This window comes from Platichthys flesus, chromosome 2, assembly GCF_949316205.1.
Source record: "Platichthys flesus chromosome 2, fPlaFle2.1, whole genome shotgun sequence".
NCBI lineage: Eukaryota > Metazoa > Chordata > Actinopteri > Pleuronectiformes > Pleuronectidae > Platichthys > Platichthys flesus.
The window spans coordinates 5,206,944-5,270,261 of NC_084946.1; the positions used below are offsets into that span (position 1 = coordinate 5,206,944).

At 40.6% G+C, this 63,318-nt stretch overlaps 3 protein-coding genes across 3 annotated transcripts; 1 reads left to right on the top strand and 2 right to left on the bottom strand.

Annotated features, from left to right (window-relative positions):
• Positions 1-11,483: 11,483 nt before the first annotated feature.
• On the top strand, positions 11,484-14,174 carry svbp (small vasohibin binding protein). Its single transcript, XM_062394719.1, has 3 exons — positions 11,484-11,608; positions 12,365-12,497; positions 12,586-14,174. The coding sequence occupies exons 2-3, from the start codon at positions 12,384-12,386 to the stop codon at positions 12,670-12,672; spliced, it is 201 nt and encodes a 66-aa protein (XP_062250703.1). The 5' UTR covers positions 11,484-11,608; positions 12,365-12,383; the 3' UTR covers positions 12,673-14,174.
• A 1,044-nt stretch (positions 14,175-15,218) lies between these two features.
• On the bottom strand, positions 15,219-19,324 carry fbxo2 (F-box protein 2). The gene is made up of 6 exons (XM_062394730.1): positions 19,190-19,324; positions 18,264-18,329; positions 17,848-17,974; positions 17,497-17,589; positions 17,272-17,410; positions 15,219-16,656 (listed from the first exon to the last, which is right to left on the bottom strand). Exons 2-6 carry the CDS (start codon positions 18,298-18,300, stop codon positions 16,522-16,524), a joined length of 531 nt encoding a protein of 176 aa, XP_062250714.1. The 5' UTR covers positions 18,301-18,329; positions 19,190-19,324; the 3' UTR covers positions 15,219-16,521.
• A 922-nt stretch (positions 19,325-20,246) lies between these two features.
• LOC133960251 (integrin alpha-5-like) lies at positions 20,247-60,615 on the bottom strand. Its single transcript, XM_062394745.1, has 30 exons — positions 60,260-60,615; positions 52,732-52,856; positions 50,493-50,593; positions 49,392-49,515; positions 47,899-47,960; positions 47,688-47,733; positions 47,368-47,493; positions 46,876-46,920; positions 46,562-46,605; positions 46,297-46,353; positions 43,714-43,766; positions 42,441-42,649; positions 41,759-41,950; positions 41,622-41,667; positions 41,428-41,535; positions 39,562-39,617; positions 38,915-39,072; positions 36,324-36,461; positions 33,075-33,142; positions 28,091-28,241; positions 27,719-27,811; positions 27,304-27,383; positions 27,096-27,176; positions 26,904-27,009; positions 26,335-26,493; positions 26,114-26,221; positions 22,619-22,732; positions 21,612-21,713; positions 21,374-21,496; positions 20,247-20,983 (listed from the first exon to the last, which is right to left on the bottom strand). Exons 1-30 carry the CDS (start codon positions 60,460-60,462, stop codon positions 20,900-20,902), a joined length of 3,162 nt encoding a protein of 1,053 aa, XP_062250729.1. The 5' UTR covers positions 60,463-60,615; the 3' UTR covers positions 20,247-20,899.
• Positions 60,616-63,318: the final 2,703 nt, after the last annotated feature.

Here is a 63,318-nt window from a genome sequence, read left to right on the forward strand (position 1 = left end):
GAAGGTGAGGATGAGAAATACACAAGCAAGACCACAACTTCAGACAAAGGCGGATCACTGAGAGCAACACCATCAGCAGTTATTATACGACTCAAATCAAAGTTAGCGTAGCCGTTTCTAATTGAATGCCTACTATCCCCAGGCTTCCTGCCACTCAAATTGTCTCCACCGCATGGCCTGCGACTTCAACCAGTGCCCCCTGTGCAGGGGGTGTCTAAACAAGTAAAAACACAACTTGTCTATACAATGCGATATTCTCTTTCTACTGTTTACATTTCTTTCCTACAATGTTAAAACATAAGCTGTTTATTGGAGAAAACTCATTTTAATTACAACTTTCCAGGTATATGCAGCCTAGACAAGGATACTAGACCTACTGAACACATACAGTAATCATAGAAAAACGATACTGTGGTATTGTCTATAATCACACCTGACTACGTCATAAACTGCATCAAGTCTTTAGCTTGACTTTTCAATTGCAAGGAGCGTTACATTTTCACAAAGACACACTGTACCTTTGTTGCCACAGACGCTCTAGTTAGGAGTATTTGTATGTTATGACTGTTTAATCCAGATAAAAGCAGCTGCAGACGTCTATAAACTTAGGCGATAATCACTTTTTTGGCAAATGATGATCGCTTTGATTCTGTCTGCACTGGTACACCCCCACTGTTCTGGAACCAGGCTTGACAGTACACACTTTGGAGTTTGAGAGAGAAGTTTAAGCCTCATTACTTCACACCTCTGCATAACCGGCCAACTGCTGTGGGTAATGAGGGTGCTTGTGCAATTGTTAGTTTATTAAAAAAAGTTGTTGCTCCTGAACTGCGGCGTTGGAGAGGTGTGAGTGGAGGCAGTCGAAGAGGACGAGCAGACACACACAAAGCGGCACATCCCTGTAGGAGAGATGACTCACATACAGTAAAGGATGCAAACCCAAGCTAACATCTAACATTTTGGTGTACAAATGCTAAATGGCCATGATGTGCTTTTGCATTGCTGGGTTATAATTTATGTGTTATGAGTATCATTATTAGGATTATAGTGCATTGACAGAGCAGTGTGTGTGTTTGGACAATTACAGTTTCCAATTTGAATAATGCAAATTAGAATGAACACTTAAATTACCTCCACCAAGGAAGTTACGCTTTCACATCTGGTTGTTTGTTGGTCGGTTTGTAAGCAAGCTAATGAAATTCCCCAAAAATATGTTGCAGGTTTGAACCAATTAATAGAATTGGATCAGAACTATTAAATCAAGCTTACCACTCACAGTGCATGGATCTTGCTGACCATGGTATTCTATTGTAAACATTGTCTTATACGCTACTGAACCGTGTTGAACAACAACAATATGTTAGAGAGCTACAGTATGCTCTCCTATTCATAGTTCTACAGGAACACTATTAGTTTTTCTGTGCGCTGCCATCTCCACCAGAAGTAGCTGGTGGTAACTCAAGTCCTGTTCCCTCCAACAGTCAGACATTTCTTACTAGATACCTTTAAGTCTCAACATTTGTCCCTGGTGGTCTAGTGGCTAGGATTTGGCACTCTCACCGCCGCGGCCCGGGGTTTGCTTCCTGGTCAGGGAATATTATGGAACTTGTTGTGTGTAAATTAAGATATAGAAAACTGATTAACGAGAAATGAATCTGGAACATATTTCGGTACATGTGGAAAAATGAGACAGGAATAGGAATGCAATGTATCTGAAAGCTGATGAACTAACTAATTGTGTAAATCAGCTGCACATCAGATCAACAACCAGGTTTACAAATATTTGTCATGCAAACTCAACTGTTCCAATGATGAACAGAAAGCACAGTGAGTGGAAAGAGAGAGAGTTGACTGTAACAAAATGAATGCATTGGTCATTGAAAGTCTCTTTGGTGGTTGACTCAGCATGTTTCAAACAAATAACTGTAAACCGAAACCAAAGGGACAGCCTCATCACTGCAGTACACAAACAATTAAAAATCAGTAAAGTAAATATTATGATGACAGTAAAGTTATACTCTTGTGGCACATTCATTCCTGGTGTACCATTTCAAATCCACCACGTCTTCAGCCTGGTTTGACGTGTGTATAATCGAAGGGGGGGGTGTCCACGCTCTGCAAAAGTAAACACAGTGGTGTGTTTGGCTGATCGCTGGCGTTTAGAGATTCTACTAAGTGGCACCTGGCCACTGCCAAAACAAACAAACCTGTGTGTGTGGGTGTGTGGGCGTGCGCATGTGCATGTGAGATACATGTGTATCTGCATGCACACATGTGGGCGAGCGTGTTGCTGCTAAGTGCCACTGTGAGACGGCCAAAACAAACAGGTTTAATGAGAAGCAGCAGCTCTTGGGACAGAGCGAGAGAGAGAGAGAGAGAGGGATGGAGGAGACCCAGCCAGGCCAAACACACTGACCCTGCTGTCTCTCTCACATGGACTTAAAGGACACACTGTTCCCCTCGGCCCTCCTCCTATAGCCATCACCCTCATCAGCCTCACCCCTCTCTCTCCTCCAAGCTCCTTCCTGCCCCTGACTCTCACCCTCCCACTGACCGCTGAGGTGTGAGGGTGAAGGGGGTGAGAGGCGGTGAGGGTGCATGTGGGGCAGGGGGGGTGTCCGAGGTGAGTGAATGCAATTAGAAGTAGATTTGCTGTGTGGGAAACACAGGGCAGTTATGCTGCAGTCTTTCTCTGCACTGGCTCAGCAGCTGTTAGCGAAAAGAAAGAACATGAGAACATGCCTCAGTGAGTCAGACAATGAAATGTACTGACATACCCACAAAGCCACAATATTGCAGGCCATTTTAAAACGCATATATCACATTTAAGGATTGATAACATAGAAAGAACAAAATAAACGTCTATTATTTATCCCTGATTGATGGTGGAGACCTTGTGATGTTGTTGGAACTCACTGGTTCCACAGAGATTTATTAAAATATATGTATATGTATGTATATATGTATAATGTATATATAAATTATTATTATAATCTGTACATGTGCCATGCAGTCAAGGAAAAGTTATTGCTGTCTTCTGTATATAATGTTGCACTGTCATGGTTTTCTAGAGCAGGGCAGAGCAGGAACTGACTGACATTCCTGGAGTGTTTCCTGCCGTCACAGTGAATCTGTCACTGTCACATTGTCAGCTTATGTTGTGAAGTGAAGAAGTTGGAAATTGCTCCGCAGAGAACATTTTGGTGTTCTCACAGATTTGAGGTTTGTCTGTAGACAGTTTTCAGAAGTGGCCTGTGGAGGATCTCCAGAGAGCTGGGTCTGGACTTTCTCTGCAGTGCACATGCTCAGCGGTTCTCTGCTCAGACGTGTTCACAGCAGCTACAAATAGTTGGCAGGATTCAGGTGAGGCATATTCATGACACGACAAAGATCACATGATTTTGTTTACAGCACATCTACGCCGGCGCTCTGACCTTATCACCACAAACTTGTCTTGACGTCTTCCTCCATCTTTTTCTACTCGTATGACATCACTTTTTTAGCCAAACATTCAATTCAATTCCATTTTATTTGTATAGCGCCAAATCATAATACACATTATCTCCAGGCACTTTTCATAGAACGTCAAGACATTAAAAATAGTTCCCTTAAATGAGAAGCACTTTGGTGACTGTGGAAAATCTCCCTTAATTACTGGAAGAAACCTCTTGAACCAGAATGAAATTATATTTTTTTTCTTTTTTTTTCATTTTTCCATTTGTTGCGTGTTAGAAGATAATCTGTCTGGGGCAAGTTAGCGAGCAGGGGACAACTCGTTCTACCGCCCGAGGCACAGCCGCTCCTGTGTGACATGTGTTTCAATTTGTCCAGGTAAGATTATAAATAGGACATATTTGCCCATATAATGGAGTGTACATGGAATTTTCTGCATCCACTTTTGTGCTTGTTTTCTTGGGATGGGCTCACACATCAACAAACATCGTTAACAATCATTAAGTCATCTTTTTTAGAGACACTCTTGAAAACACCCATATAAAATAAAAATGGCAACTGCAGTTGTTCATATGCTTCATGTTTATCATGAATTGAGAGGGGGGTTCAATCTTTCAAAACTTAAAAATGCTTAATGTTACTTCTATAAATAAGTGCTTTCAATAGGTGTAAATATAGCATGTCAACTTATATATCTTTCTTTGCAACTCTCTGTTACTCCAAGGATGAAGTTTTGTCCTGAACTTATGTAAGGACTGGCTCACTGAAGACTAGGCCCTGTACACGTCTGGTATTAACATGTGGTTTGTGTGATCCGATCACAAGTGGACAGCTCTAAGTACAGCTGTGAACGCACTCAGATCGGTTATAGATCCTGTCAAGCCCGACCACAAGTGGAGGTGGCCTGTGCCACATCCAACAATGGGAACGTGACTGTATTCCTTGACGCATTGAAGGGCCGCCTACTCAACTGATGTCCTCTGTGTGATTTGCTCTGCCATGAACTATCTGTTATTTTTATTTTTTCTTCTTCTCCTTTCTGCTTCCCACCATGCATTGCATCTTTGCAATAGGAAATGATGTGTTTATTTGCATATAGTGCAGGGAAGTGAGATCTGCACATTTTAATGCCAGGTGTGAATGCCAGGCTCATATGTGGCTCAGGACACAGCTGCAGTCTCATGCGGGTTCATGTGCGATGAAACAACAACTTCACCCAAAACTGCTCTGCACATCACAGTCCATTCCTTTATTGCGGGATGTTTTCTCTAAGTAGAGAGCAGCCACATTAATATCCTCTTTCTCTTTCTCACTTTACCCGATGGAAGTGCGTCTCCAGCCCTTTCCTCACACCTCCTCACCACACGTCTCAGCCGATACTGCTGAGGTGCCAGTTACCACAGCTACCGGTCGCTGTATGAATATGAATTTGAAGCCGAGTGGTGTTAAGAAGGCATAAAATCATTCCCGGCATCAAAATAGGAACATACTGGCAGGGCTCATAGTGTGTTTGTGTGTGTGTGTGTGCATGCGCTACATTACCCACACTGACCCCTGCTTGTCAGGTCACATCCTGTCCATATCTTTTTTTTTTTTTTTTTTTTGCTAGTTGCTGTTTGCTTTGGCGGGTGCAGGTCTATTGGGGTTCAGGTGTGAAGAGAGCAACAGAGTGTGTTCGCATTTTTGTGCCTGAGTGTGTGTGTGTGTGTTTATGAAGGTCTTTGTGTGTGCGTGTACAGTAAGCGTATGTTTGTAGATGCGTGTGTGTCCAGTTATTTTAGGCACAGTCACCATGGTGGCTTATTTTTAGTCCTAAAAGACTTTGTGTGTGTGTGAATATGCACATGACTATGGGGATTTGTACACATCATGCTTGTGTGTGTGTGTGTGCTGTGTATGTATGCATGTGTGTTTTTTGGCAGTGGACACGCGAGCAGGATTAGGAGGTTGTGGTAAGTTTGTGTGTTCAGGGCCGCTGGTGTGAAAGAGCAGTCAGAGCTGTGCTTCCCCTGGAGAGAGGCAGTTTAATTTAGAAGAACAAGGCTCCTAACACACACTTGTGCTGCTGCCGTCTCCTTGGCTCGTCTCTCCACGCCTCATCCATCCCCTCTCCAGCGCTCTCTGCCACTCTATAAAACTTTATCCATCTCTCCATCTTGTCTTCCCTTACTTCTTAACCTTTTCATTTATTTTCCTCCTCACTCTCCTCACTCTTTTGCTCTGACTTGACACTTAATCCTCTCAACAAATTTGGTTTTTATCATGTAGGTTAATATAATGAAGCTCTCTTTGTGTGTGTGTGTGTGTGTGTGTTTGTGTGTCTGTTCTTTGCATCATAAATCCTGAGGGCAGCATCTTAAGATACATTTTTTTCCAACCTCTAGTGTTTTATATAGATTTTTGTGTGTATCTAAAAGGTCAGAAATGTAAAAATGTCCCCAGTAGAGGGAATTCCTACAGTGAAGATCAAGAAACCCCTTGTCACTAGTCCAGCTGATACTTGTGACATCACATGACATCACTATGATCCACACCTAATGGCTAGAGCGGTCCATTTTGCCAAACAATTTGTTTGATTCGCTCAGGACGGCTTTGCTTACTAGCGTCCTCCATTTTCGTGGCAAAACAAAACAATACATCACTGGCGTTGGTACGACAATATCAATGTGATGCATATCAGACTCTGATGAGTGTATGATGAATCATAGGCACAATAATGTAAATAGAGAACGGTCTTAGAGAGCAGTGGCAGGTCATCAGCGTCATCTATTGCCAGAAAATACAGAAAAAAATAAATAAACATGCTGTGGAAATAGTGCGGGAAACCACAAAAATATGGAGGAGAAAAGTTGAAAATGAAGCCAGGGGATTCTGCATCTGCGTAGATGTGGTTCGTAGCAGCAGTCACTCTGGTAAAAAATGTTGATCCTAAATTTCTGACAGTGTCCAAATTTTGACAAAGCCCGTCTTTCGTCACTAATGCTCGAATTGTCTCCTAGAGAAGCACAGTTCTGTATTTAAGACCAAAGATTTAAACATCTCACAAGCGTCACCACCATGAGGTGCGATAATGGGAATGAGAGGTTAAAGGAATCCTGAAGATTGACCTAGTATACTGTCTGTCCCCAGAATATGATCCTTAATCCCAAATGAAATGACATAGAGAACAATAGCTGCATCACATTGATTTATAAAGGTCTGAGAGTACACAAAAAAGAAAAAGTGTACAGCTGTAGGAATTTCATGAGCAATGCTTTATTGAACTGCCAGGTTTTTCAAGAAGACTCTGCAGAACGTCCATGGTGACAGTGACGTTGATGTAAGATAGGGAACAAGCCATTATCCTAATGGTTATCCATTATCTCTATGACTTATGTTAAAGACAGTTCAGAAATGTAAACGTTTTTATATAAAAAAATAGATACATAAAGGCAGAGACAATGTCATTTTGAGTTGCAGTGAGGTGTATATTCACCACTGCTGAGCAGAAGGCAGAAAGTGGTGTTATCTTTGAAGCCCGACTGTGGAGCTGCTTCCATCTCACTCTGTATCCCTCAAGGTCGAGTCAGCAGCTGCCTGTAACATCACAGATATCTTCAACATAAAAGAGCGGTCACTCTGCTGCTACTTCAGGGGACCGAAATGTCCTCAACTTCAAGACTGGCAGTCGACTGAGGTATCACACACTGATCATTTGAATCTTTGATTTCCGGGGTTTACAACCCGTGTGATTATATCACCTGTGGATCTCCGCAGCTACTTGGTTTTGTATAGTGTAAGTGTAAGTGTGAATTGGTTCTGTGCACCAACCACGGCTCAGTAACTTCAGAAACTTGATGCAAGTTTTTGAGAGTTTTACTTGTAGCATCTCTCATGAGAACGTTTTGTTGCAACTTTAACAACAAAGACTTTTAGTTTTGAATTGCTGTAGGAATCTTCGGGGGATTTAAATGGATATCTGATAGTTAGAGCCAGCAGACCTTTACAGACATAAGCATGATGCAAAGGTATTACTGCGTAAATGATCGATATGACACATATTATATATCCTGCAATATAAGTGACAATATCACTTGTCCTTTAATCTTCATCAATCTATTAATTCCACAAACATGTGTCTGTTTGTGGAACGCATATCTCGCAAACCGTGCACCTCATGATCTTCACACTCGGCTTGTGTATTGTTAATGACCTAGGGAAGTGCAGTGGCCGATTGTGTGAATACTCAACTGATCTCTGAAATAGCCAACATGCAATTAATGAAAAAATAACACCAGCTCAGTAAATCATTCAAACTTATATATGAACCACACACGTGAACTGAAATAAAAGCAATGCAGTTTCATTTTATGAAAAACATTGATAAAATCTTCATTGCAGAGGAACCAGGTTCATCTGAGTCAACAAAGCGTTCTGAGTCATGACACTGTTTATAAAAACTTCTGCACAAAACATCCAGGACAAACAATAAAAAGACTCACTACTGACAAAGAATAACCCCTGAAGGAGCTCTGGAGCATTACAGTTTTTCTCCATTGCTTTGGCTCATTTCACAAAACAGAAATGGCATTCTCAAGTGTAATTGGCAAAATAGCCCATATGGTTCAGCACAACTACATGATCACCTTCAAAAGGTCATATCTCACTATACCAAATTTTAGTTTTGATGTTCTTATTGTTTGACAGTATATAGTGCTGTACACATTTTCTGTTACTGTAACCATGATGTATGGCAATTACTGTAACAATTCCCATGGCAGTATGAGTTCAATAAACATATTTTATGTGAAACCTTGAATAAATCTTTTTTCTGTTTGATACACATAATATTCTGGAAAGAAAACATCTACTGTAACCATTCAGTGACCATTCAAGGACTGAGCCAAGATTGAAATGTGCACATGAGGGATATTTCTATGGTCCACTGCCGTACTGACAAACATCTAAACATTTTGACCTGTAGTGTTTAAACAATGCCAAAGGGACTTTTCATTTTGGGGGCACTGACTATTTGTATGAGAAAAGGATTTAGTTTTGACTGATGAGTTGGCTGTTTTGGGAGAGATATGACCTTTTGCAGGTGTGCTATGGAGTTTTGCTGAACCATCTATGTTATTTTGGCAAATGTGTTTTAAGCTTTGAGAATGTCTTGCTTTTTCTGAGAGATGAGCCACAGCTGACTATTTATATGAGAAAATGATTTGGTTTGGAAACTTGAGTGAACTGTTTTGGGTGAGATATGACCTTTTGAAGGTGATCTATGTAGTTGTGCTGAACCATATGGGCTATTTTGCCAATTGCACTTAGAGCTCTGAGAATGTCATTTCTGTTTCGTGAAATGAGCCAAAGCAATGGAGAAAAACTGTAACACAGGACAAGCAAGCAGGCAGGTTTACATCGGGCCCCGTGCTATAGTTATCAGACAATAAATTCACCTCATGAAAAAGGTTCATCTCTAACCCTCCACTGTAATGTCTCTGAACTGCTCTGTCATAAATGCAGCACATAAATGCAGCCAGTGTTAAATCTGCTTCTGAGCTCCTCTAACATCATCCTTACAATATTAACAACATCTCAGCAGGTTCATTGTGGTGCCATGCAGCCGTGCAGCCGTGCTCCACCTTCTTCCTGTGATTTGCTGCTAAGTTGGGTCCTGTCATTACTGCGGCTGTTTGTGCTATGCTCTTCCCAGAAATCACTTGTCAATCAGACAGTGTGGTCGGCGCTGTGACGTCTTTCACCCTGGACTTTCTGTGGGTGGCACACGTCTCTGACAGCTGACAACTCACTAACTGCCCAGTTTGTCGACTGTTTCAGTCAAATAAACCCAAACTACATGAGACACACCAAGTCTTTCGGTTTTGGGTATTTTTCCCGCAACCCTCCCGACTCTGGAGGTTTATGACAGATCATTTCAAATATTTCATCAGCTACAACTGAGTCAGAACAACTTGTGTGTCACATTAACTGCTGACAGGAATCAGCATTAAATCATTGTTACTTTCATTCCTGGAAATACAACTTTTAGAAGCAGTGCTTTGAACCAAACACACAGATCTGTGAGTTCAGCAGCACATTCAACCTCTGCTGGTTATTTCAGGGCTTTTCACGTGTGTTTTTCCTTCATGCTTCATGTGCATATGGAGCAGCAGGTCTGGCTGTTGTCTGCAGCGTTCAGCTGAAGTTGCTCTTGGCAGGATATTATTCCAGGGGAGAGCGCTCTCCTGTAGTTGGAGGATAAATCCAGGTAAACCGTTGGTATGCCACGCGATAAATCTCTGTGGTGTAGCTGCTGCCAGAGGGCACACATGCACACATTCAGAGCTCAGGTTCACAACAACACGGGAGACGACCAGTGCTGTCAGGTAGCCTGGTCCGAGAGGATGGTTTCCCCTCCTCGTATGTGAGAGTGTTCAGTTATTCTGTCCTCTCATAATGACTGTTTTTGTTTCAGAGGTGATAAATGTGTCCTGGACCACCCTTCAACTTGTGTCAGGCTCACTCCTCACCCAACTGATTTATGCACAGCAGAGGAGCCCTGAGGGGGCAGTGTGTGCAGTATGTATGTGTGTGTGTGTGTGTGTGTGTGTGTGTGTGTGTGTGTGTGTGTGTGCATATATATGGTGTGAGTATTCACTATCCGCTATGAGCTCTAAATCAAGAGTGAAAATACAGGGAAGCTGTTTGATTGTTTTATAGTTATTATTTTTCGCCATTTAATCAGCAATCAGGGGTTCAAACCAAAGATTTCAGGATTATTATTTCATTAGACGCTCTGCTGTCAATATTCTCTTCTTTTCATATGCACCTTACAACATTAGCTTATTGTAAAAGATGTCCTATGTTAAGAGTATTTGTGCTATTCAAAATACTCTAACACGTAGCTGATGTAAGTGGACTGTTGGACAAGGGCGACATCTTGTGGTCAGAGCTGGTTGGAGATGAATTGTAAAATCAGGGATTACTGTTAATGGTCAAATAGGTAAATCTAAATCTACTCCGCTCTTCTTTTCTTTTTTTCTGTGTGAGGACACTGACTGGACCCCTGCATAAACTTATCTCAGCCTACTGAATTATCTTTCCTCAGCTGTTTTTGTTGACAGACTTCTAAAAGACATCTTTAACACCGGTGGCTTGTTTTCCCTTGTTGAGTGTGAGCATAAGCTGTTGCGAGATACTAGACTTAGATAATGAATGAATAGGGTACTCAGTTGAGCACATAACTCGGCCACGGCCCAACATTCCCCTTAAATTCAATCATACTGCACCAAATTACACAAACTTATATCAGCTCCTTAACTCTGCCTAGTAAAAAAAATTTAATCGAGAACCATTGATTAAATTATAAAATTGATGCCCTATTTTCCTACGTTGAAGAATGTTTTAAAGAAATTTGCTGGACCAGCCCCTTGGTCCCAATCTGAAAAATGTAAAGGCTTCTTCGCTGACCTCTTCACTGACCCATGCTGCATCCGTCCACTAAGTTTTGTAGAAAACCTTTTGACTGTTGGAGTGAAACCTTGCTTACAAACAAACCAGCAAACGGAGAGGGGTAAAAAAAAGATCCTTGGTGGAGGTAAACGTTACAACCCTGGTTCACCTCAACAAGAGGGAAAAAAGAAGGGAACCTGTTTGTTATTGTTCATTTGAACAGTTGTCACGCTTTAGTGTCTGTAAGTTGCATAATTATATTATTTAAATTCATATAGAAATACGGTGAAATTAGGGTTCCTTTTGGTCATTCTACATTTATGGATGTGAGATCTACCGTCTACCATACAGAATCATTGGGTTTATAATGAGTTCAATGTGTAATAAGAATTTTACCGTCAAATCTGACTAAGATAAGATTTACACAATGTATGATGCTTCAATCGAGTCCAACAATGTAGAAATGGAGTTTGGTTCGTCGTTCTAAAAATGCACGACACTGTTAAACAGGGAGTACCCTCACAGCTAAATTGTCATTATAGTCATAGGCCAGGAAACGGAACATTTATTCAGACGTTTTTTATACCCGGACTTATTTACTGGTGGCACACTAGGAACAACTGCTTTGATTCGGCTAGGCTCGAAGCTAGCTACAGTCAGCTGACTGACTAACTTAGGTGAATTTAGTTTTTTATAATATTCCTTCAGCTCCTGTATTTACCAGGTACGTGCTCCATTATCTGGACTCACATGGTACTGTTACGGAATTATTACTTTATGGAATTTAAACGACAGTTAGCTATTATTAACAAGTCAAACGTTAGCTAGCATCAACTTCATTTGCTGACGTGAAACCTACCAGGATTAATATCAGACTTTAAGCAGAATAGAAATATACAAAATAGAAACCGATGTTTTGTAGCTTTTTAACGAAGCTAGCTTATCACAGAAAATGTCGATTACAAGTGTTATTGTTGCTAATAAACATGTTGTGTCCCTCACGTTACTATCGGTCTGTTTGTCAGTGTGACATTAATGTTAGCTTGAGGAATGTAGCCTCACGTCAATAAGATGAATCTAAACCTATTGCTAAGGTTTTTCACATTAACACTGAAGACTAATGAACTGTTCTATGTTCATCAAACCAACACAGAGCATCACATATTTAAGGGGATTATAGCCACTTTCAGAAGTTGTGTGTGTGTGTTGTGTGTGTGTGTGTGTGTGTGTGTGTGTGTGTGTGTGTGTGTGTGTGTGTGTGTGTGTGTGTGTGTGTGTGTGTGTGTGTGTGTGTGTGTGTGTGTGTGTGTGTGTGTGAGCCGAGTTGTTCTCCTCTGATAAAGGGGCGTCGCTGATCACTTGTATGTTGCTCTTAAGTAGGAACTCAATGTTGTTGTTGGTTGATTGTGTTATAACTGAGAACCAACTCAGTCTGTGAGATTGTGTCAAAAACTATCATGCTCTCTTGAATCTCCTCAAGTTGATCGAGGCCTGTTGCCATGGAGCCCGCCTGCCGTAAGGACAAGCCAAAGCTGAACTCGACCCCGACCAGAGGAGACCGAGCCAGGCAGAAGTCTGCACAGCAAGAGCTCAAACAGAGACAGAGAGCCGAGGTGACACACTTCATCACCACTCCTCAATCTCAAACCTGATCTTATGTCCAAGTTAAATACTTAACATTTGCTCCGTCTTTATTTTCAGATCTATGCCTTGAACAAGGTGATGACAGAGTTGGAGCAGCAGCAGTTCGAGGCCTTCTGTAAACAGATGCAGTCACAGGGAGAATAGAGAGTCCTGCCTGCTCTGTCTTTGTCCTTCACCTTGACAAGGTCACCTGAAACCATCCGAAAACACAACATACACTGTTGCATACACAAGTCGTTTTCAAACATGAACTCCGAAGAGAATGTCCGGACGAGGGGGTCTAGACCTTCTCCGGAGTTTTCCTTTCACATATGAAGAGTGCAGCAGGAGATTCTCCGCTCAGACATGTTCTCAACAACACATAAATCTCTGCAGTGTTAGGTGAAGGGTGGCACTGCATTCCGAGGCTGGATGCAACATATCGATGGCTCCTTGGAAATCACATATTTTGGTTTACTCTATATCCACACCGGCTTCAGCCCTAATCACCAAAGGCTCTCTAGACTTCTTAACTAGTGTGGCACCACTTTTTTATTCGGAGATATTTATAAATTTCCTTTTTGAAACCCCGGAGAAAGTTCCATTCGGACATTTGTCGTTAACCGGAGTTCAGTGCATGTCTGAAAGTTGCTTTACATTTCTATGCTGATATTCGGTTAGATTTAATGCTGTTTGTACTTCCCGGGAAGTGTTCAGAACAATCCTTTTTTTCCCTGATGTGTTTGTGACCCGAGTCCATAATAAGAGCAGAATGCAGAGTTTCATATTTCCTACAGACACGTCAAGTCACTGACATTTCTTTTCCTTCAATATCAACCTTTGTAGCATTGAGGCAATGTAACTCAGGCAACTGAGTTTTTTTTACCTTTTTTTTCTTTCCACTAGTGTCCACATTCACATTTAAATGTTATATAGGTCAAATGCTCATATTAACTTGAATTGAAATCACAGTGTTGGTAACAAAGGAATGGGACAGTTAAAGGTTCATACTTTGTAGATAAGATCTATTTTAGTATTTTTAGTACTTGGATAATGTTACATTTCATGAGTTTGCTCAACATGAGCATCCAACTCAAGTCCTTGTCATCCATTTGAATGAGTTTTGTCCCCTTGTCTCTGTTTATAAGTTATTACCACAATCAGTGTTTGAAAGTTTTAGTCTGTGACCTTTACCTCTGAGGCTCAGTCTGTGACTACATTGCTCACATCATTACATCAAAATGATTTGTATGTGTTTGTGTTGCTCTTCTGACGTGCTAGACTTTTTAACATGGGCCGTGATAAATAAACATATTACACTGAACTGAAAAAGCTGGTAGCCAGCCACAGCTAGTGTTGAAGACTGCATTTCACAGCCAAGGGTTGTAAGAATGAGTGGCTGAACTTAAGCTAATTTACTGATTCATAAGCATGTAGCTTTAAACTATACAGTGCCCTTAATTTGCAGAGTAAATTGTGCAATGCCAACTGGCCTGTATATTAATTTTTTAATTGGGTTGTATGGTCACTTACAAGTTGGCTATCAAACCTTTATTTATGGCTGGTGTTTGTATTTGTATTATGTAACATAGTATGTCAGCCACTTGAGAATATGAGTTAAACAGCTTTAATGAAATGAATGAAAATAAAAGTGAGTTTTTTTTAAATTTCTGTTTTTATTTGATAGTGTCTACATATATGTTGAATCTGAGCATATTTAGACTTTTAAATATAATTTGAATTGTCATCCAGTGAAATTGATTTGTTGATCCTGGATAAAGTTTTCGTTAGTAAACACACCAATTTTGAAATAATAGCTATACTTGAGTAAATGTTCTAATTATGATTTGGATAAATTAGCCTTACACTGTTGACAGAAACCTTCTGAGCATAAAACTTTAACTATACTAACTTCTTTTATTCTCTGTCTGGCCTAGTTTCTATAGACATTTTGACATGTGCCAGGCTATGGAGGACCATACATGACTTGAGTATAAATAAATTAATGTATAAATAAATACAGAAATAAATACAAAAATGTATAAATAAATGTCTTAAATATATTTCCACATTTATTTATTTCCACATTTCTGTGTCCGTATGCTAATGAGAAAGGCGGGCCTAAACGCAGTAGTTTTTGCATAATCTTAACAACAAATAAACGGACAAGGGTGGTGAAAGCATAACCACCTTAGTGGAGGTAAACAGGGGACACTTCAAATATTGGTGCAAACTCAAGATCTGAATTCAGTGTTTCTTAAAAACTGACTATATATCATGTGAATAAGGTGAGAGTTTTTGAAGATATCCAGAGATCACTTGAGTGTCACTGAGCTCGTATAAGTTTTCCTTCATTCGGATGTTTCATGTGAACATTAACTGACGCTACTGACCTGCTTCTGCTGGATTTTATACATTGCGTTATGAACTTACAGCCAAATGAGAGTGGAGGATGTTGGAGGGAGCGGGTACCAATTCCTCTGTATTAACCAGCCACCACTGATTAACGTGTATGGTGAACAGATGATGGAGTCTTGGTCTATAACCCATGTCTGCACCAGAAGCCCCACAATATTGGCCGTTGCCACATGAGGCTTAATCATCATCAGACAAAGCCGTCTTCCACCTACAGTCTGACGTCATTTTATTCAGTTGATTAGATCTTTATATCAAAATTTACTTGATAAAACAGAAAGTACAGTAGACAACAATTTATTTCATTATTTTATTCATATTTGACTGATTACAACGATCAGTCATGTTTGTTAAGCCCCAGCACATGTCACCGTGCAGAGGTAGTAGTTCAGTTATAGATCAGGATTCATGACTATTTTGTAAGCAGTAGTTTTAAGGTAAGTAAAGCCAAGCTGCCACCATGACGGTGTTCTCTGGTGATTCATCGTCATAGATTAATAACTAAAGTCTTCATAGCAGCTGCATGGTTCCACTGCACAAGCAGCGACATAAGGTGGATTAAGAGAGTTTCAGACCTTTCACTCTGCTAAACTAATAAAATGAATGTTTACCCATCATTCTACACTCGATGATCCACAGTGATATAATGAGATCATGTTTTAAGAAGATCCTTTAGCAGCAATTGCAACCTCAAATTTGTTGGAAGTGCTATGTACAGATGGTTTTAGGGCTGTTTATTCCTTTCTTCTCTGCAGATCCTCTGAGGCTCCATCAGATTGAAGAGTAAGTGTGTGAACTAACGTCTTAAACTCTCCACAAAGGTTCTATGGGGTTTGAGTTTGGACTTTATCCAGGCCACAGTCTGAGATGTGTCCTGAATCCCTTGTGTTGTCTTGGTGACATGCCCCCAGGGCATTGTTGTGTTGAAAAGTGAAATTCCCTCTATTCTGACCAGTCTCTGTGTCCCTGCTGCTAAGAACCACCTCCAAAACATGACACTACCACCAGGTTCTCCCATATTTCACAATTATTGTGGTCAGTGTGCTGCTGGAAACACTCAAACCGCCGCCATATGTTTACTGGAGGTCTACAGAGAGTTCATATGAATTGACTCGTTTTTGTTCTGAAACGCACTGTGAGTTGTGGGACCTTATAGACACACATGTGCTGTTCCAATTTACAGTATATCCAGTCAATTAAGTTTATCCACAGGTGCATTCAATGTCTGGACACTAGTAGAGGTAAATGAAAGCTGCACCTGATCACAGTACTTAGTGTCACAGCAAAGGGCCTGACTACTTTAGCAAATGAGGCATTTCAGTTTTTTTTATTTGCAGGAATGTATGATTTGCAAAAACATAAAATGGTTTAAAATTGAATCTACAAAACAATCAAATGTTAAGGGGTCTGAATAATCTCTGAAGCCACTGTGTAGTGGTGAAAGCTACAGTAGGTGTATTAGGCAAAGCTGGTCCTGTTGAACCCTTGAACCCCCCACTCTAGTCTGTACCCTAATATATCCCCCTGCCTCTCTTCCCTCTTTATCTTTCAGCGTTTTCTTTATTTCCCTTCTCCTCCCTCTCTTCTTTTTCTTTCCAATTAGACTTCAATAGTAACAGAGCTCCCAGTGACCCGCACTCCAAACCAGCCGTTCCAGAACTTGGCGTCTTGTCCTCCATGTTCAAAGGAGATGTGGCGCAGTCCTGGGCCATACTCAGAAAATGAATTGCTGATCTGAGGTTCAAACAGAGAGGGGACAAAAAGCAAGTCACCAAGGTGATATGTGCCTGATGACATTGAACCTGTCAAGGCCTCGCTACGGCCCTGACCTTAATTGGGGCAATGCATCGCACATGTGTGTTGCGTTAATTTCACAGGATGTACACAACCTATGATCCAAATGGATGCAGGACACATGAGCCGCCCACTTATGTACACTTCAAATACTAACAACGGTTTAAGTGAGTCTTCAGAAAACTAATTTTAAACAAGTATGTCCTCTGAAGTCATGGAGATTGTGTGTGTCTATGTGTGTGGGTGTGTATGTGTGTACAGCTATATTTGTGAAGACCAGTTTGAGGACCAGGCATTTCGGGAAAGTGAGGACATTTAGGGCTGTCCGCCACACACCCCCACCCACCATTAAAGGACTGTTTGGGGGTTAAATCTTGGTTTTAGGGTTAGGGTTAGAATGAAGTTTAGGTTCGGTTGAGGTTTAGGGTTAGGGTTAGACATTTAGTTAGGATGGTTGGGGTTAGGGGCTAGGGGATACATTATGCCAATGAGTTACCTCACTAATATAGCTGTACAAACATGTGTGTCTGTGTAAGTGTGTGTGTGTCTGTGTACCTTTCTCCACGAGCAGTCGTCACTGTCGGGTTCGAGAATCACCGGCTCAGGTTTAAACTCCTGCATGACCTCGTGATTCTCATCCAGCAGAGACACAGTCATTTGGTAGGTGCAGCCGCAGTCTGTCCTCCCACAGTACCTGCAGGATGAGCTTCAACGTTAACCAGTGATGCTTCACACCTATCCACTGTGTCCACATGCACTCTCAGTCCGCCTCTGTCTCACCAGTCTTCCACGTTGACGACAGGCTGAGCGTCAAGCTGCTCACTGGAGTAACCTTCTGCCATCAAGTCGATCACCTGTCTCTTCAGACACAGCCTGGGACACACAAACCATAATGCTTTTGTGTTGGATTGATGAAAACAGTCACTCACTCAACTTCATATGGACATCCTCACAGATATATAAATAAGTCATATTCAAAAGTGGGAAACAAAATTAAATATAATAAATACTATGTAACAGAGGAGGGATTGTGCAACAAAAAAAGTTTTAAATAAACACTGGAGACTGGATGCTCCAAAGAGTGGCAAACTCTAACCTTAAGGAGGTAACCCAAACCTGATAGTCACTCACTCAAATGAGGTCGCAAAGTACTTGGTCACTCCATCACTGCAGAAGTCGTGGCCACAGTCTCCTGGCATGTCTTCCACCGTCCACTGGTTTCCACCGTTCTCCGTCAGTTCCCAGAATTCCAGCTGTTCTGGGAGGGGAAATGCACAGTCTCACGCTGCCAATAGTAGTATGCTATATTTTCTACTGGGTACACTTAGAGCCATGTTCAATTACAAGGGGAGGTTTGATCAAGTTTGACCAGCAAAGGAAGACCATGACCAAGACCAGAACTAATCTTATCCCAATTTTCTATCTTTTCTAAATACAAATTATACTTAAGGATAGTAAAATCTCACTCATGCCTTTAGAAATAGTTCACATACCAAATCAACCAGCTACATAGTTGCCGATCCTCTCTAAATAAAATGACACCCTACCTTCCCCACTGGGATTCTTCAGAAGGTTTCTGGCCATGATTACAGCTCATACAGAGAAGGCAGGACCTGTATGCGTAAAATAAGGAAAGAGCAGATTGGGTCAGCACACGTGTTCATCCAGTTTCTATCAGGCTGTCTGGACGAATCAGCTGACAGCTCAAATTCACTGAAAAGTTTGCAGTGTTTAGCAGAGTTGTAAACAAACGACTGTGGGTTTGATCGGTGAGGCTGATGATGGACGTATTGTTTGGGCCCACAAAATTAAACCAGGGCTGAGTCATCGCCCTTGATACCAAACCCAAACACCATAATACCAAGTCTGCTGACTCACAGCACCGCAGCTGGGGCCAAAGCCTCCCTGTGTCCTTCCTGAATAGGAGGCATCACAAAGGATCAACTGTCAGAAATCATCCAGCAGGAAAACAACCTGGGCTGGCACATTGGTATAGGAACGATGGTTCAAGGGGCTAGTTTCATTTGACTACTTAGGGAGGGGTAGTGACTATAGTTGTGTTTTATTTTAATTTTTTCTTACCACTATTGTCCCATGTAGCTCATTCATACCATATCAGAAAGAAACCTGATGACAAATTTTCCTTTCAGGTTCCTCCTGAATCTGTGTCATAACACAAGCAATGAGAGCCACTGTAAAAAGTGGAAATATCAGTTTTAACTAAAAGCTATATTTTACCTGAGGCATAGAAAACAGATTTGTGTGTGTCAAACACTTTGCTGCATATTCCCTCTGCATTGCACTGCTCATCCTGGCTCCAAAGCTAACAGCTGAGTCATCTGCCACTGCAGACTCTTGTGTTGAATTACAGACAGATGAGATTACAGTGCATGCACAACAGTGTCCTGCTCTACTGTAAACGACACGTTCAACTCTGTTTAATCACATACCACAGAAGGAAAGGGTTACTCACAGCCAAGTGAAAGCAAGTGCAGTCGTCTGTCTCTTCTATTCCTTTCTAGGATCGACACTTGTGCTCCTCTCCAGACTTTTACCCTTGTGATGGTGGCTTATATAACCAGGGAGCGCGCACACAAACATACAGTGAGAGAGAGAGAGGGGGGGCATAAACACTCAGAGTTGGGAGGGAGCATCCATCCAGCGGAACTCAGCAGAACCATGCAAGCTCACACTCAGCACAAATGTGGGTTAGAGCAAACACATCAATACCACCAGTAGGAAAACACATCCAGGACTCTTCAGAGGTAACCATGTCATGAACATCGCTCTCTCTCTCTCTCTCTCTCTCCTGTTCGACCTGTTAAAGTGTGTTCGAACAGAAGCAGAAGCATACTTTTGTTGATACATTCGCATCGTTGATACAAATGTATCAACACAAGTATGCTTCTGCTTCTATCTTCTTTGGAGTGGTCTGAACCTCGACTGCTGACAGGAGGAAACTGGACGGTCTCTTGAGAAAAGGCCAGTGGATGTAGTGGGACAGAGTATGAAAGCTAATCTATCATCTCTGAAGGAAAACCACAAAACACTTGAAGAAAAGTCCAGAACAACTTTGTTGTCGAACTCGGATATTGGACATTTGTCCCACTTAAACTTTCCTTCTGACTGGTGATGTCTGTTTACATCACATAATAGCCAGCACAGTTCAAATTGCATTGGTAACAAATACACGCAACATGCTCTCATCATTACGTCACTTGAATGTATCAGCTTCATTGTGCTTCATCGTGCCATCGAGACACAAGAGATATGTGAAAACGTGAAACCTCTGATATCTCTTGAATGCATCAGAAGACATGCATGTACAGTGGTAGTAACATTTGACACTTACAGAGGGAAGTAATGAGGCATTAAAAACAGTTGCTAGAGTTAAGAAATGCAAAACCACAATAGGTTATTTTTACAAACCTAGTTTCAAATACTCTAAATCTGAATTTAGAAAATGTTATCTTTTTTATCGCAGTCTTCGAGGTCATCACCCACTGCCCATAAAATCAAGGTTTTTTGGATGGGTATACAAAATTAGGCTTTATTCTGGGCCACCACACCAACAGATCATAACACAATGAATACATTACATTACATTACAACAAACAAAATACCTCCCAATATGGGAGAGGAATGATTCAAGCAAAACATCGCAGTTTCACCAGGATTGTCCCTCAGACATTACAGTACAACACTCAACAATCAACAGGAAAAACACTGGGCCATAAATAACAAGTGGTGTATACATTGTACAAAAGCAGGAATTTCAAAAGATATTTAACACTTGGACTGCAAACGTGGCTTCAAATACACATTTTCCGGTTAAAGGAATTCTGTAGCGTTAGTGCCTTTGTTGGAGGTGCATTTGTTTTCCTGTATTTGGGGAGGATTTTCCAAAGTAACATTTTTCCACAGGGTTTTGGCGATGGAGGAAGTCTGCGTTGTTTTCTTTTTCTCCAGAAGCTTCATAAATCTCACTCCCAAAAGAGCAGTGCGTATTCGACTGCATCACCCTTGTAGTCATTAGTGCAGCACCAGATAGTTTGTATTCCAGTGATACAGCTCCAATAATATCCCTTCATTAAATGGGTTGCCTGCTTATCCTTCTTTGTTTGTGAATGCGATGGTGATTCCAGTTCCTTGGAGCAGCTGCAGGGGAGGATCCGTCTTGGATCTAAGCTTCAGAGGACGCCTGGGGTTTGAGCTGGGCCTTCTCCATGGTCGTACCGTACGGATCAGACCTTTTAAAGAAGCCCATCTGGAGGGAAACAGAGGGAGATGCACATCAATCTGACAAATTCTGGAGGAGGAAATATTTTTAAAGGTTATTATTCCCCGTCTCTTTTAAAGGTTTTACTTTCATCAAGGTTCCTCTGTGGTTTGTTATTTTGCTTAAGTCGAGATTTTAGAAAACAGTCATTTCTGAGCGCGGCTGCTTTATAATAGAAGGAGCTGATTTCAGTGTGGCAGATTGTGTATGTGTTTGTCACAGTGTCAAAGTCAAAGTGCAAATGCATGGTTTCACTACCTGCAACAAGTGTACTACTGCAACTTAGGTATTTACACAATACCTGAAGAGAAGGTTTTACCACATGCCAGTTATTTTCAATTGTGATGGTATTATTATGGCTATTCTTGAGTTAATTACCTTGTACAGTAGATATATGAGCAGGGAGAGTAACAGCAGCCCAGCCAACACAGCCAGGATGATGATCCACACTGGAACAGAGTACATACTGTCCGGCTTGTTCCACATCACGGCCGTCACCACCTGAACAACAGGAACCACAACACTGAAATGAGCCTCCACATACCTATTCACATGCAAACAAGTTAACAAGGTTTGGGAAATTGTAAAATTGAATTAAAACATCAGGTTGTGTTACCTTTTTGGATCCCAATGGCTTGGATTTTGGAAGAATAGAATAAGGCATCCTTTCCACTTTGTAGTGAACGGAGCACTCCAGAATATACTGCTTATAAGCCCTCTGTGGAAAAGCAGAGAACAGTAGGACAAGTTTTAAAGAGGCTTCAGTGTCTCACTGATGATAGCTGATATTTTGTATCATATATTTAATGGGCAGATGTGTCTCAGGAGGTAGAGAGGGTTGTCCATGAACAAGAGGGTCGATGGTTCAATCCCCCAGTCTGTATTCTGAAGTGTCCATGGTCTAGATACAGGAACCCCAAATTGTCCCTGATGGCTGTGCAAACAGTGTATGAAAGTGATGGAAAAAGAACATTGCATAGGCGTGCTGCATGAATATGTCTGTCCGTGGTTTTCAGAATGACGCAGGGGGCTTCCTTCGAGGACGTCAGCAGCAGAAAGACACTCTGGTTTGTGATCAAACTGTTTAAACCAATTCCATTTTTTACATTTACTTAAGCTTTATAGAGCTGATTGGGCAGATTGGAAAACAATGTAAACCCCTGCCCCCAAATAAGGTCTGATTAAATTGTAATAATTTTCAAACAACATAAAATGTTCTACTGAGCAGTATAAGTGTCTTGGGCAAAATTCTCAAGCCCAATTAGCCCCTGATGAAAGTACCACCACTATGCGAATGTGATACAAAAAGTGCTGTGTATAGATGTGCTGTATGAACATGTGAATGGGACTTGTTCGTGATTATGAATAATAATATTTTTTGAGTTTTATTTATTCCTCAAAATTACATCTCAAAATGGTGTCCCCCTGTTCTAAAATGATGATGAGCGGTAAAATATTCAGTATAGAGCATGTTGTATTGAGCAAACTGCTGTTTTGCTGACCGCCAACAGAGGGCAGTATAACAACAGATGTTGTTGGTTTTCCCTTCAATCTAGATCTTTCCTTTACTAACAGTGTACGTGTGACCATCAGTGAAGAGCAGGTTGAGCTGTGTAGTCTCACCTCGATGAAGGTTTCAGCCCAGAGTCTGGAGCGTACAGTCATGATAACACTGGCTCCTCTCTCCAGCAGCCCAGCGTCACACTGCAGATGCCAGCACTCCACTGTCGAGCAGGTCTGCGCAGAGACAGACACAAATACAGACATTGTGGCATTATTGATTGGACAGGGTTCATATTCTTCTGCAGTTATCACACACACGTTTTTACAGCTATCTTAGTAAGGACAATAATTGGCATAATGCATTCCCTAGCCCCTTACCCTAAACCTTACCATCAAAACTAGATACCCAACCCTTAACCTAACCGTAACCTAATTGTAATCCTAACCCTAAAACTAAGTCTCCCAAACAGTCCATTAAAGGGTGGTCACAGGGTCGCAAAGTGAGGACCTCACTTTTCCAAAATGTCCTCACTTTGTAGGTTGTAGCCCTAACTGGTCCTCACAAAGATAGATATACAAGGGCTAACACACACACACACCCACACAACCACAAATACACGCAATAGAGTAAAACCTATTAAAAAATATTTTACTTAAAACTGAATGACCTACCCATCTTTGGCTCTAAGTCGAGAGAAATAACCTTTTTTGGCCTCTATGTTGGGCCCATCACAATTCCTAGGGTGCTCTGTGGTTTTCAGGATTTCAGGTGGCTTCTTTCCAGAAAGTCAGCAGCAGAAAGAAACTTGGGCCATGTGCAATGTGTGGACGAGTTTTTATAACAGGGCTATGATGTGAATTAATACCCATGTCTACCAAAAAAGGTCTAATGAATTAATTTTCAAAGACATAACACATGCATTATTGTTTCTAATGTTTCTATGTTCTACTTATAAACTATAAACAGTAGGATTTGTCCATGGTATGTCATTGCATATTATTCTACTAGAGTGATATTTTGGACTTTGTTTTTCCAGATATTTTCATGCTGTTAAAAATCTACTTTTGCACTCGCTGGACACGTTGTTTAGAAATGCTGTTTTGCAGAGGCTCATAAAAGATTTGAAGTTTGGATGTTCTGAATTAAAAAATCCAAAAGAAAGGAGTAGGGTTTAAAGGACATCTAGACAATGCTCTTGTTATCTGGCTGGTGTTTATGACAAAGAACAAAACATCCAATTGTACGATTTTAACTTCTTCTGACCGGTCAGATTGCTGAACAAACTTTGTTTACTTTTCTAATTTGCAGGCAGCTATTAAATGCTGTGGAGTTTAACTTTTTTTCTTTTTTCAATTGCCTGCAAAGTATCGATTTGAAACCACTATACAAATTACCAAATAAACATTACATAGACAGAACCCAAGGTGGACCGGAGTTGGAACTATTTTTATTACAGTAGTAAATTATTATTCACACACCGTTCTGTGCTTCACATCTTCCTTTGTTCAGAACTGAAACTTCTATTCAAAAAATGTTATGTTTATGGTGTTCGGGTTTCTGAGGCTGCTGCTCGTTCTGTTGTCTCTTCGCCAGTCATGGTGGATATGAGCTGTTTTCAACACTGGGTTTTAGTTCACTCATTCTACTTAAAATGATGAACAAATCAGAAATGTGGACATTAGTTATTTAGGATAGGCGATTTGTAAATTGATGAGGAGGGATGCTGTTACCTTTCAACCAAAAAAAAAACAAAAAAACAGTCCGAACATGTTCTCACATCCCCTCATCCCCCTTTACAGAGAGTGCTGTGTGTGCATATGGAGCGTTTGTGTAGAGGTGAGCATTCTACAGATAGAGCTAATTAAATCGAGGGATCATCAGTTTATTTGTAAAAGTTGAAACCAAATGGCATTGCCTCACTGTCTTTCTCCAACACAAACAAAGTGATAGTCTGTTACTGTCAGACTAACCATCAGCAGCACCGGGACAAATCCTACAGTTGTCAGTGGCTGGTGGCAATCCATAAAGATTTGACCATCTTCAACAGGAAAGCCGGACTAAGCATACTCGGTAGATAGTACTTTCACTTGTGCACTTTCACTCAACAAGTGTACAGTTCTCAACTTGAGTGAGTGTCATCCATCACACCCCCACCCTGACCAATCACAAACACACACACACACACACACACATTCTCAAGGCAGGCACAGCTGTTTCAAAGATACAAATGTGTATTATATGTTTTCAATGTTTCTTTAGCCCAGTAAACTTGAGAAGTAAATGCAAAATCATTCTATAATACATTGAGTTGAAGTCAGTTGGATCTAGTTAAAAATAATTTTCATCTCTTACATTATTATCCAACTTACAAACACATGTGATGAAACATCTTCATGTGGTTGGATTTTCCAATTTAAATCCAGTCTATCTGAATACCATAAGAAAGGAGCTGTCAGTGACCTCACAGTCAGTGGTGAGCCGCACCAAAGCAGCACAGTAGATCACCAACATAATTGATTTCATCTCAGGAACAATTACGAAAACCAGCAGAGATGTTGACCAGAGCTCATTATATCTATTATCATTTCCTCCGCTGAAAGAAAGAATCTCATTAGGATTTAAAGTGGGCAGAGCGGCCTCCTCCCTACGGCCTTACTGGACTACTTTAGTTTAAATGTGCAACATGAAGCGTGCACGCTCACTCACCAGAGCCACACACACACACAGAAACCCAGGGGGATCGAACAGTCAACACAAGAAGCAGTGACTTTATTTAAGAGCCTCTATTGTGGTTTGTTTGGACTAAACAGACTTGCATCACCATGATTCCCTCCACATGCTGAGTCAAGGAGGAAAACAAACACTTCCTGGGGTCTTTGGAAAACGCATGGGGTCGACTGTCATCTTGATGAGGAACAAATGTTCTCAGGGGTTAGGAAAGAAACTTTAAATCCAAACCGAGTTTCTTATTTTCTCTCTCTACACTCCTTCTCATCAGAAGAGAAAATATTTTTTTTGCAGTTGACAGAGCATATATATATAATATATATATGTCATTTGTATATAAACAAATGACATGACTGCTCCCCAAAAGCGGTGACAATACGTCTTGATCTCCCCCTAGAGGCTGGATGCAATACATGTCCTTAACCCATCTCGATATTATTGAATGGGACCCGAGCAAAAATCAGGTCAATTTTAATGTCAAATAAATTCTACTCAAACACATTTTCTGTCATTTTATATAGTTCTGATAACGCTGATGTATGTTCAAATGTAAATTTTTCTGAAGGATTTGGTTTCAATTATTTGCTTTAAAAACGTTGTGATTGGCACCTGAGACTGACTCTCGATTTGTTGAGAGTGAGTATCGGTGGGACCTTGATACTGCACCATTAGCATACCTGACTGAACTATCAGTATCTAGGTGCTAGGTTTTGATGAGGAAGACTGTTCAGAGTACTGAATATCTTCTGCATTGATTTCTATGCTTTTGAAACTGTCTTCCAGGAGCGCAATGAGAAATCAGTGTTTGTTTAATGTAGTCAACAGAAATGTAGTTTGTATACAGTGTGTCCCTGCATATAACTTCTACCTATTCCACATTGTCTCACCAGGTTTCCATGTTCAGCCAAAGGATCACTGTACACCTCCCTCCTACGGATGTGGTGCTCACTGTTGGGTTTCATTGATGTGGGACTCACTGCTGCTGTAGGCTGGAGCTGCACACATGAAGACATTGATGGATTCAGTAATAGACACAATCAGATTTCCAGGGACAGGAATAGAACAAGGCCTCACCCATGCCAACGATGCTGTGCATGTGTTTCCTCACCTTGAGTTTCAGTACATTGATGGTTGTTCTGGAGGAGCAGCTGAGTGGCCCCTCGGTCACCACCTCCACAGGGTAGAGCAGCTCATGGCCGGCAGTCCTCAGAGGACATCTCACCTCTAACGTAGAGTGGCTCACCGCACTGGGACCGTTATTCACCAGCTGAAAGAGAGACACAGTTTGAAGATGCTGTTTCTGCTTTAACCTGCTTAAGACACACACGGCACATCAATCCTCGTCCGATGGAGGTTATGTGAAGACAAATCTACTATTTTCTATCAACTACTTATAGTATATTACTTTACTATTATCGTGGATTGTGATCGTGGTGGAAGCTGATCGTGGATTATGATAACAATAAAAGAGAAATAAAGATCCTCCCTGCACTACAAAAAACGCATAGACTACCTTACTACAAATACTCTCCCCCTTTCTGACATCCATCCCAGTGTCTCTGAATAATCCTGTAAATCTGCACCTGCAGTTCGTTTAAACCATCATTGAAAACAAAGAGACAAGAGACAGAAGTAGAAATATCAGCACGTAAGGTTTTGAAAAGGATCACTGCTGACCTCATAGACCTGCTGAAGCTCAGGGCCGATGTCCTGCTCCTCCCTCAGAGTCTGACGAATGGTCCAGTTGGGAGTAGGAAAGATGACTTTGTCTGGCCGAGAAACACTGTGACACGCACAAACATGGAGTTTAGGAGTCGTCCTGGCAGCCATCACACTGATTATAATGATTATATAACAGTAAAGCCTCACCCCTGCAGGATGACGTCGGCCACCGCGGCCACCTCCAGCTCGTACAGCACAACGTCACTCTCAGAGTTATTTACATTTTTACTGCAACAGACCACAAAGAGACAGAAAGCGTTTCACCGATAAGATATGTCTGACAAAACAGGATAGCAAACGTTAATTAATAATGCATGAAAAAATGAAAATAAAATCAATTGTAGCTGTGACCTACCTGCGTATTTGGAGCTCAAACTGAACTGGACTGTTAGTGTCCTTCAGTCTGGGCACAGTAAACCGAAGGCCGGCCCAGATCTAGGAAATAGACAACAGATAAAAGAAAACAATTATTCTCAGGAACACGAATAAAAACTATGATAAACCAGTTTATTAAATTTTTTTCTCACCATGAATAGATAAATAAATAGTTATCTATTATTCCAGTGCTTATAGAAACAGGCAATATTCATTTGACATTAGAGTCAGGCCAAGGTATTGTGTATGGTAACAGGTCAAAATGATTTTTTTTTAAGTTTGCTTGTTTATCAATGGATACATTGGAGAGCACTTTAACCTGATTTCATATTACTGAGATGAAAAAACAACAAAAAAGGCAGAAAGGGCAACATGTGGGCTTTGTTGGCTCTTACACTGCTACCAGGCTTCATGGGGTTTCCCAGATCACAGAGGAGATATCGGGTCTGATTCTCTGCTTCATAGCTGCACGTCAGCTGAGTCAAGCTCTGGAAATGACACAGAAACATCAAATATTATCATCTCTTAACTTCTGATATTAACTTTGAGCTTTGAGTTACATGGGCTTTAATAAGAGAATAATGATAACATATTGGCAACTGAGACTTTATTAATATTTAACGGTTTTAACTCTGTACATAGATGCACTGTTTGATTCAGTGTATTTCTGAATAGCGGAACTGTACTGTTCAAGACTAGAAAATGCCTATATGAAATACAGAATATTCATACGGCTTGGGAGTACAGTGACCGCCGCCCCCCCTCACCACATTGTTGCGTGCTATCCCGCTGTAATCGGCCTCTTGGGGGAGTACCACACACAGCTCAGCCTCGTACGCCCCTCCCTCTCCCTCGTTCCTGGCATTGAAGATCAGACTCAGGGAGTTTTCATCGCCCAGGTAAACCTCTGTTCTGTCACTGGAAGAGGAGAAACACAAAATCATCACTGTATTTTCGTCTAAATGTTCACTTTTTCTTTAATAAAGTATTATATAAATGTATCAAGGTTAACATTGTTAAATCAAATGTAAAAAATATTATCATTTTATAAATGAATTAAGTCTTAAAGAAGACCACAAACAGAAATATCCCATCACGTTCAACATATTACCGTCCTCCCTTTTACATAACATTAGTTTGAGTTTATGTTGGGTTTGTCTTGTGCCACTTGGGGGCAGTATATTTACCTGCAAACAAAGTCTCCTTTAATTCCAGATACAAATATTAAATCTCTTCAGAAACTAACTGCTTTGCTACGGTCACCAGCTTGTCACTAATGTACCCTGTCAGCTGTTCGGACCTGAGTAGGAGCTACACTGTCAGCTTCTGTTACTGAAAACAAGTGACTTCTGCAGCAGGAAGCAAACACTGATGAGATTGATAAGAGTAAAAACAGCAAAGCCACAGACCATAAAAACAAAAGCAAGCAGCTGAAAGACACATGTTCTGAGGAAAGCAGTGTTCAGAAATAATTCTCCTGTGGGTTCATCTCAGAAAGCAATGATCATGATCCGCCTCTAATATGAAACATCACTGGTCCCTGCAGTGTTAAAGCTACTGAAAAGATGTTCAGGTGGGTGTTATGGATGGTTGGTTTCAAACACAGTGACAGGGTTGAGTCTTTGTGCAACGCTCATTATCCTATTATCCAAGACTATTTGATCTGTGCACAAATGTAATCAAATTAAATCATTATAGGGTTAGGCCCTAACCGTTAGGGTATGGGTTATGGTTAGAAATACAAGAGAAATACTAAAGTAACATTGATTAACATTAAAGCGGATAAATCATAATGACTTGAGTGATCCCCTGGCTTCACCTCTACGAACATGAGATGAATATTTGTGGTTTTCAATGGAAGTCTCTTGAACGATTAGAATGAACGTTCAGTATTAATTAAAGATCTTTTAACTCTCATATAGCGGCATAAAGAATGTCCAACCCTTAATGACCAAATACCACCATGACACTGATGTTGTACTTTGGGTACAGTGCTGATTAGCAAATGTTAACATAATAAACCTTTTAAACAAAAATGTTTAATGCTCATATAAAAGCTTGACTGGATGATTGTGATGCTCTGATTACATGGTTGAACCAAAACATGATTGCACAGCTTTAAAATATTGCAAGTCGACCTACAAGGCACTGCATGTTGAACCGGATACAGTGATCAATCGTTTATATGGATCAAAAAACTTGGGACAGAAACTTTCCTTAACAAATTCTGTTGAAATAATTCAGTGATGAATGAGACGGCTTATAGTGTTCATTTGAGGTCTTTTCATTAACGTTTGTTTGTAAAAAAGTTGTTTTCTTGGCAGTTTTCAGTCAGAGTTTACACATATGTCCAATAACACTGTTTGTGTGAGTCTGTGTGAGTCTGTGTGTGTCTTAGTGCCTAAGAGGAAGCAGAGTTAGTACAGGCTGGATTAATTAATGTGCGGAGCTATGAAGAAAAAGTATACTCATTTAAGAAAAGTAGTGTGTTGATATTGTGTTTCTTTTGCCATTACTTTTAAATTATGTTGCATTATTCATATACTGTCTTTCATTTTGGATTTTATACTTTATTGTTTCTTGTGTATGAGTTTAGATTTTGTTCAGTTTTCAGTTTTTGATTTTAAATGACATTGTACTAATTTCTATTAATTTCCTTTTTCTTTAGTGTTTGAAGATTCTATATGAATAATATTATTAATATTATTAACAATCGAGACTTAGTTAACCTATAAAACCAACAACATGCCAAAGTGCAACTAAACAAAGCATGGCTTTAGAGTTTCTACACAGATCTAAGAAGAGGTGATACTTCAACATGACATTTTTACTGTCAGTGTGGAAAAGCTGAATTATCTACACCACAGCAATCAAAATGACCAAAAAACAGAGATTGTTTTTGTGCCATCTCTGCTCCTGAGTCCATTTTAAGTGAGTTGGTGCAGCGTTTAACCAAAATGCCCCAGAAGCAGTGATTGTGAAATCTAATGAAAAGCAGGGACGTGAAGTCTTTTCCAGACAATGCATCTCTTGTTTTCCACAGCTGTCCCCACAGGCCCTTTTCCCCTGCATATCTGTCCATGACTGACCTGGGAAATGACCCAAATCTGATCACTGTGATTTGTCTCAGGAAACCGACCCCCCCCCCCCCCCCATTTATTCCTGCATGTTCACAGTGACGCCCCTGTATGCAAACACACGTTCAGCCTAGTGATAAATCCTCTCGACACTCTCCAGTTGCAGCCCTCCCCCAGCAGCTACATTCTGTGGTAGTAAATTCATGTTTCTATTGAGCGTCGGAAGGAGAAAGGAGTCTGGTGGAGGGTCGGAATCAGGGTTCTTCTTTCATTCCCCATTTCCTCCTCCCCTCCCCCTTTCTTCTGAGTCTGGACACGGTGACCCCTCGCTAGGTGAGACGACCACCAGATGATTTTAATTAGGCTCAGGAAAGTTTAGCGAATGCGGAGGACGAAACGCTGATACGCCGACACTGAGCAGATGATGGGAACAGACACATGTCTGAAGCTGAAAACTACAGTCTCATTTGTCGAGAATATGTAGCAGTGAATCATAAAGCTCATAAAAGTGTAATGGAAGCCAGAGGATACAGCCGGAGCACCAGTGACAGACCTCATGGCTGAGAATGTTAAACGTCCAACTGTTTGCAAATTCTTGGCGAGCTAGAGAAAAACGCTGCATCTTATAGTGGGTCAGTGAGGTTAAATTCTGTTTAGGGGAAAGTGCTGAATCATTTGGTCCCGAGGCAGCTCTTTGACTTTTCATGAGAAACTCTTTTCGCCCTGAGTGTATTTCTTCAGCTAAGAGAAATCACATGCATGTAATAAAAAACAGAGCGAGCTGGCTGGGAGGACAGCGCCTGAGCGAGATGCTTTGTGAATGGACCAAAACGTTGCCAAACATTTGGCCAACGTCCATTCACAAGCAGGGAGACATGATTAATCAACGATAATAAGTGAGTTTGCCAAGACTCAGGAATCTTTCCTCTGTTCTCCACTGCATGTTATGAGCTGAGCTGTATCTCATCCTTTGAGTCTTTCTCGGATTCACAGAATTGTGTTTACTCCTTTGTATACTTGTCCATTTTACATACGGTTTCTGTTTTGTATACAATTCCTGAGACTCCTTCTTTCTTTTTTTGCTGAAACCAAATGATAAACAAAGCATCTCTGTCCATTATCGCTCGTTAACTCATAGGGAAATTAACCATGAGTTAAAGGGAAAGTCAGTAAAAGTCTGTTGCAAGAAAAAGACTTGTTTACATTCAGTCCTAACAAAACAAATGTGTGTGTGTGTGTGTGTGTGTGTTTACTTTCTATTCTTGTGAGGACATTTCGGAGGACAAAGGGCTGTTTGAGGGTCAAGACTTGGTTGCAGGGTTAGCATAAGGTTTATGTTAGGTTAGGGTGACTGAGATTCTTTTCCCTTGTTAGACCCATGCATTCTGACAGAGACATGGCTTAGGGTTAGGGATATCTCCTCCCATAATGCACTGTGGCCTACTCATTATTCTCTAAAAAAAGTCAAAAAATAAACCTTTATTTCATTATCTATATTGCTTATCCTTAAAGGATTGTGGGGTGCATCCTAGACAGATTGCCAGTGAATAAATTTGATTAATACAAAACCTGATTAAAATTAATTCTGCAAACCTCTGTGGGTTCTCTTCAGGACAAGGCACAACAACAAAAAACGAATTTATTGCACAGACTAAGCAGGTTGTGACGTTGGTGTGTGTGTGTGTGTGTGTGAGTGTTTGTGTGTGTATGTGTGTGTGCGGGCATGTAAATTAAGGAGAACACTATAGCTCTATAGATCATGTCAGCTCATTGTTTTTGCTTTACTATAGCTTCACCGTTCTGATTCCTCTCACTGCTCTCAGGCAGCTTGTTTTCAACTCAGCTGCTGCTTCCTGCCCAGCACCACACAACAGACAGACAAAGCTGGCAGAAAGCTGAAGAACCTATCAGAGCATTTGCAACTGAAGAGCTGCATATTTAGCTCAGGAGTTGGTGGAGACCACAGAGATGTCACTTATATCAATGGGGTGGCTGGCAAAAGACTTAACACATTACCTAAATGATCCTTATGTCAGTATAGGCTATAGCTTGTTCTGCCAAAAAACTCAGTTAATACAGCCTCAATCCCAATCACATTGAAAAAGGGTTTTGTGTGTTGTTTCTATAAGTGTTGTTTACTGCTGCTCATCGGCTGTGCTTCATACTTGTTTTCCCTCCACACTAATCAAAAACATACAAGGCATCACTTAAAGTGCATCAGACAAATGTCCCATAAGAAGTATTGTTTTTTGCAGATCAGCAATGAGCAGAGCTGCAGGTTTTAAAGTTGGGTTTGCGACAATTTAATATGGTAAAAGGCAGAGAATCAGCCCTTAACTTGTTTATATACTATGAATTAAACAGTTCTTGAGCAGGGATACAAAACAGAAGCTTCCGATATTTAGGTTGTTTCTTTCTTTTTGTTTGTTTCTCTTTTTTTTCTATCTTTGTGTCTCACTCTCTTTCTTTCTTTCTATATTCTTTCTTTCTTTTAATTCATTTTAGTTTTTTGTGTCTTTAAAATCATATGTCGTGCTCACCATTACATTGTTGTAATAGACCATGGTTTCTTGTTATCGAAGCATGTTCAAGTTGTATTTTGTGAGATCTACAAAACAAATGAATATATGCAAGTGTTTTTGAACTCAGGTATGTGAAGGTGATTTCCTCTCACCCAATTACAGCCAGTTTGAGGTCGGGCACACAGATGTTGTCCTCTCCGCAGTCCAGTTGAATATGGGCCTAAGAGAGAGAGAAGAAAAGGCATAAATGGGGAGAAGAGGAAGAGGGAGAAGCAAGGAATGGATATTAGGGCTGAAAGAGAGAGAGAGAGAGAGAGAGAGAGAGAGAGAGAGAGAGAGAGAAAGAAAGAAAGAGGTCCTCAGGGAACGGAGTCCAAAGGTACGTAGAGAATAAAGCCTAGGAGGAAGAGGATGTTTACAGAAGCCAGTACACTAGATTCATGATTTAATTAAAGGATAAAGTTGGATATAGATTATACATAATCCTCCATCTATGCACAAAAACTGTAACAATATTTGTAACAACCAGACGCCAAGACGCTGTGTGACAGCGGGATCCTTTACACTGGTGGGATAGAAGTGATGCATGTTTTACATGTGGGAGAGAAGAAAGAGAAGAGCAGAGAAACATGGCGAAGGTTAAGGAGGATGAAAGGATGAGGAATTCAGTCGGAGCAAGTGTTTTGTTTCTGTGGAGAAGCCTTGATTAAAAGGAGTGAAAACCGTCGTTCTTATGGATGACTTGGTGAAAGATAAATGTGATTTCGATGAGATTATCTTTTCAAGTGCTTCCATTAAATATTCTGTTTTACTCTCTCTTTTCTGTCTCCACCGTTTCTCCTTTGTGTTCTCTACTGTCATTGTTGCCGCTCGGCCCCGTCTTTCCAACATATGGGAAACATTAGATCCTCAAAGAATGCTACACAGAGCGAAGAATCAGCCTGGCAATGGTTAACAATGTCTCAGAGGAGATTCCTCCTTCAAGTTCCTGGTTTTACATTCACTCCGGACTCCATCGCTCATTTCCCACTGAGCAGACATGAGCTTGCATGCTCTGCGACTGGCTCACTAAGATGAAGTGATGGCTCCCAACTTATCTTTCCCTTTTGTTTCCAACCACTTTTGATCTCCCTATTCACTTTCATCTCTCCATATTCCCGGACATTTGATCCACGTGAGCCATGTTTCCTTCCACTAGACCGAGCTGTTGCCCTTTTGCCCACCTCCAAGACGTGAAGCAATGAAAATACAAACATGGTAATTATACCTGGTAGACAAATGACTACTCCACTGCATGTAGAGACTATGTTCACTGACTGTGGGACACCACCAGAGTAAGAATCAAATGTTAAGTGTTCACAATTAACGTCTGGGAATAGTTTTTTTATCAACTTCAGCGAAACAACAAAATTCGGCAAAATAACAAAACACCTCTCTGTATATTACAATAAGAGGCACATGCCTCCACTATCTTCACTACCCCTTCTATTTTACAATGAAAAAAAATCAGTGCCAACATTTTAGGGGCTCTTTTTTGCCAATGTCCTTTTCCTCCACCAAGTTCGGTGGAAATCTGCTCCTTAACATCCAAACAAACAGGGTAGAGGTATTTGACCAATTTAACAGAATGATATCAGTAAATATCAATCACAAGAACTCAAATCGAATTTTTTCATTGGAACTATGGTGTCACTTACAATAATGGACATTCTAAATTGTAAGCATAATGGAGCAAAGCATTAGACTACATATAAACTAAATCTTATCATGATTAAGAAGTTTACACACAGTGAATCATTTGTCATTTTTTAATAACCCTAACCCATCTTTCCAAGTTTTGTGGTAATCCAACGGCTAGTATTTGTGTAATGATTGCAATAAGAGACAAAATACATGCCGATGAATACATATCCAAAATAAAATAACATGCTTCTGTGGATTCCTTTCAAATAAGGATTCTTATGAAAACAAGGATTCCATAAAAACAGCCAGTTACAAGCATGTGACATACACACCCACCTCACATACTCACTTAACCTTATATCACTCACATAAACATGTGCACCTTTTTTTCGGCTCTTGCTTTGGTGAGGAGACCACTGACAAAATACATAAACAAACCACAACCAGATGTCAGAGAGCTGAGCCCCGCCCCATACGGAGCTGTCAGTCCTCCCTCTGTGTTTTTGCAGAGCCATGACTCGCCACCAGTGCTCCATAAAACTTCCAGCTCTTTATAATGGAAACGAGAACAAAATGAAAACCCACATACAGTGCTGTAATCAGCTCCTGTTCTATCAGGCCTGACCCTCCACCTCTAACCATATGGGCTTCAGCATCACAGAGGGCTCTCACATTTGATGTCATGTTTAAAATGGCGCCCTGTGACCTCCGTCTTTGCCTTTCAAATAACTTTCCTGCGTGCAGAATGTAAACAGTGCAGTGGTGGGCAGAGTGAAGTTAAACAAATATATCCCAGAACTACACCGTGTGTATAAGAACAACTTGTACATGATTTTACATTGTTTGGTGAAGTTAAGTGAAAATCGTCCCCGTGGCTGCTCTGCTCTCTCTCCTCCGGTAATCATTGTGGTGACCATCTGTTTAGTTCACAAAATACAAGGCGTGTGGCCATCTAAGTGGTGTGGTCTGGCTGTTTGGTGTGGTAATGTGATATGAAGATACACGTCATAACTCCACACAGACATACACTATATCCTTGGGGATCTCATCTTCCAAGAAGAATTGAAACAGAGCAGCGCTTCAGTCCAGTGTGGAAATTCCATTTGGAAAATTCTCAACCTTAATATTTATGTGCGAGCAGCATACACTGTAAATATGTTGCAACCAGGAATTTCTATTGAAAAATTACTCAAATTATGAATACACTAAAATAGCGACTGCTACAACAATGGAAATATATATCATGGCAAATTTTGTTTTTGATCCAACATAAGGCTTTCCAAAATCCATTTACTCCTACTAACCTTTAAGGATTCAGTTTAATAATCAATGATATTTATCTTAAAAGAATCTTTGTACTGTCCTGTGCCTGCTTACGTTCGAGTTACACTGTGGGTTCAGTATTTGATACTTAAAAACCATCTGTGGGCCATTTGTGGAGCAGACTTTGCCTCTCAGGCTGCATAGAGGCTTCTGTTCTGTGATCATATTAGAGAAGGTCATCAACTGTGTCTCAATTCCGGAGTTGATATCATCGCAGCTACTTGACTGCACTGTTCCATTACAAATGCCGCTGACAATGTGTCCTTCCATCCCTGAGAAACAAAGCCTCCAACGGGTGGATCCTCCCTGGACCAAACTATCCCATTGTTCATTGCACTTCAGTGACGAACCGTTTTCAAGAGGTAAAGTAATGTGTGTCATTAGATAATCCTTACCTTCTGCTCTATGAGCTGTACTGTCTGATAATCCAGGATTGGTCTAAGGCCATGCTCGGCCACTGCAGCTTGAGGATCCAGGCTGAAGTTGAGACTGATATGAATGGGAGAGAGTTTATCCCGAAACTCCTCTTCACCCTGCAACAAAGAGGCCAAAGTCTGAGGAACTGATGTTGATGACACAAATCATGCATATCGTCTCCACAGGCCGATGAACCTCTGGCTTGTACTACTTTTTCTTTAAGATCCAACAGTGTTGATACTTTTCCTCTATAGCTGCATCTTTTATGATAAGATTTACTAAGATTAACCATGATTATAAATTAGCATTTCAGTCTAATTGACCTCTTCACACATTAATTACATCCTCTTCCCTCTTCTCTGCTTTGTCTGACAGTCAACAACTTTTTTTTTAATCAACACCTGTCTATAATAGTTTCTTAATCACCAGACAAAAAAGAGACAATACACAGATATAAACTAAAATCATGTGATCATATTGTCTATATTTCTGTCGAATCAGTTTTATGCAACCAAATTTACATGCATGTTCCTGTGTTTCGTATCATATTCAGTGCTTTATTCACAGTTATGATCATTTTGCATGTATAAGCTGCAATACCCTGAGTGAACGGAGCCAGCTGAAAACCAGCTTGATAATACAGGCTATACAGAATTGGACATTAGTTTCAGTGAAGCCAGAAAACCAGAAGATATCTGGTTATGTAGAACTTGCTTTGTCATAAAGCCCTCAGAGATGGAATAATGTTTTGTTCTGTTTCCTGGAACGTGTTGACAATTCAGGTGAGGTGCAATTGTATAAGATGGTTTAAAAAACAACAACATTATGATGATTATAAAGTCTTTGAGTGGAGACTGTTGAGAAACCCTGTTGCAAATGAACGAGAAAAACAGTCACACGGAATGAAATCAAAAGCAGACGTTTTTGAAACTATTTGCTTAAATGGGCGATTCCAACTGCTTTAGTTTTCTGTGATGTGACATGATTCTATTCGACCACCCACAATGCCGTGGCCCCTCTAAAGAAACGTGAAAGCACATAAGTGTGGACTGACAGGTGAGTGCGTGTTTGGCAGCTTCTACTCAGACCATCTCTCGTCCTGTCATGGCACACAGACTCCTCTGATCATTATGCTCTTACAGTGAACACCGACACGTATGACTTAAGCATGTTAGTCACATATTCACTTTGATCAGATCACCACTGAGTGACGAGAAGATTGGTACTGTAGCAGTTTCCCCACAAATGGCACTTCAAACAGAAACTTCAAGCTCGGCCAATTAGGAAATGACTTTAACCTCGCTCTGCAGCGGAGAGTTAACTGCATTCACCTGGTGCTGCAGGTGCAAAACAACCAATGACTAGACGACATCAATGAGAAGCAGCAGGACTCCAGCAGAGCCTGAAGAAGCAGAACATTTGTTCAGGCTATAAAGAGCCTGAGATGAGTGGACTATGAAACTGTTAGCGCACAATACTTGAACGTTTGTGAATGATCTGCATTTGTTTCTTTCCTCGGATGGAGGCAGTAAACATCACTGGAACTAGAACTATGAGACCACATTTAAATTCACGAGATCCGGATATTTATTTGGATCTGCACCTAATTACACACACTCATAAATACCAGTACCTTAACCATGATTTTTTCATCAATATCCATTAATTACTCTTAGTGAAGTTAACAGAAAAGTTGAGAAACTGCCTAACAATGTTAAAGAATGTGAAAAATGAAATCATGGATCTGCACCATCCGCCCATCTGCCTTAGGCTATGCCCCGCCCCTCCACAAACCTTCATGCAAATCAGTTGAATCGTGTTTGCATGATTTAGCTAACTTACTTTTTTTTCAATGTGAATTGTTGTAATTTGCTCTATTGGAAATCAACCTTTTCCTCACAGATGTGGGTTATGAATAGGAAGTTCATTGGCACCACTAAAGTTATACACCCACACACGCCTACTAATAGTGCTGGGAAATTTCCCCTCCTCTGAGCCAGCTAGCTTCTGCTCCCTCTCCACATGTTTGCACGTTTTGTAAATCAACCCGGTGCTTGGGTTGCTTGAAAGTGGATAATCTCACGATTCAGGCACAATTTAAATATTCTCTCTATCGTAATTTGTTCAAAAGTTATTTATTCTTCTGTTGCTACTCTCGTCTTTTGAGGATACAAAAGTAGGACTTATTGTCATTGTTTATAAGATGACAGATGTTCACCTAGAAGCTAGAAGTTAAGCACACACAATTAAGCCTTACACACGGTCCAACCTTAAAAGTAGCCATGTGCTGGTTTTGGTCCAAACTGAAATGTTTGAAGAGTTATCAGACGATTGACCAGACTCACATGAGGTCACTGTGCTCCTTGAGCCCTGAAATCCAATCAATTCATCTTTGAGACAAAGCGACAACTAATCAAAATATGAAGAAATTCCCAAAGGCAGACATAAGATGCCACATTCAACCAGAAAAAATAACGCTTCAAGCCAGGATATAAAGACTGATATGAAATACATAGATAATTTCCAATCTCTTTGACACTGGTGTTTAGACCCAGCTATTGTGACTGACCCTGAGATAGATCATGGAGTCATGGCAGGAGGGTTCTCCATTGGTGAGGCTGAGGGTCTTCACCAGACTGGGCTGCTGACTGTCCAGGAACAGAGTCCTCCTTGTGGATTCCTTCTGGGTTTTTTTCACACTGTCCAACTGAACCTCCACCACAAAACCTTGATAAAACACACACAAAAAGACACACACACACACGCTGGTAAATATTGTTATGGTAAAGTATTTTTGCATGCTATTTGTTCTCCATACAGTATAGAGAAAAACAGCGAGAGTACTGCTGCAGCCCACATGACAACAACTATGCAGACATCATAGACAATACACACACGTGCATTTAAAATAAACACACACACACTTTTCTAAACTGCTGGAGTTACCCTGTATTTACAGGATTGTTCTTTTATCTTGATCTTAACTGCCAAATTGACCACAGTGAGGTCCAGCATACTTGTGGCTACACAAAGAAAGCAAGGTAATAGGGACCATATGTGTGAGTGTGTGTGTGTGTGTGTGTGTGTGTGTGTGTGTGTGTGTGTGTGTGTGTGTGTATGTGTGTGTGTTTGTGTACGTGTATGTGTGTGTGTGTGTGTGTGTGTGTGTGTGTGTGTGTGTGTGTGTGTGTGTGTGTGTGTGTGTGTGTGCCTCACCTAGATGAGAGGGGAGGTGCTTCCCTTTAGCCAGCAGGCAGAACGTGATGCCGACACTGGAGGTTGAACAAAAACAAACAAAAACAAACTTTACATATGTACACACAGAGCTTCAATCATAAGGCTTAAAGATTTGAATGAAATCCCATTTTTTTTTTATGTTAATGGCTAAAATGCTATTTCAAAGGATTTAAATTCACGATTCTTCAATATTGTACTAGTCTGGCGTGTCAGCTCCTGATTCAGATTTCTCAACAATAAAATACTCAAACAGTATCTGGCAACATTACACATATCTCCCTCAATGAGAAGACTCCCTCTCTCCTCGTTTGGTCCTCAACTTGAGCTCTCCGTCCATATACTCCTGCTCAAACAAGTAGGGACGACCATCAAAGACAAATGCTTTCATTGTCCACATCAGACAATGCAAACTCCTCTCTCCTACTCTTACGTTTCTACCTCCGTTGTCCTGCAACAAATTCGAGAGTGAAACTCAATTTCAACTTCTTGTGAGATTTGGGTTGTTGCAGAGTGAACGAGGAAAGAGAGAGAGAGAGAAAGGCAACAAGCTGCTGTACAGTCGAGAGTGAGATTTCATGTTGAGATATGTAAAGTTGCCAAGGCCCATAAAAACAATATGAGCTTATTATTGGTGGTCATTTAGTGGACTGTTGCAGTTGCCCCATAATGTCACGGATGCTGATGGAGGCAATCTGCTGTACTGTTTCCAAAAGTACCATTTATATACACACCTACCTTTATAAACATTCTGCCCAGGATGAAAAATACCAGAATCCCCCTAAAGCCACTGTACAAAACATCACACTGCCACTGCTTCACGTTAAAAACTTTCAACTGAAACACAGATGAAAGCCACAGCGGGTTTGTCTCTGCACTGTGCAACACCATGATCCTACATGGAAAATGCATCAGGACAAAAGCGATAATACGGAATTAATTTACAAGTGAACAGTTATAATAAGTTCACCAGTTATCTGTTTTAAAGTTATGGCAGATCGGTTGTGTAAAGCTGTGGCTCTTTGTGAGAAAATAGCTCTTTAGACCACACTTGCTTTTACCACAATAACCATGGGTGTCGCCAAACCAAATAAGGAGTGAAAATATCAAGGATTACAACTTTAAAGCACCAAGTGCTACAGGAAATCAATAGAGACACACATGAATATGAATGTGGTTGTGTAAATGCTCACATGAATTGAGGGTAGGCCTCGTGCTGTTTATGGAGATGTGCTGATGCCAAATAATATCTGAGTCATTTCAGGTTACAGCCCTTTTCCGACCTTTTCAAAACTCACTGCTCAGTTCTACTTTCTCCACTTTTTCATCTTTCCATACAGCGACTCCACCTTTCTCCCACTTCCTCCTTTCGGTTTCCAAGGCAGCAGAAACACCAATAAACACAATAACAAGACGTCCTTGTATCAACATCCTGGGCAGATGCTAGAAAGTCAGGCAGTTTGGCCAAGTAGTCTTAAAGGGTTCCACGTTTAAAATAAAGGTTAAACTGAGCTCGTGGAAAGAGCCTCATCCAGACTGAGGGAGTGATGTGTTTTCCCTTTTCTTCACTGCTTCTGAGAAGTATGACAGTGAAGTGCGGAGCAGCCTGAACAGGAAACTGGTGAACATGAAGTCATTTGACATTCTCGAGAGGGAAAGTTTAGAAAGCTGGAATTGAACTAAGATGTGAGTTACATAACATTTGCAGGACTTTCCATGTTGTGTTATTCTGTCAGAGCGCTCACTACCCTCTCTTAAACTCTTAGGGGGTTATTGTTCAACCATTAAGGACATTTCCACTGCAGTCACAAGCACTATATAATCATCTCATTAGTAAGTGAACTTTACCAAGACACATCAGTGGTTTCATTGATCAGCCGACAAGTCTTCTCCTCCTGGTTGAACATGGTCGGCTGCACTGTGAGAGAGGCGCTGGCGCTCACTATTGGTCGAGCTCTGATTGAAGACACAGACCATGGACAAATATGAATACATGTAGAGGGTCTATTTATATCTCCTAACACTGCAGAGTGGAAACGTACCTGTAAAGCACTGCTTTATCTGCCCCAAAAGCACCAACAATCAGATCTGCAACATGGGAAAGCGAGTTAGAAGAAGTTGGCCAACAAGAAGATGGAGTGCTGAGAGAGGTCTGCTGCTGGACGGTGTCCTGCAGTACCTGGGTAGCCATTTTGATCCAGGTCTCTGTTGCCGCGCAGAGCAAAGCCAAAACTGGCTGGGAAAGAGCTGGAAGTCCATTGGCCAGAGAGAGTCTGTGTGGGCGTGTCCATCAATCCTTCAGCATGACCGTTATAAATGAGGACCAATCCCTGCTGGTCGTCTCCTCCATAGGGACAGCCAATGGCCATGTCTGATGGTAAACAACAGCAACATGCAAACTGAGCAAATTCAATCAATGTAGATTACATACAGAGCAATGTACAGTAATTGTAGCACAATATACATATATTTGTAAATCTTGGTTGGATGACTGAATCAAATGCTGACTTTTCATAATAACTAAGTTAATTGATCTTTTTGATCAGCAAAACATTACCAAGTTCCCACTTCTCAAATGTGAGAATTTGCATTTCCTGCTGTTCAACAGTATGAACAAAAATGTAAAAATGTGTTACCCTAAGGAACCTAAAGTTTTCTATAGATTAAGCTATTAACTAGGGCTGCAAATACAGATTTTTTTTAAACGTTACAACCTCAAATTAAACCAACAACACTCCTCAGTATATGAATCAATGTGTAATGTATCACCCTCATATCAAGAAAATATATCAAAATATGCTAACAAAATAATAATCATCTGCTGTCCAACATGTAATTCCTGCTGCATGTGACACCAGTACCATTGAATCCATCTTGGTTGAGATCACCCAGGGGAGCCAGGGAGCTGCCAAACCGGCTGAAGGCCTGGGTGCCGATAAGGTTGGACTGGCTCGGCTCCAGCAGCAAAGGGCCCTTCTGAAGGTACACGTACACCTTGCCTAGCTCCTCCAGACGCCCATTGGTCCCTCGCCGCATGAACATAGGAGCTCCAACCACCAGGTCATCCAGACTGGGGAGGCAAGCAAATCGTAGCTGATAAACCCATCAGAGTGACTTCTCCCATTCCCTTTACTGGGCAGGTGCTCTTGCACCTTTGCAGACTGTCGTTATAACAAACAAGAAGTCAAAGAGAAAACAGTTTTCTGCAGAAAAAAGGTATCTGTTTGTGTGTTCTTCCTCCAATAGTCAATTTCCATGCATCGTTTGTGCTGCATGTCCCAGTGTGTGACACACACTATGTGTACACACTTCTGGTGTCTGGGAGCATATCTATATCACTATCCCTAAAATAAATTCAAAGGGTGAGAGTTCATTTGCTATTTGAACGAAGTGCACTATGGATGGGAAAATGACAATTGGGAGTCACTCTGAAACTAGCAAAGCCTTTGTGTCAGATAGAGCCTCCCTGTCTAAATTAGTTTCGACAGGGATATTTAAGACACAATTAAGTATGCATTTAAATGTATATTCTATGTGTGTTAGTATATCATCTATCCTCTGCCACATATTAAATTTTATTCTGTATTATATCAAACTAACCACTACTCAGCTCAGGAAATATGTCTATCACAATAGAAACTACATACATAACAGTATTAACAGTTGAACTGTTAAGTTTCTCTATAGTTTTTTCTAGCTCTTGAACTTACTATATAAAGAGCCTTGAGATAATATATGTGGTGATTTGGCACTCAACAAATAACAGTGAATTGAATTGAATGTTCAGTACAATTACTGAAAATAATTGTTGGATCAAATTTCGCTTTTTGGCATCTTTTACATGCAACGGTCAATTTAGGGTCTACAGTGAAACTGTATAAACCAAACCAAAGTTCTCAGGGTTTGATTCTACCAGAGTTAGAGAAGTGAGACTGGGAGAAAAGCTTCACACACAGACAAACTATTAACAGAATGAAGAGGAGGGGAAATTTTTCCGACACACTACAGAGTGACAGGGTGAGAGAACAAGTGTTGACCTATGTTTCTGTGACCTCTCACTTCACTCCTCCAGTTCCTCTCTCGCCCAGTTCAGTTTCTTTTTTTGCCACCATCTGTGTCTCTCCATTCACTCACCCGTCGTTGTTGATGTCGGTGACTGCCACTGCGTAGCCAAAGTAGGACCCCATCTGGAAAGTATTACAAACAAGAGCCAGTTAGCCTGTAATCACACCATGGTGGATAGATCCCTTTTTTTAGATCCTCGTTTTTTCCAATTTCATTTTCCTTCTGCGTGTCCTTTTGACTTTTCTACCTTACACCACTTCCCCCAGAAGCTATCCTCTCCAATCTCTCAATCCCACAATCCCCTGGGTGTCCTCTTCTCTCTTTTCATGCAGCTCAGAGTGAGAGCTTCTGTAAGTTCGAGGAGAGGTAGGGGGTCTGGGTATCATGGACTCAAACTCCTTTAAATCTCACTCAGAGAGAATACACATGGGGGATTGGTATTTTTCGGTTTAATTCCATACCATAAATGATAAATTAGGGTTAAGTTTCCTCCTTGGGTGACTCTCGAGTCAAAGTGATGTTGTAGTTGAGCCACACAACAGTGAGTTTGGAGAACCTTGTGAAAAACAAGAACGATTGTCATAGTTTTTCTGTATCTCATGTGCTAAACAGCTTATTGCAACATACATAAAACTGTAGCTCAGGACAAACTCAAGCTCCTATTGCCCTGTAGGAGCAGTACTGTATTCATTCACACACAGATATGTATATATCATAATTTTCTTGAACCAGCTGATTGTTCATCTGTGGTAGCTTAAAATCAACAATTTAAAACGTAAATATTTTCATGTCATCAACTGTCATTGATTGCATTCATAATTCCAAAATGTGATTTCCAGGTTGGTGAAAGCAGCCTGTGAGCAGTTTTCTCCTTTGAGGTGCTTATTGGGCGAAAGGCAGGGTACAACCTGGACCAATCACCAGCGTATGGCAGGACTCATATATACAGACAAACATGTGTCTCAACTGTGGGAGAAAGTTAGTAAAACTGACGCAGACACGTAGAGAAAAATGAAAACTGGACCAAACCGGTAAGCCAACGACGCAGTGGCCCTAACACGAATAACAACTGTCATACTTACAAGGACTCACATCACTTGACATATTTTGTTGTACTTATGTCATGCCACAGATAAACTGTACAGTTAAGAATCGATTTTTTTAAGGATCTGGTTGTTTCAAAGTCAACACATAGGTCTAAATGTCACCATGCTTCTACCATTAGGCCCCATCGGCTTTGGGACTTCTGAAAGCCCATTTTTACAGACTTGACTTTGCCGTTGTCTTTTTATATATTTTGTTGTTTTATTGCTTTTATTCTTTTTAATTGTATTTATTTGCTTTTAAGTGACGTTGTATTCTTGTTCCTATTCTTTGCATTTGCAATTACTGCTTTAACGTTATGCAGTGTGAATGCGTGAATGCACACTGTACACTTTGAAACACTTTGTAAACCCTGATTTTACAGTTACTTCTATTATTATATACTATGTATTATATCAGCCACCTGTGGTATGAGGTGTGCAAGTGTTGCAGGTATCGTCTTTGTACAAAAAAAGACACATTTTGAAGTATTTTTTCACCAGAGCAGCATGGTCTCTGCACAAAGAACCTCGGGTGTGTTTTCTCAGCTTACTTCCACTGCACGGTCCCAGATCCCACACAGGGAGTAGCGTCCGTCCACAGAGAGCAGAGAGTCAGGGAGGCTGGAGTTTACCTCCGATCACTCTCACTATGACTTCACAGTTTACTCAGCTCCCTCCACCCTGACACTGACACGGTGAACACTCACTCTGACACATGTTCTCCCATGTGTGCTGAGTCACATGCTCGTAGGCCTTGTGAAATTAACAACAAGTCAGTTTCCATGTGATGTCACAGAGATTTTTGGTGTCCATAGTAACACCTTCTGTCGATGTTGGGTCTGAAGAAAACTAAGTCACACATTAACACCAAAAAACCTAAATGAAAATAATTGGATATATTGTATAATTTTATATATATACATATATCATCTGATAAGATTGTGTATCAATATGGGCTGAGGAAGCACCAAGTGGGAATTTCCTACCACACTACTGACGAAGCCTCATAAGACTGTCAGCTGAACTTTGGGAAAGTGTTTTCACAACGAGCAATGGATGTTGATTTTAATTTAGGATGAAAAAGGTTTGGTCAGGCAGCACAAATACAATGACCAGTGACCTGTTCAATGTGTCAGTTTTGATTCATTATAGACATTATATAGCATATTCTTTACCGGCACCTTTTGTACACTGTGGTTCTCAACTGTTGCATTTGCTTCGAGAAAAAAGTGAAATGCTAGAAAAATAAAAAAGCGTTATACTTCTGTAACTAAAAGCCTAAAGAGTGTCTGATGGAGCGAAGCCACCTCCCCTGAGTACTCACATGCTTATTGAGTGCAGTGACAACACTGTGCTGGCGTCTGCTGCTTCTGGGTTTGATTTACAGATTTAAGAAGCCATGAGCTGTGCTTACTGTAAGCCAGACCTCTGACCCTGATATAGGCTTCCTCTCCACGGGGCAAATTCCTTCATCTTCTACACATGCCACCTTAAATGTGTGTACCCACATATGAAAACAAAGGGCCAGGCCAAAGTACAGAAAATCTCCAGCCAGATGTGCACATACCTGCTCCCCTGTCAAGTTGAGCATAGACTTCAGATTGCTTCCATTTAATATGGACACCTATTGGAGACACACAGAAATCAGTACGGATTACACATTACACGGCTCATACTGTCAAAATTACATGATAATATTCAGATAAAGTTAATTCAGCTGTATTATTTTGTACTGCATGTAGGTTTTGGTGGATGACATTTTACTTTGTGTGTTTTTGTTTTGACTATTTCCTGTTAAAGGTTATAAAATGTAAAATATGTTGACTCCTTACTAAACCATACAGCATGAGTCCTTTTGGAACCCCTGTAATGAAATCTGCAACAAAGAAGGAGAGAAGAACAGGGATCATTCTGTGTTGGATAAAGCTTGTTAACAGCCAAAAATAAAACAATTATTAAATTTTCTTCGTAATTCTTTTGGTTTCTAAATGTTCATGATTCCTGAAAGATTGAATCATTCCTTTATGTTACAACCCAATCACCTTTGCCCAGACTGAGCAGAAAAATATTAGACTTGATGGAGGGTCTGACAACTCTGTGCTCAGCCATGCATCTTGTCTCTCAGTAAAGTAAATATGACCCTCACCTTCCTCATCATCCCCACTGAACTCTCCACCAGCCACAGAGTAACCTAGAGGAGGGATGTAGAGTAAAGACGAAATCAAATTTGCAGGAGGGGCCAACGTAAGAACACAGCAGGATTCTCAGCAAGTTTCTGGGTGTGTTGATTACTTTTCTCACACGTAACACATGGAAAAGAAAAGAAAGAAAGAAAACTAATATATATCATCGAGGTACTCTACGCAAATCCTCAGAACTTTTCATGAAATCCAATCAAACGTTTTCAAGGAGGAGCATCAACATCATGGTGGTGCTGGACAGAAAGTTAAGGGATACGAAATTATCCTCTGGTAACCATGAATACCAACATTGCATTCAATGGCATTCTGTTAATGAGATGTGTTGCATGGCCCAAATTCAGAAGAGTAAAGTGTAAATACACATGGCAACTGTAGTGTATGATGCTTCACTATGGGTTAGAAGTAACAGTAGTAAATGTACATGTGTACATCCTTACCAAGATAACTGTCATCATAGCTTCCTTGCACCTGTTTGGTCTGAATCTGCCCGTCAACTGACAGCAGAAAATAAGACGGGTAGTAGGCCTTAACAATCTCGTCTGTGGTGGCGGAGATCAGCTGACCTGCAGGCAGGAAGGGAACCAAAGGGTTAAAGATCGAAGGTTAAAATAAGACATGTGACTTTTGGCTCCTGAGTGGTTCCACTGTAGCTCATTGACAGACAAATGTGATGGATTGATTCTCTGGATTCCTCCAAGGAAAAAATCCATCGGAAGACTTAAAAAAAACACACTGCTCCACATTCCTGTGAGCTCACCTTGCCAATAAAAGCTGCCTGGTCCTCCAAGCACAACCCTTCCATCCTGTAACACACAGCAGTAGACAGAGCTGAGGAATATGCCTGTCACCAGTTGCATCATGAGTTTCAAACAAACTCTGCAAGGGTGATGTTTAATCTCCAGCTGCTTACATCAGCCGAAACAGAGAAACTGGGACTTCAGCCAAACTGCAACAAATTTGTCTCTTACCTTAGTGAAGTCAGCGCTGAATCCACCCTGACAATACCCCTGTCCAGCAGGTCCATGCCTTTCTGCAGGGAACAGCAGCAAAACATAGGGAACATCAATAAATTGTCTTTCTGACACAAGCAACCACAAGGAAATATTGTGATGAATGTGAAACGCTAAAAAAGCCTTACCTTGACCCTTACTGTTTATTTTGTCATTTCATAAAAAAAACGCTTTACTGCAATATTTTATGGCATTTTGACAGCACTTAACGTTCTTGACAGGGCATGGATGCAGGCATGAAACTTGCAAAAAACATGCAACATGACACAAAACGGGCTTATTCCAAACAGAACAAGGACCCTGACCAGCCAAGATCAAAAGAGAGTCTATGGACGAGGGCAACAAAAGAACAGATGAGCGCTCAAAACCGACCCCAGCCAAGAATCACAGTGATATGAGCAGATAAAAGCTGCTACAACTGATATCTGCACAGACAGGGCCCTAATTTACATGATTGAGAAAAGGCAAAAAGGGTAATGAGTAATGATATGATATAACAGAAGAAAGAGTGCAAAATGCACACATTTGCTACAACCACGGCTTTGGTTTCCAACAATATCATATGATCTACACCCTATAGCGGTATCCTGAATATTTAATGCCGGTTCACAGGTAAAAACAGGAAAGACTGCATCACTAATCCTGAGCTACAGTAGAACCTTTTTATTCTCCAATGGTTGTTTTATAACATATATTTGCTTCAAGGATGTCAAAATGGCCCCATTATAACTATGCTGAATTAGCCTTAGCAGCCCTTGTTAGCATTGTACCCACTGATACAGTGATGGCTCTCTGAACTCACTGGTAAAAATACTTTAATACTGATAAACCTGAAAAACTGTGAATATCAGACACAATGAGGATCCTTTCTATGATTTCTAAATGGGTAAGTTACTCTCAAGCTAAAACTACAGAATGTCCTGAAGGATAATGCCTCCATGAGCCGTAACTGCCCCTGCTGTAACTGCTGAAGAGCTGCTAATGTTGCTACATATGCATTCTGGATTATGTTTGCCAACCTATTTGCCTTATCAATTTAGTGGTGACTATGTTCTTCTGCTGTCTGGTTTCATAAATGCAGCTTTCTCTCCTGTGGAGGTTTATCTAATGTGAATCTGCAGAATCTGTACGAGATGGACAAGAGTTTAAGTCTGAAAGTGTCTGGTTTCATTTTCTAGTTTGACCCATCACGTAAGTGCTTGCTTTGGTTGCCAGGTAAACCGTCTGAGTGAAGAGTGAAAGCGGTGGAACCTGTTCAGCGTGGAAAATGTTTGACTTGTTTGGACTCAGACTCTTAACAGTGTACGGTGAACGGAAGACAGAGTCTTGGCCCAGATATCCGCGGCCTAAACCGGAAGCCCCAAAAATATCAACCATTGACCCCAGAGGCCTATTTGTCATGCCGATGGGATCTGAGATGTAGAGGTTAGCTCTCAATGCATTAACTATACCTGTTCTGCAGGGGGCGTATTCCACAAAAGTTTTAAGGCCGTCTACAGAGAGGTAGCATGTTCCTGTAACATCGGCAAATGGTGTGTCATGTTCAGTCCTCCAGTAATATCTGGGAGCACAAGCCTGGAAAGAAAAGAGAGGCAGCTCATTGACAAAGGAAACTGATCATATTTTTAGCTTACATGTTTTATCTTGACCCTGAACACCAACACTGCAATAATATCAAGATTATTTTTTAACACGCTAAAGTGGTTTGACGCGAAACGAGCAGGACAAACATTCTGTCCTATAGTTTGGAGATTCTTTCTAGTGCATTAACATGCAAACTTAACATCTTTTTGCAGGGTTTCTTAGTATTCAGTGCTCTTTGACTCTATATGAGGCAAATTTCTGAAAAAGAAAGCAAGCCAATTAAATGCTTAACACAGACAATTCCACATTTTCTAGATGGTGACAATATTCTTAGTACCAAAACCTATCAAGTCCACGTGACTTTATTTTTGTGTCGTATTTCAAAGCACAGAGGGAGTAATTGTCTTTCTACGAGCTGGACTCTATAGTGCATTAAACTACCCCAAATGCTGGGTTATGATTGTAACCATGTTAGCAAGAACATTCAGTCAACCTAATTAGTATGCAAGATGAAGGCTGGTAGATACAGATTTGTGTTTCCTGTGACAATGCGGGACTGATCCCATAGGCTTTTAGCAAACTAACCCAGTGTTTTTGGTGCCTAAATCTGGAACAGGTGAAAATAATAATAAAATGGATGATAACATGTCACATGAGTCGTGAGTCAGGATTGTGTGTCTGTTGAGTGAAAGTCTTGTGTTTGACCCATTTTATACTAAACATGTATTGTGTGTTATGGCAACACTGAAGCAAGAAGCCAAAATCCAATAAAAAATGCAAGTAAAAAAGACAAATAAAGACTGAAAATAAGAAACACGACAATAGTCAGGCGAAAAACCGACAATGTGACACTAATGATCATCAGTTGTTTGAGTAACCTGCACTCAAACATCTGTTCAAGAAACTGTTCATCTAATAAATGTGGGTAAATTATCTAAACTGACCAACAACCATGGAACCATTCTTACCAGGATGCTGTTGCCATGGGAACGCACAGTAGCTCCAAACCACTGATGGGACTTGAACTCAACCTGAGTGTTCACATCATTAACATAAAAATATCGATCACCTGGAAGAACATAGAGGAAAAAAACAAGTTGTAAGTATCGCTTTAATAACCGAAAACATTGTCACTTTTTCATTTACAAAATTTGTATTCTTCTGACTGAGAAAACTTTAGTGAGGTCAAGAGCAGCTACATTAACTAAGTTGAAGATTCCCCTGTCGTCGGGTTTGATTCTGGTGCCGGGGCTTCATTTGAGAGCAATCCCCACATGTTGTTGGCTTTATACATGGATATTTTATGGCCTTGTTCCCGGAGCCTGCAGTCTTAATCCATCCTCCATGCTATGGCAGACATCAAACAGCTCAGAGGGACTTGGACCTTGTTGTTACTGTAACCCAAGCGGCTGTACCTCATTGTCAGGCCCTGTTTTAAGAAGAGGCCCTGTGTGTGTGTGTTGTGTGTGTGTGTGTGTGTGTGTGTGTGTGTGTGTGTGTGTGTGTGTGTGTGTGTGTGTGTGTGTGTGTGTGTGTGTGTGTGCGTGTGTGTGTGTGTGTGTGTGTGTGTGTGTGCATGTGTGTTTGTGTGTGTGTGCTTGCCTGCATTTGCAATTTCAGCAACATAACACCTTCATGATTTTTTTTGGCATATTGTTAATAGTTCATTAAAAAAAAAAAGAAGACATATACTCAAGTCATATTTTTGCTTTGATTCCTATTTCTGGTCCAAAGAAATTAACTCTTGAGCCAGGTAGGTGAGCCAGGTTGCATTTAAGTCCTGTGAAAAACTGACTTGGAAGAAAACTGTTCACATCCAAATCCAAGTGTTATATAAGTTTGAGATGTTTGCTGTCGACCTAATTTCTTCTTCAGGTGGGACATCTCTCACTCCTTCAATGAAAAAACATAAATCATGAGACATTTTTTGCCATATAGCATCCTTGAGTAAAAGCAATCTTCAATTTCAGTGTTTTTTCGCTTTTTAGACTAGTGGCTATTTTTCACTGTGTTTGCATACAGGTCATAATCGACCTCATTATTGTTGTTAAATGTTATGTATATATGTTTTGCTGCCATTTGCTCAGTGAAAAATAGCATTTTGCTCAGCCGTATACTTTCTATGAGGATGGATGACAAACTTGAAATTTTAATTCAGTTCTTCATTGTGTTGTAAATAATTTTATTGTGCTAAAACATACTTGTGTACACGTGTTATATATTTGTTTAAATATTTGCCTGTTGTCAGAGCAGCACAGTGGTGACATTAAACCTTGCTGACTGCAGCTCAGTGCCCACGTTTGGTTAACGGAGTCTGGCCAGTGGAAATGCAAGACCACTGAGGTAAAAAGTTTGTATGAGTGTAGACATATTTGTGTATGTGAACATAGTGCGTATCACCTTTCAAACACAGTTTGTGTTTGTAAACATTTTGAGCATGTGTATTTATGCAGGCAGGGTTTACAAAGTCAGGGCTCTCAGTCTGGGTTTAACCGCCACTCGATATCAGCATGTGACCACGTACGATAAGTTCAACCCTGTGATCCTCAAACGGTGGTCCTTATCGCTTCCTGGATTTGTGATGTAAGTGATTATATTCCTTGCATTGCCGGAGGCCGCCCCAGCTCCTCTGGGGTCCTTGTCCCCATAATGACTCTGCCCTAATTACAGGGCGCTCACAACATTGGGACCTGAGTCGAGCAGGAAATCAAAGCACAGTGAGAATACTGCAAACACGGCCTATGTCCCAAGATGCAGACCTGAAGGAGAGCCGGAGCGGAGGAAAGCCTCGTCCACCATTAAAATGCAGAGAGACATCAAAGGCTGGTCACAGTCAAAGCAGAGAAGCGTTGGATTATGGGCTGCACGGTGGCAGGGGGCTGCACTTCTGACCTCAGGGTCAAGCACTGAGGTGCTTGACTCAAGATGCTACCTACAACTTCTCTCAGCCAGTTTTATGGCTGGTTTGAGACAGCTGAGAGTTTAATGTACAGTCTTGTCTCCACTGTTTAACAGTGTCATTGGGGAAAGGGACATTTTTATATTCTGGAACAACGTGAGTTAGTTACCGCTGCTGTGATTACGATGTAGGGAAAATTGCCTGCTTTGGATTTCAAATATTGAGCTGGTTCTTTTTCAGATCACATTTTTATCGTGTGAGGGTAGAGAGAGGTCAGCCATCAATTTAGGTTTTACAAGACACCCTACCTTGCTTGTCAAAGTGGATAATACTGCAGTTAGTTTGGCTCCAGGGGCACGAGTACACAGCTCCACCTTCGGTGACGTTGGGCTGGCTGGTGTTGGCCTTCGGAGCACCGATCAAAATACTGGTACTAGCCAGGGGAAAAGACAAAAAAATCATGTAAATCAAAATGAGGAACTCAGCAGAGAAAAAATATATGTTATATAAAGAAAGATTTGCAAATAAAATTAATAAAACATATTATGTTTCAATATTTAGACAGTATGTTATGATATTGTACAAATAGAGACCAGGCATTTTCATTTTCATTTCAACAAACAGGCAATATATAACCACTTCCAGCAGCCCAGTCTCACTTCAAACTCATTCACAGGAGTGAAGTGGAGTAAGGGAGTCAAAAAACAATAAAGAGTGATAATAAGAATAATGATGCATATGAATCATGAGTGTTGTGTGTTGTGGACAGGCAATAAGGAGCAGGCCCTTTTTAGGCTGGCATGAGGAGAGATGCCATGGTGACACGTCATTTGAGGGAAGGCAAGCCACAAAGTCAGGCTTGTGAAGCCTCTGATTGTGAACCTTTAAATGAGGGTGGCAGTGGGGATTTCCACAAAAAGACATGTGAAGTGAAAGTGATAACGTTAGGATGCATGAAATTTGTGTGGGGGACAGGAGGTCTACCAAAAACGTCTATATGAGGAGATCTACAGATCATTTTAGGAGGATTTATAGTATTGGGCAAGACAAGAACCTGGGGGTTAAATCACAGGCGACTTGGGAGCACCTAGTGAATTTTTCTCCTGATATATCTGAGTATAGAGTCTGGCAAGTTTGGCCTTTCTATAATAAAGTCTAAGCAGTAACTTGAATTGTATAAGACTAAACTTAGCACAGTTAGAGGAAGAGTTGACAGCTTTCAGGGTTTCGTCCCAGAAGTCATCAGAGAAGGAAATCTCATCATCCCAATTAGCTCTAATTTTATTGGTAAAATACTGCATATTATATTACATACACATTATTGCTGATGCAACGTTAAATATCTATCTATTATTTACAATACAAGTTCAGATTATGTCATTTTAAATTGGGCAAAAGCTCTACTACATCAGGATGAGGTCCAACTCAGGATTGCATTGCTTTATCGTCGGTTAATGACTGAGTTTAATAACCAGTGTAGCCAGGAGAGCGTTATATAAAAGCCAAAAATACTGTGTACTTCTACATGATGCTGAATACAGAAATATTATTCAGGATCAAAGCCATAATGTCAACTTCCTCCTTAGTGTATCAATGACTTTTACTTAAGTCCTGGTCCAAAAGAGAAGAATCACTTGCAACAACATATCAAACAGCCATAGATCTGTGAGATATTCAGTATCAATCTTCTATGCTATACCACATATTTTATACACAGGTATGACTGTACAACCTATTCTCATTTAATAATTATGATGCTACTGTATATTATAATTATTTGAAGTATTTATCTTATTATTACTAGTATATTTTATGTCTGTCTTTATCCCCTTTTGTAACTTCACTAAAATTGTCTTTCACCTTTACAACATCTTGAATCTAGACTTTAGAATCACTTTGTGATCCTAATATTAAGTGAAGTTACTCGTATACTGTTGTTATACTTGAGTTTATCAATGCTCTTTTGGCTATGTGTTCGGTCTCTGGGAGCAGTTTCTGGGTGAAATATCTAACTTCTTAACCACTTAATGTTCCACCATGTTCACCACAGCCACCAAGTATGTCTGCCTGCTGTTAAGTGCTGAGCAGGTGGTGTACAGTAATTTTTTAAAGAGCTTGTTTGCCGAAAACAACAGCCTGCTGCTGGAACCAATGCTGATGGAAGTCGTGAGAGTGAACCACAGAGCGAACGTGCAGACAGAAAAACCAAAACAATGATCTGAACGACACAAGAAAACTCAGTAGAGCTGAGGTTACTTAATAATGACTAGAGCAGCTTTTGAAGTTAAATCTCTACTTTTCTACATTTATGTGTTGAAACTACTACAACAGCCTCCATGAGACTGGAATTGTAGTGACATGACAGAAAGCAATTACTGTAGCTCTTTGTAGCTTGATGAATGACAATCATCCTTTTTTTAAATGCTCATTTGGTGATGGGTCGAGTCTTTGTTTAGGTTACACAGTCATAGAGACATGCTATGTGGTAGTTTCAGTGTTCTTACAATGAGGAGAGGATGTTGCATGGGAAATTGTGTCTGCAGGCTCTCTAAGTCCAAATCCATGAAAACATTTGTATCATGACTTGTTAAGATACCTATCTGCTGATTAGGCAGGGATGTGGTTTTAACACTTCAGTTTGAGAAGAAATATATGATATTCATTTGATTTTTTTTTTGTGCTGGAAGTTGTAAAGTCTATAGTGCAAAATAAAGTTAGAAAACGTTGTGTTCATCATTATCTTTTATCGGCAATGGAGAGTATGGCTATTTCAGAAGTCTTGTACAACAATTTTCTGAACCAAGGTCCTAACTTTTCAAAATAAAAGCTTCAGCTCAATATGAAGTTCGACAACCAACAAACAGATGTTTGAGGAATAACCCTAAACCTAACCCTGAATGACAAGAATTGTTTTTGTGAATGTAATTGTGACTATCATGAAAACATGCAGTGCATGTGCAAATGTGTGTAAACATGTGAGTGGGTATGAGCACAGTCTCAGGATTTCAGACATCTCTGCTAAAAGAGCCTGGGCTAGAGAAAATGGCACAACTAAAGACACTGGTGACTGATGACATTAGCAGAGATCACACAGACTCCCTCACCATCCCCCAAAAGTCTGGAGCGCAAAGGAGGAATATTTACATGGCTGGATAAGCTTTCCTTATAAACCGCTCACTCCACAGCCCCCTCAGCCGCCCAGAGCGCGGGCTTTCAGTGGCTTTCTCTTTCAAAGGTACACCACTTTGAACTGCCCACCCTGTGATCTGTGCACATGTGGAGCTGAAATGTTAACCTCGAGTCAATTAAAGGCACTCGTCATGAGAGCTTAACGTCCAACAACAGCCTCCCCAACAATGTGATTTCATGAGCGTGATGACGGATGCCTCTGTTCAGACCTGACATCAGGATTCCTTTCCTTTAACTCACAGTCAGCACGAACATCTGCACACAGAGGTGTGTCTTTCAGCTAGGCTGGGTCAAAGAATCAACCTGTAATTTTTACCTAAGGATTTATGGGCTCCACCTAATGACACACATTTATACGGTATATATGCAAGGTTAGTCACACACGTGGTAGATCTACAGTCACTTAAAAAGAACATTGGAAGACGGAACAATGACTTTGGTTGAACTCATTCAACTTAAAAGGTGAAACTCATAAGACGCTGATTTTAAGAGGGCACAAGCCAAAAGAGTTGGGAACCACTGATGTATAATGATATAATCTTCCATTACATTCAGAAGAAATGCAATATATATCCATATCCAAACCAGCTTAGCTTCTCTATCCCAACTAATCATGTTCAGGCTACTCAAGATTTTATCTGACTTAATACAATAAACAGGATATGATGGTCATGTGAGCCATATCCCCTGAATATTTGCTTTACAAGGTTAACATGTAAATACACTCATTAAACTCATACATACGTGGGTGGCCCAGAATCATCCGACAAAATACAAAATGATTTGTGAGTTTTCTGCCTTGTCGTCTCAGCAATCATGAGTGAATCAGAGAGTAAAAGGCACAGATATCGACAATCATTTCTGGAGTATTTACTCAAATGTGCAATGTTGGTTTAACCTACACTAAAGCTGCATTTGCTATTTGCTGTCCTGTAAGGGGGAGCTCACTGTCAGGTTGGTAAACATTCAAGAAGTTCACTGGCATCAGGTCACAGGATTTCAAAAGCCATGTCCCATTTCTGTGGTGGCTACTTATTCTAACCAGGGTGTGAGAATAGTGTGTTTACAATGAGGAATTGACAAAATCATTGACAACACCAACAACAAGCAGCTCTAGGAGGCTGCACAGAATCTAAATGCCACATCCACAATAACTACTGCATAGATTTTGGCTTCAAATTATGTCATTGGTGCAAGATGGCAGCACTTGTATCCATAATATTTCTAACATTTCTAAACAGCAGGAGGAGACAGACACACGTGGTCCATATTCATATACATATATGTATATACTGTGCTCACATTGAATAAAGCTAGGTGCTTTAACAGATATAATATTTACTATTATAGTTTTAACATTATTTAACTTATTAGCACTAAACACTAGAAGAGTAAATTGATGGGAACGTCAAGATTTTGTAGATATTTGGTCATAAAATAAGGTTTTCAACAATCAGAAGTTTCAAGGTCAACAGATAACTTTACAGCAACCCATTCAATTATTGCTAAGACATTTCTCTACAAACCTATCAGTGATGCTACACAAAAAGTCAGAGAATAATCCTCTGGTAAACATTAATAACAATAGAGAGTTTATTGTGAAGTATCAGTATTCTGGTAGGATTGATTTATGCATTGTATAATGGTATAATTGTGAAAAACAGCAAAGTAGGATTTTCTAAATCCTAACAGCAAAACTGTATAGTATCACAATTGGTATATAATACATAGTGTATAAATATATTGTATAGTACAGTGCTGGGACTCAGTACAAGAATTACAGCTCATGGGTTTCCAAAGTCACATGCAATCAAAGTCATAGTATATAGCGCGAATAATTATAGTAAAAATAACAATAATGTGTCCCTCCCAACATAAAATCCCTTATTTCCATCCTAGTCAATGTGCTGAAACGTTCCAAAGCTCACTCACTCATTTTTGTTTCTGCTCAGCTGTAATTATCTCAAGATTGTTTAAAATGAACGGAATCAGTTTTGGAAAAGCCCTCGTCAGTGATAACATACATCCTCCCAGTCCAAAATTTCTCTCATTATTACCTGACAACTTACTGACTGTTTATTTGTCCAACATAGTCTCATTCTCCTGATATGAGGTCGGCCCCAGCTTGAACACGCTCGATGGACCTGCTCATGTGCTGACACGGTGCAAACAGAGATGGCGTGGTGAGCAACAGCAGCGACACTTAACAAGGCGCCCTACAACCGAGCAGTCCAGTAATTGTCAGAATGCATGACAACCAGTAAAAACAATCCCATCGGCAGAGAGAAAACATCTCCCTCATCGAGGAAAGCATGCTTCTCCCGGCTGCGTTGTTTACCCACCACATGACAAGAACCACTGGGTTCATATGGAGATGTTCAGCAACAATTGCAAGCTGTCAAAATACATGAGTTTGGTCAGAAACACGGAGTGGTATTGTTCAGTGTCAGCAAAACTATTCGAGGCAAATTGGGCTAAAGTCTGTACAAACTGGTGTAGATGAACATCTCAGTAATTACTCTACAACATGCCCTCTCACTGCCAGAGGCTTAGTTAAGCAAACTGACAGGATCTTAACCAATTTCCTCACAGGAAAATATACAAATTCATTAAAGCAACATTGCTTTAACTCGGTGAGCCCTCCAGGACGTTAGTGAGGGAGAGCTGAGGCCCAGAGAGCTGATAAGGTGTAACTGGGATTTAGATAGCAAAACATTTATATAGCAGCAGTGCACTTATCAAACATTGTCTGCCACCAGCTGCTCCGATAAGCTAGAGATCCCTGCCATCATCGATTCAGAGCTTTCAGGTGATGTAAAACATCCTCCAGAGATTCTCGGCTTGCGAGCAGCACAGCTGTGAACAGCTGTACTGTGAGGACCTGCCAGAAATGTATTACACTGTTTCTGCACAAGTATACTACACTGAGGGTGATGAGACAGGCTGTTCTGTGTTCCATCGACTGAACGCCCTCTATACAATCTGGTCATCCTTGTCTCAGAGTAACGACAAAAAAGGAGTTCAACCCCATTATTGCATTGATGTACGTAGGCTACAGAGCATCATATTTTATAAGCTAATAACCTGTTTTAATGTCCACTCTGTAACAACTAAAGCAGAAAAAACAACTTGTTCATCCAAAATACGATGAGGTTGAAATGTAAATTATCATGTATTCCAATTCTACATAATTCTACATATGCACAGTGCAAGGTGTGACTTCATTAATGTAGTCTTTGTTACCATGTTGATTTGTGGTTAAGTGAGCCTGCTGGCTAGGTCACAGTTACTTCCTTTTAAAGCTGGGCTACAATAACACTAAGTGCTGAACAATGGCCACCGGGGCCACAAGTGATAATTATGGGATGAGCATGTTTGTGTGTGTGTGTGTGTGTGGGGGGGGGGGGTTGTATTGGTCTTGCCTTGCACCTTGACCTTGTCCTTAAACAACTTACAGTGCCGCTGCTTTCAAGTTAAATAAAAGTATTCCCTTTGCTGCACAAAAAAAGAGTTTAATCATATTTCTCTAATGACTAAAAACAGGGTAACCATTAATGCGTTGTTTTGTATGGAAATATAAAATACTGTATTGGAATATAACATTCTAGTGTTATAACTGGCAATCTAAGAAAGATCCCTTAACCATTAACTACCTTCTGTGTTTCTCAGGGATAGCTGGAGATTCAAAATCTTATCCTAATTCGGATATATTGACTTCACACCTCATTCATAGACAGACTACTCTGGATGTGAATATGTGTGTGTTTGTTCCAGACTAGACCCGAGAGTTTCCTTTGTGAGGTAAACAGGTAATGGTAAAGTACATGCTGGGTTTGTAATGTTTGATCTTTGACTTGCTATCACTCAGCAGTTCCTCATCTGTTAACAACACAACAGCAACCTTAAGTCTGTACTCACATTAACATTAGCATATTTCTACTGCAGGTTTCACCCCCTCCCCCCCCCCCATCTGAATCACACACACACACACACTTACACTAAGAGAGAGGGGGAGAGAGAGAGAGAGAGAGAGAGAGAGAGAGAGAGAGAGAGAGAGAGAGAGAGAGAGAGAGAGAGAGAGAGAGAGAGAGAGTTGCATGTCTGTTTCCAATCATAATGGAGCAGGAATCCAGTTTGTGTGTGTGTGTGTGTGTGTGTGTGTGTGTGTGTGTGTGTGTGTGTGTGTGCGTGTGTGTGTGTGTGTGTGTGTGTGTGTGTGTGCGTGTGCGTGTGCGTGTGTGTGTGTGCGTAGCATCAAGAACCATAATTTTAAATGATGATAAGATCATATGAATGATTCTGATGAATAGTGCCTACATAAAAAGTTAATGGTTTTTCAACAGAATCCAATGCACATCATAATACAACTTTACTTATTTGCAAAAGTAGACTCTTTAAAAACACACACACATACACCTTATACCATATATGTATATATATATATATATATATATAGTGGGTGTAGTATCATGTCATAATAGAGCAAAACAATAACGGGGACTGGAGTCATAAAGACCTTATGAGTGTGTGGAAATAAGATCACTACCACTAAAGAGGTCAGTCCCTGTTAAATCCATAGAACCCTACTGTGGTGTGCAGAGAGTGTTGCCCTGAGGAGCGGTGTGTGGGGACGGATGGAGACTTTACCTGGACGAGTTACCGAAGAACTCCACTGAATAGCCGAAGTAGCTGCGTGGTGGTCCGGTGAAGACGACGCGCGTTTCGGTGTCCAGGTTAAACGCTGCGCACAGCTGCACCAGGAGAGCCGCCGCCGCCGCTAGGAGCAGCGCTGCGCAGGGACTACTTTCCCCCCATGCCCGGGAAGCTGAAGGTCCAGCAGCGATGCACATCTCTTCTCTTGCGCGTCTCTTCTCTCATCGAAAAGCCGCAGCGCAAAACACATCATCCGTGCCGTTCCTTTCGGAAGAAAAACCAATAGGCACAGTTTGCTGAGGAATCATTAATGTGGGTCCTGGATGTGTCCCCCTCGGCTCCAACAGGCTGCTGGTCCTCAGTGAGTGGAGAGAGAGGTGAGGAGAAGCAGAAGGGAGGCATGGAGAGGGAGGAGGGGGTGTCATTACAACTTCACTTTGGGGTGGAGCTTTCAATATTACCAGCGATATTGTTGCAAGCTGTAAAACGCAAGACCCGAGACTAGGGTTAACATCTTTTACGAGACTGATGCTGGAGACTGAAGGATATATGAAGTATCACAAAAACTCTAAGGGATAGTTCACCCAAAGATCACAATTCACTCTGTATCTACTCACCACTATTCAGCTGGAGGGGTGGGTGAAGGGTTTGAGTCCACAACACACTTCTAGAGTTTCAGGGGTAAACAGCGTTGCAGCCAAATCCAACACAATTGAGGTAATATTGGATCAATTCTTCAGACCTAAAAAAAAGCAGATACAAAATATATACCTCCATACTACTCCCATGGATCCGCAAGCCCGACATTCAAATGTGAATCAAAGCAGTGTCATTTAAACCCTGTTTTTAGCTGTTTCATGTTCCCTGTGATCCACACACGGACGTGGCTCCACAGGATGACATCAGAGGACATTTAGGCTAAAAACAAGATGTAAACAAGATGTAAATGATCCTGTTCTGAGGCGAATGTGAACGCCAGGGCTTACTGACACTTGGATGACACCACAGGAGCAGTATGTGTTTGTTTTTAGTTTTTAGGTTTTTTTTACGTTGGAAGAATTGGTCAACATTTACTTAGATTGTATTGGATTCTGCTGCAGTACTGTTCACCCCTGAAACTCCTAAAGTGTTTCCTGAGATCATCACTTCACCCACGCCTCCATCGGCATAGTGCTGAGTAGATAATGAGTATATTTTCCTTTTCGGGTGAACTAACCCTTTAATGCATTAATTCTATCACTATGTTATGTAATATATTAACAGAGTGAGGGAAAACCATTCATGCAGCTTCTTGTTATTCTATTCTGTTTCCATTGGACCTGGCTGATGGCATCAGGAGAAGCCGCTCAGGGGTAATGAACCCAATGGACAAAGCACCTTTGGGGGAAAAATGTAATTCTCCCCTCAAATATGTTTTTTCACAGATTTGTTTAATCAATCAGTTCTGAAATACCACATTTGTATTCATTATCGGTATTTTAAACCTTTGAATCAGTTTGTTTTTGTTTTTATAAAAAAACAACACTATATTTTATGCATTCTTATTTTTGTGCAGTGTCACATAAAAAAATTCCCTCTTAACGCTGCTGTTGTGGGGTATGTACTGTAATGGATTATTCCCAGGTCACAGTCTGTAACAAAGGGTGATAGGGCTTTTGTTGTTAGAGCCAGCACACATTGGAACTCAATTTTGCAAAAGCACTTTCTAACATTGTTAAGAAAAGTGCTATTTAAATATATTGTATTATTATTATTATTATTATTATTATTAATAATAATAATAATAATAATAATAATAATGGTAGCCTGGTGCAATGAATGGATCAGCATGTGCTGTAAACAAAAATGTTCTATCAAAAGTGTCATGAGGTTTAACTTAAAGCAACAATCTGTAACCATTTATTGAAATAATCATTCCAGAGATGAACAATTACCGTTTGTTGTGTGCAGCAACAGTCACGTTGCATGAGGAGGAGGAGTCTGTCTTTATATAGCACATAAAATAAAAAATTCAATCTTGTGAAAGCCACGTTCTGACAGCATGTTTGGAACTGAGACGAGGTTTGGGACTTGAAATGGGACTAGGAGTTGACAATCTTCAGGCTTATAACGTGCTCCATTTTATGGTCCATATTAAATAATTGTGACTGAGCCAGCAGCAGTGCAATGAGCTGTCACTTTTGATACTCTGAATAACAGACATTAATGGCATTTACACTGTAAAATAGTTTAAGCAGGTTCAAATAGGAAAAAGACAAGTTTCCCTGCTTTAGAAATGTGCGTTTACTGAGCTAAATGTGGATAACTTATTATGACTGAGTTATTGTAATGCAAATACAAGAGATTTAATTTCACCAGATTTAAGAAAAGAAGAGGGTTTTATACAGTTTTTTTAAATTAATAGCTATGGGGCAGTGGCCCTGATGTCAAAACAAAAAAATCCCAAAACACAACAGCAGATAACAAAACACACAACAACAAATCTCAAAGGCATCAACTTCTAATCGGTACCTACTATGATCAAGGCCTCTTACTGATTGGACAGATGCATTGTGTTTTGTTGTTGCGTTTTGAAGTTCTAGGCCACAGTAGATATGGCTTCAACTCTTTCTTTTAAGTGCCTAGACTTTCAGTCAGAGGACCTCATGTTCTAGTGTTCTGACTTCTAAAAATGAAAACCAGACATTTGAAGTTGACTTAACTTGAATTCCTTAATGATGCAATTAAGTGTTTTAAATTTTCAGTCAGAAGTAGACAGAATAAAGGATTGTTTTACCCATAAACAGAGCATGGTGATGAATGTAATGATTCTTATCATTAGAAATACAGATTACTGCTGACAAATCCACTGAACTGTGGGTGTCCTGAGAGAAAGCACCTGGGTTCAAATCAAGTGTTGCGTTGACAGTTCAAACTAGCTCAGATCACTTTAACTGCACATCTTCCCTGGATGCTTCCCGTCATACAGAGCTGTTGTTTTCCTCGAACATACTCTTGCAAGTCACGACAGAATTCAGTGTGACTAAACCTAGCAAACCCCCAGTCATCCATCT

Coding starts and splice junctions, on each gene's coding strand:
- LOC133960251 (XM_062394745.1), bottom strand. CDS start 60,462: ATGTGCATCGCTGCTGGACCTTCAGCTTCCCGGGCATGGGGGGAAAGT. Junction 46,606..46,875: donor CAGTGGGGATGATGAGGAAG/GTGAGGGTCATA, acceptor TCTTTGTTGCAG/ATTTCATTACAGGGGTTCCA. Junction 20,984..21,373: donor TCATATATCTACTGTACAAG/GTAATTAACTCA, acceptor GTTTCCCTCCAG/ATGGGCTTCTTTAAAAGGTC.
- fbxo2 (XM_062394730.1), bottom strand. CDS start 18,300: ATGGCCAGAAACCTTCTGAAGAATCCCAGTGGGGAAG. Junction 17,590..17,847: donor TACTTTGCGACCTCATTTGA/GTGAGTGACTAT, acceptor TGTGTGTCCCAG/GCTGTGTCTGAAGAGACAGG. Junction 17,411..17,496: donor GTCGTCAACGTGGAAGACTG/GTGAGACAGAGG, acceptor CTCATCCTGCAG/GTACTGTGGGAGGACAGACT.
- svbp (XM_062394719.1), top strand. CDS start 12,384: ATGGAGCCCGCCTGCCGTAAGGACAAGCCAAAGCTGAACTCGACCCCG. Junction 12,498..12,585: donor AACAGAGACAGAGAGCCGAG/GTGACACACTTC, acceptor CTTTATTTTCAG/ATCTATGCCTTGAACAAGGT.